Source organism: Oncorhynchus kisutch, linkage group LG2, assembly GCF_002021735.2.
Source record: "Oncorhynchus kisutch isolate 150728-3 linkage group LG2, Okis_V2, whole genome shotgun sequence".
NCBI classification, from domain to species: Eukaryota; Metazoa; Chordata; class Actinopteri; order Salmoniformes; family Salmonidae; genus Oncorhynchus; species Oncorhynchus kisutch.
Window position 1 is genome coordinate 75,405,754 of NC_034175.2, and position 68,009 is coordinate 75,473,762.

General features: G+C 41.5%; 2 protein-coding genes across 2 annotated transcripts; one reads left to right on the top strand and one right to left on the bottom strand.

Moving 5' to 3' along the window:
• The first annotated feature begins 29,277 nt into the window (after positions 1-29,277).
• LOC109905360 (granzyme B-like) lies at positions 29,278-34,068 on the top strand. The gene is made up of 5 exons (XM_031801570.1): positions 29,278-29,384; positions 29,646-29,796; positions 29,926-30,073; positions 30,560-30,820; positions 31,041-34,068. Exons 1-5 carry the CDS (start codon positions 29,339-29,341, stop codon positions 31,224-31,226), a joined length of 792 nt encoding a protein of 263 aa, XP_031657430.1. The 5' UTR covers positions 29,278-29,338; the 3' UTR covers positions 31,227-34,068.
• A 16,847-nt stretch (positions 34,069-50,915) lies between these two features.
• Positions 50,916-55,294, bottom strand: LOC109871111 (tripartite motif-containing protein 72). The gene is made up of 11 exons (XM_020461947.2): positions 55,160-55,294; positions 54,831-54,946; positions 54,388-54,441; positions 54,151-54,255; positions 53,690-53,791; positions 53,433-53,594; positions 53,192-53,329; positions 53,034-53,085; positions 52,730-52,756; positions 52,603-52,629; positions 50,916-52,461 (listed from the first exon to the last, which is right to left on the bottom strand). Exons 1-11 carry the CDS (start codon positions 55,194-55,196, stop codon positions 51,926-51,928), a joined length of 1,356 nt encoding a protein of 451 aa, XP_020317536.1. The 5' UTR covers positions 55,197-55,294; the 3' UTR covers positions 50,916-51,925.
• Between the last annotated feature and the right edge of the window lie 12,715 nt (positions 55,295-68,009).

Consider the following 68,009-nt stretch of genomic DNA (forward strand, 5'->3'; position numbering starts at 1 on the left):
GGCAGTAGATGGATCTGTAAACACCATTAGACCAGGTATGTTAGTAGATGGATCTGTTAAGGCCATTAGACCAGATATGTTAGGCAGTAGATGGATCTGTAAACACGATTAGACCAGGTATGTTAGGCAGTAGATGGATCTGTAAACACGATTAGACCAGGTATGTTAGGCAGTAGATGGATCTGTAAACACCATTAGACCAGGTATGTTAGGCAGTAGATGGATCTGTAAACACGATTAGACCAGGTATGTTAGGCAGTAGATGGATCTGTAAACACCATTAGACCAGGTGTGTTAGGCAGTAGATGGATCTGTAAACACGATTAGACCAGGTATGTTAGGCAGTAGATGGATCTGTAAACACCATTAGACCAGGTATGTTAGGCAGTAGATGGATCTGTAAACACCATTAGACCAGGTATGTTAGGCAGTAGATGGATCTGTAAACACCATTAGACCAGGTATGTTAGTAGATGGATCTGTTAAGGCCATTAGACCAGGTATGTTAGGCAGTAGATGGATCTGTAAACACGACTAGACCAGGTATGTTAGGCAGTAGATGGATCTGTAAACACCATTAGACCAGGTATGTTAGGCAGTAGATGGATCTGTAAACACCATTAGACCAGGTATGTTAGGCAGTAGATCAGCTCCATAGAGATATATTGTACTAGAGAGCTCATCCTGTGTTTTCTGTGACAGCATTTTCATTTTTAAGTAGTCAATGTATTGGCAGTTCTAATATTAACTCATTCTCTATGAGGGAAATAACATGATAAGTGGAAAGTTTGAGATGTTTAAAAAATAAATAAAGGTGCTTTTGTAAATGACCTCCAGTGTGTCAGATTGCCCACTTTCCTGTTTGTAAATGACCTCCAGTGTGTCAGATTGCCCACTTTCCTGTTTGTAAATGACCTCCAGTGTGTCAGATTGCACTCTGGCCTGTTTGTAAATGACCTCCAGTGTGTCAGATTGCACTCTGGCCTGTTTGTAAATGACCTCCAGTGTGTCAGATTGCACTCTGGCCTGTTTGTAAATGACCTCCAGTGTGTCAGATTGCACTCTGGCCTGTTTGTAAATTACCTCCAGTGTGTCAGATTGCACTCTGGCCTGTTTGTAAATGACCTCCAGTGTGTCAGATTGCACTCTGGCCTGTTTGTAAATTACCTCCAGTGTGTCAGATTGCACTCTGGCCTGTTTGTAAATGACCTCCAGTGTGTCAGATTGCACTCTGGCCTGTTTGTAAATGACCTCCAGTGTGTCAGATTTCACTCTGGCCTGTTTGTAAATGACCTCCAGTGTGTCAGATTGCCCACTTGCCTGTTTGTAAATTACCTCCAGTGTGTCAGATTGCCCACTTGCCTGTTTGTAAATGACCTCCAGTGTGTCAGATTGCACTCTGGCCTGTTTGTAAATGACCTCCAGTGTGTCAGATTGCCCACTTGCCTGTTTGTAAATGACCTCCAGTGTGTCAGATTGCCCACTTGCCTGTTTGTAAATGACCTCCAGTGTGTCAGATTGCACTCTGGCCTGTTTGTAAATGACCTCCAGTGTGTCAGATTGCCCACTTGCCTGTTTGTAAATGACCTCCAGTGTGTCAGATTGCACTCTGGCCTGTTTGTAAATGACCTCCAGTGTGTCAGATTGCCCACTTGCCTGTTTGTAAATTGCCTCCAGTGTGTCAGATTGCACTCTGGCCTGTTTGTAAATTACCTCCAGTGTGTCAGATTGCCCACTTTCCTGTTTGTAAATTACCTCCAGTGTGTCAGATTGCACTCTGGCCTGTTTGTAAATTACCTCCAGTGTGTCAGATTGCACTCTGGCCTGTTTGTAAATGACCTCCAGTGTGTCAGATTGCCCACTTTCCTGTTTGTAAATGACCTCCAGTGTGTCAGATTGCACTCTGGCCTGTTTGTAAATGACCTCCAGTGTGTCAGATTGCCCACTTGCCTGTTTGTAAATGACCTCCAGTGTGTCAGATTGCACTCTGGCCTGTTTGTAAATGACCTCCAGTGTGTCAGATTGCCCACTTTCCTGTTTGTAAATGACCTCCAGTGTGTCAGATTGCCCACTTGCCTGTTTGTAAATGACCTCCAGTGTGTCAGATTGCACTCTGGCCTGTTTGTAAATTACCTCCAGTGTGTCAGATTGCACTCTGGCCTGTTTGTAAATGACCTCCAGTGTGTCAGATTGCACTCTGGCCTGTTTGTAAATGACCTCCAGTGTGTCAGATTGCACTCTGGCCTGTTTGTAAATGACCTCCAGTGTGTCAGATTGCACTCTGGCCTGTTTGTAAATGACCTCCAGTGTGTCAGATTGCACTCTGGCCTGTTTGTAAATGACCTCCAGTGTGTCAGATTGCACTCTGGCCTGTTTGTAAATTACCTCCAGTGTGTCAGATTGCACTCTGGCCTGTTTGTAAATTACCTCCAGTGTGTCAGATTGCCCACTTGCCTGTTTGTAAATTACCTCCAGTGTGTCAGATTGCACTCTGGCCTGTTTGTAAATTACCTCCAGTGTGTCAGATTGCCCACTTGCCTGTTTGTAAATTACCTCCAGTGTGTCAGATTGCACTCTGGCCTGTTTGTAAATGACCTCCAGTGTGTCAGATTGCCCACTTTCCTGTTTGTAAATTACCTCCAGTGTGTCAGATTGCACTCTGGCCTGTTTGTAAATGACCTCCAGTGTGTCAGATTGCACTCTGGCCTGTTTGTAAATGACCTCCAGTGTGTCAGATTGCCCACTTGCCTGTTTGTAAATGACCTCCAGTGTGTCAGATTGCCCACTTGCCTGTTTGTAAATGACCTCCAGTGTGTCAGATTGCACTCTGGCCTGTTTGTAAATGACCTCCAGTGTGTCAGATTGCACTCTGGCCTGTTTGTAAATGACCTCCAGTGTGTCAGATTGCACTCTGGCCTGTTTGTAAATGACCTCCAGTGTGTCAGATTGCACTCTGGCCTGTTTGTAAATGACCTCCAGTGTGTCAGATTGCACTCTGGCCTGTTTGTAAATGACCTCCAGTGTGTCAGATTGCACTCTGGCCTGTTTGTAAATTACCTCCAGTGTGTCAGATTGCACTCTGGCCTGTTTGTAAATTACCTCCAGTGTGTCAGATTGCACTCTGGCCTGTTTGTAAATTACCTCCAGTGTGTCAGATTGCACTCTGGCCTGTTTGTAAATTACCTCCAGTGTGTCAGATTGCACTCTGGCCTGTTTGTAAATTACCTCCAGTGTGTCAGATTGCACTCTGGCCTGTTTGTAAATGACCTCCAGTGTGTCAGATTGCACTCTGGCCTGTTTGTAAATTGCCTCCAGTGTGTCAGATTGCACTCTGGCCTGTTTGTAAATTGCCTCCAGTGTGTCAGATTGCACCCTGGCCTGTTTGTAAATTGCCTCCAGTAGCACGCACAGTAATATCAGGTAAGGGGTCCACAGCTGCAGTCGGAACGACGGCATGACCAGGGGCTCAGGTCCTCTGGGAGGGGAGACACAGAGAGTAAGGGGGAGACGTGCCTAAGATCACACATTACACCAGGACCCATATATTCACAAAGCATCCAATGCTGCTTTTCGACCTTAACACCAGTGTTATACCTAGTGTTTACACCCATATGTTAAACTATGGAAATGGTGTTTCCATAGCTAGGGCTGACAGTGAGGACCTGTGAAGAGCAGAATCAACAGCCTCTACATCAGCAAAATAGTTGCTTTGTGAAAAGGTGTTAAAAGTCCACAGAGAGTCAGTGTTATGTTAATGCCAACTGAAAGGAACCAGTGGCCTGGCTTTGGCCCCAAGTGAAAGCAGGTCCACCGGAGCCATGGCCCAGTGAGACACGGGTGTAGATGGAAACAAAAAAGTCTGAGCCTTTTGGGAAAAAAACACACCGAGGTAAATCCTGGATGGAAATGCATCACAATAGTAGCAGTGCTGATCTAGGGTTAGGACCCAGCAGTCAAAGATGAAGTCTAAGCCAAGTTGACCCTAGTCCCCCCCCCCCCTCGAAAATGTATAAATGGTTAAAAAAAAGTAAGGCCCGTGTCCGTAGAGACACATACCAGCTCTACTGGTAGTACTGCTACAACCAGCAGTACTACACCTGTACCTGTCGACGACACACGCTGTTCTGCTTCCACGAGCACAAATAAATATAGTTTAATTCTCCTATTTTGGGGATTAGGAGTTTTGGCAAATCAAATCAAATCAAAATCAAATCAAATCAAATGTTATTTGTCACATACACATGGTTAGCAGATGTTAATGCGAGTGTAGCGAAATGCTTGTGCTTCTAGTTCCGACAATGCAGTAATAACGAACAAGTAATCTAACTAACAATTCCCAAAAAAACTACTGTCTTATACACAGTGTAAGGGGATAAAGAATATGTACATAAGGATATATGAATGAGTGATGGTACAGAGCAGCATAGGCAAGATACAGTAGATGATATCGAGTACAGTATATACATATGAGATGAGTATGTAAACCAAGTGGCATAGTTAAAGTGGCTAGTGATACATGTATTACATAAGGATGCAGTCGATGATATAGAGTACAGTATCTACGTATGCATATGAGATGAATAATGTAGGGTAAGTAACATTATATAAGGTAGCATTGTTTAAAGTGGCTAGTGATATATTTACATCATTTCCCATCAATTCCCATGATTAAAGTGGCTGGAGTAGAGTCAGTGGCATTGACAGTGTGTTGGCAGTAGCCACTCAATGTTAGTGGTGGCTGTTTAACAGTCTGATGGCCTTGAGATAGAAGCTGTTTTTCAGTCTCTCGGTCCCAGCTTTGATGCACCTGTACTGACCTCGCCTTCTGGATGACAGCGGGGTGAACAGGCAGTGGCTCGGGTGGTTGATGTCCTTGATGATCTTTATGGCCTTCCTGTAGCATCGGGTGGTGTAGGTGTCCTGGAGGGCAGGTAGTTTGCCCCCGGTGATGCGTTGTGCAGACCTCACTATCCTCTGGAGAGCCTTACGGTTGAGGGCGGTGCAGTTGCCATACCAGGCGGTGATACAGCCCGCCAGGATGCTCTCGATTGTGCATCTGTAGAAGTTTGTGAGTGCTTTTGGTGACAAGCCGAATTTCTTCAGCCTCCTGAGGTTGAAGAGGCGCTGCTGCGCCTTCTTCACGATGCTGTCTGTGTGAGTGGACCAATTCAGTTTGTCTGTGATGTGTATGCCGAGGAACTTAAAACTTGCTACCCTCTCCAATACTGTTCCATCAATGTGGATGGGGGGGTGTTCCCTCTGCTGTTTCCTGAAGTCCACAATCATCAGGCAAGGAGAATGTCTTTGTTCTCCATAGGCTCTCTCCCTCCATACTGAGAGTTTCTACCAGGAATGTCTGACCTGGACCTAGACATACCTGGTCTAATGGTGTTTACAGATCCATCTACTGCCTAAAATTCCTGGTCTAATGGTGTTTACAGATCCATCTACTGCCTAACATACCTGGTCTAATGGTGTTTACAGATCCATCTACTGCCTAACATACCTGGTCTAATGGTGTTAACAGATCCATCTACTAACATACCTGGTCTAATGGTGTTTACAGATCAATCTACTGCCTAACATACCTGGTCTAATGGTGTTTACAGATCCATCTACTGCCTAACATACCTGGTCTAATGGTGTTAACATATCCATCTACTAACATACCTGGTCTAATGGTGTTAACAGATCCATCTACTGCCTAACATACGTGACAGTCCCCCTCTGGTGTGTTCAATCTTGGCATTATCCTGCAAGTTGCAAACCAACATAAAAAAATGACTATGTGATGTTCTGGTTGTGGATCATCGTTGCCCTCTGGTGGTTGAACTTGGTAGGTTCTCTGAAAGCGGAGCAGTCCACCCCAAGAATGGGCAGTGGATGTCTGGTTGGTGATCGCCGTTGCGGTCCCGTCTAGGCAGTAACTTAGGCAGATGTTAAGAACGCACACACTCTCATGACATACATAATTAATTACATTTCTTCCAGAATGAGCGATGTTGTGTCACAAATTATGGTTATATGAGGAACTTGTTTATGGCTCTATAACTTCCTAGGTGTCAAAGGAAAAGAAACTAAATGAAATTAAAGCATAAACAATATATATATATCAAAATGACTCTGTCATGGAATTGTCTAATGTCATATCTAGGGTGTTCCTAATTTGCAGTTTGTTGCTTAGGGCCCTATCCAAAGTTGATAACTACATAATAAGTCTACAGCTGTAAGGCACCTTTTTCGGGCAGTCTACAGGGATGACCTATGGACCTCTGTGGAGAGTACTGACTGTAGATGTAGAGCAAAAAGGCCTAAGAGTACATTTTCAACTTTACTAAGGCTGGTATTTTGTTCGCACCCTTAAGTGATCTGAGTGTAAATCCTCATTCTGTTGTACGTGTGCATTTGTGCTTAGCGTACATAACAATGGAAAGAAACCAAGTATCCAGCAACTTGTTCAGAATGAGTCTGACGTCATCAGTAAGAATTTATGTTGACCTCAAGACATGTGTTAAGGGGACCTGTAGTAGTTTTACTACACATCAATGTGACTTAAACCATACACCATCAATCAATCAAATGTATTTATAAAGCCCTTCTTATATCAGCTGATACAGTGCCTTGTGAAAGTATTCGGCCCCCTTGAACTTTGCGACCTTTTGCCACATTTCAGGCTTCAAACATAAAGATATAAAACTGTATTTTTTGTGAAGAATCAACAGCAAGTGGGACACAATCATGAAGTGGAACAACATTTATTGGATATTTCAAACTTTTTTAACAAATCAAAAACTGAAAAATTGGGCGTGCAAAATGATTCAGCCCCTTTACTTTCAGTGCAGCAAACTCTCTCCAGAAGTTCAGTGAGGATCTCTGAATGATCCAATGTTGACCTAAATGACTAATGATGATAAATACAATCCACCTGTGTGTAATCAAGTCTCCGTATAAATGCACCTGCACTGTGATAGTCTCAGAGGTCCGTTAAAAGCGCAGAGAGCATCATGAAGAACAAGGAACACACCAGGCAGGTCCGAGATACTGTTGTGAAGAAGTTTAAAGCCGGATTTGGATACAAAAAGATTTCCCAAGCTTTAAACATCCCAAGGAGCACTGTGCAAGCGATAATATTGAAATGGAAGGAGTATCAGACCACTGCAAATCTACCAAGACCTGGCCGTCCCTCTAAACTTTCAGCTCATACAAGGAGAAGACTGATCAGAGATGCAGCCAAGAGGCCCATGATCACTCTGGATGAACTGCAGAGATCTACAGCTGAGGTGGGAGACTCTGTTCATAGGACAACAATCAGTCGTATATTGCACAAATCTGGCCTTTATGGAGAGTGGCAAGAAGAAAGCCATTTCTTAAAGATACCCATAAAAAGTGTTGTTTAAAGTTTGCCACAAGCCACCTGGGAGACACACCAAACATGTGGACGAAGGTGCTCTGGTCAGATGAAACCAAAATGGAACTTTTTGGCAACAATGCAAAACGTTATGTTTGGCGTAAAAGCAACACAGCTCATCACCCTGAACACACCATCCCCACTGTCAAACATGGTGGTGGCAGCATCATGGTTTGGGCCTGCTTTTCTTCAGCAGGGACAGGGAAGATGGTTAAAATTGATGGGAAGATGGATGGAGCCAAATACAGGACCATTCTGGAAGAAAACCTGATGGAGTCTGCAAAAGACCTGAGACTGGGACGAAAATTTGTCTTCCAACAAGACAATGATCCAAAACATAAAGCAAAATCTACAATGGAATGGTTCAAAAATAAACATATCCAGGTGTTAGAATGTCAAAGTCCAGACCTGAATCCAATCGAGAATCTGTGGAAAGAACTGAAAACTGCTGTTCACAAATGCTCTCCATCCAACCTCACTGAGCTCGAGCTGTTTTGCAAGGAGGAATGGGAAAAAATGTCAGTCTCTCGATGTGCAAAACTGATAGAGACATACCCCAAGCGAATTACAGCTGTAATCGCAGCAAAAGGTGGCGCTACAAAGTATTAACTTAAGGGGGCTGAATAATTTTGCACGCCCAATTTTTCCGTTTTTGAGTTGTTAAAAAAGTTTGAAATATCCAATAAATGTCGTTCCACTTCATGATTGTGTCCCACTTGTTGTTGATTCTTCACAAAAAAATACAGTTTTATATCTTTATGTTTGAAGCCTGAAATGTGGCAAAAGGTCGCAAAGTTCAAGGGGGCCGAATACTTTCGCAAGGCACTGTATCTCAAAGTGCTGTACAGAAACCCAGTATAAAACCCCAAACAGCAAGCAATGCAGGTGTAGAAGCACGGTGGCTAGGAAAAACTCCCTAGAAAGGCCAGAAACTAGAAAGAAACCTAGAGAGGAACCAGGTTCTGAGGGGTGGACAGTCCTCTTCTGGCTGTGTCAGGTGGAGATTATAACAGAACATGGCCATGATGTTCAAATGTTCATAAATGACCAGCAGGGTGAGATAATATTTTTTTTTTACAGTGGTTGTAGAGGGTGCAACAGGTCAGCACCTCAGGAGTAAATGTCAATTGGCTTTTCATAGCCGATCATTCAGAGTTAGAGACAGCAGGTGCGGTAGAGAGAGGGTCCAAAATAGCAGGTCTGGGACATGTAGCACGTCCAGTGAACAGATCAGGGTTCCATAGCATCAGGCAGAACAGTTGAAAGTGGAGCAGCAGCACAGCCAGGTGGACTGGGGACTGCAAAGAGTCATCAGGTCAGGTAGTCCTGAGGCATGGTCCTAGGGCTCAGATCCTATGAGAGAAGAGAGAGAGAGAGATGGAGAGAGAAAGAGAGAGCGAGAGAGAGCATACTTAAATTCACACAGGACACCGGATGAGACAGGAGAAGTACTCCAGATATAAAATATTTACTTACTGACCCTAGCTCCCCGACACATAAACTACTGCAGCAAAAATACTGGAGGCTGAGACAGGAGGGCTCAGGGGACACTGTGGCCCCATCCGATGATACCCCCAGACAGGGCCAAACAGGAAGGATATAACCCCACCCTCTTTGCCTAAGCACAGCCCCCACAGCACTAGAGGGATATCTTCAACCACTAACCTACTACCCTGAGGGAAGGCCCGAGTATATGCTTAGAAATCAATACTTACGTCTTCATCACCGGAGTTCTCTCATCATTCATTTGGCCAGCGACTTCAATGAGTTCTGCTGATTTGTCATCCAACTTAGTCATTGTGTTCATTAACTGATCGTCTTTGGTCTGCAGCATTTGGAGCAGAACTGCATATTATCAAATTGTTATTATATAACAATATATAAATATTATCCAAATGCTATATATATATCATATTTAGTTTTGGCTAAATCGAGTTGTTCCTTTAGAAGACAATTTTCTTTTTGTAGAAGACAATTTTGTTGAACAGTTTGTGATTTTTCTCATTAGGTTTTTGCAATTACATTTAATTGTTCAGTTTTCAAAAGAAGGGCTAGCAGATTTTTTCATTTTTCAGCTTTTTTCACTTTCCTGTTTTCTTTCCTGCAAAAGCTAATTTAATTAATCATTGATAATGACTAATCATACCTGGATAGGATATCTGGGAAATAAACTTTAATTAACCTGAGAAGTTGGTTCATCTAGGTTAATATGGGAAACTGCAAAATGTCTCATTTAATTGATTAATCATTGATAATGACTAATCATACCTGGATAGGCTATCTGGGAAATAAACTTTAATTAACCTGAGAAGTTCGTTCATCTAGGTTAATATGGGAAACTGCAAAATGTCTCATTTAATTGGAAGAACCTGCAAATGTATGTTCGACAATTTAACTTATTAAATTGAATGAGACGATGATATTCAATCAATTGAGATTGTCTGGATCATAAGTGTAACCAGTAGTTCAAATGTTAGGGTACATTCACCACTAGAGTCCCTTATCCATAAGGCCGAAGCCACATGGGATTCCCGCGAAGGCTTCCGTCAGTACTAGACAGTACTGAATGAGCTTTGCAAAAAGCAAATTTGACTGATTAATCAATGTTAATGATACATCAAAATGGTATAGGCTATTTGGGAATTAAACTTTAATTAACCTGAAAGCGTAGCTGTGTATCAAGCTTAACGTGGAAAAGTTTAGATTGGTTTCTACAAATGAGACAGACAATCAATTAGGATATTATTTAAAATGTCCATTTGAAAAAGGTAAATCTGTTTTACCTCTTAGTTAAATTGAATGAGACATCGATATCCAATCAGTTGAGATTGGCAGGATATCATAAGTAACCACTTGTCAAACGTGAAACATGTTGGGTGTCAAGTAAATTATTATAAAAAAAACAAAAAAAACATTTACTGCCGATTCTTCACCCCAAGGGGATCTGATGGCAGATCGTTGAACTCAAACGGAAGTACAACGGGTGGGACTTGCGTCGTCCAAGACGGAGGAATTTCAACGTGACACAGGAAAAACAAAATGGCTGCTCTCCCTTTGTAAGCTGTAGCTTCTCTTGCAAGCTAATCCTACTTTATATACTACTTTATAAACTTTCAAGCATAACATATGATCCCCTTAAACAAGGAAACGATTTTACTAGTAATCGTCTTACATTCAAACCTTTTATTTGTTGCAATGTTTTAACCGAACCGCGCGGTTAACAAAGAAATACACAGAGTCTGCTCGCTTCTGAAACACGAGTGACAAAAATAGTACTACGTCTGGCCCAACGTGTCTATTTGTCAAATTTCTATAATTAGCTGGATCGTGTCCTAGCACTAGAAATGTGATCTGACCCGACCCTGACTATGTCAGAAAAACAACACGGAGGGAACCTCCTTGTATTGTTTAAATGTCAACACACGCAACCAATAATTCCTGTCTACAACTCCCATGTTGTATAACATAACCTGGGGACATTATGCAATCTGCTTTTCAAATGTATATAGGCCGAATCAAAATAAATGCCTCATTCTATCTTAGATTCCGAGAGCTGCTTAATGTTGTGTCATTGACATTAAATTCTATCTTAGATTCCGAGAGCTGCTTAATGTTGTGTCATTGACATTAAATTCTATCTTAGATTCCGAGAGCTGCTTAATGTTGTGTCATTGACATTAAATTCTATCTTAGATTCCGAGAGCTGCTTAATGTTGTGTCATTGACATTAAATTCTATCTTAGATTCCGAGAGCTGCTTAATGTTGTGTCATTGACATTAAATTCTATCTTAGATTCCGAGAGCTGCTTAATGTTGTGTCATTGACATTAAATTCTATCTTAGATTCCGAGAGCTGCTTAATGTTGTGTCATTGACATTAAATTCTATCTTAGATTCCGAGAGCTGCTTAATGTTGTGTCATTGACATTAAATTCTATCTTAGATTCCGAGAGCTGCTTAATGTTGTGTCATTGACATTAAATTCTATCTTAGATTCCGAGAGCTGCTTAATGTTGTGTCATTGACATTAAATTCTATCTTAGATTCCGAGAGCTGCTTAATGTTGTGTCATTGACATTAAATTCTATCTTAGATTCCGAGAGCTGCTTAATGTTGTGTCATTGACATTAAATTCTATCTTAGATTCCGAGAGCTGCTTAATGTTGTGTCATTGACATTAAATTCTATCTTAGATTCCGAGAGCTGCTTAATGTTGTGTCATTGACATTAAATTCTATCTTAGATTCCGAGAGCTGCTTAATGTTGTGTCATTGACATTAAATTCTATCTTAGATTCCGAGAGCTGCTTAATGTTGTGTCATTGACATTAAATTCTATCTTAGATTCCGAGAGCTGCTTTATGTCATTGACATTATCATTAAAAAGTGAAGACTGTTATATTATCAAATCAATTCTTTGTGTCTTTTAAACTAATCATGTAACTTTAATGAACTAAAAAGTTGGGGCACCACGGGAACATGTTTTTTATAGAATGTCAATTTCCTGAATTATAACTCTTCAGATTCTTATCTTATCAAAACAGTCGCTTATTAATGCATTTTACCTCATCAGTCTCATTACTGAATGTCGCAAGCACTTGGATATCTGCATGAATCATGATTCAGTCATATACAAATTGGCTTATTATTTAACTAACTTGACCAATCACAGAATTACATAAACACACACACACACACAACTAGGTTATACATTAGTTACTACATGTTACAAAGAAACAGTCCAGAGTGGACGAAACTGACATGACGGCTTGGTAGACAATGGAAAAGAGGGTGGGGACCGCGCAAGAGCGGGAAACTCATAGAGGATAATTACAATCATAGAAATTGCTAATACTTTGAACATGAACAACCGCTCATTTGAAAAGAAATTGCAATTTACATATTAACGGGTGTATGTTTTGGCTCTCTCTGTGATCGCCGGTCCGTCTGTTGGATAGTCAGCAGACAGAGAGCCTCTGGTTTGTCCATCAGAGATCACCATTGTAGGTTGTTAGCGTCAGCGCCATCTAGTCTTCCATTCCAGACGTTCGGGTCTCTTTGACACAGTTACCAATCATTTCCACACGTAGCTACCGCTTCATGTTTTCTAATCTAATGTACATTTTGTCGGAAGTGGGTTTTATACTCTGTAGAAAAGGGGGCGTGTCGTGTCTGTGCTCACGGGGGCGTGGCCACTGACTAATTCAACTCTATATGTAGACCCATACTCTCATCACATTTCATCTTTTCACAAATAGTTTCATATGTACTCCAATACTTTTCAGAACATTTAGATGTAAACCCCATAATGGAGAAGTGTACACAACCAAAGACACAGTAATGTGTGTTTCCTGTCCCTCATGAGATCACCAAATGAAACACACTTGACATGACTGTCCCTTAAGTGTCCACGGACTATTCCAAATAATCGACCTGGCCCGGGTATCCTGGAAGGATATTGACCTCATCCCGTCAGTAGAGGACGCCTGGTTATTCTTTAAAAATAACTTCCTCACCAACTTAAATAAGCATGCCCCATTCAAAAATGTAGAACCAGGAACAGATATAGCCCTTGGTTCTCTCCAGACCTGACTGCCCTTGACCAGCACAAAAACATCCTGTGGCGTTCTGCATTAGCATCGAATTGCCCCCGTGATATGCAACTTTCAGGGAAGTTAGGAATCAATATATACTGGCAGTTAGGAAAGCCAAGGTTAGCTTTTTCAAGCAGAAATTTGCTTCCTGCAACACAAACTCAAAAAGGTACAAAAAAGGACGCTGTAAAGTCCATGGAGAATAAAGCACCTCCTCCCAGTTGCCCACTGCACTGAGGATAGGAAACTACTGATAAATACACAATAACTGAGAATTTCAATAAGCATTTCTCTACGACTGGCCATGCTTTCCACCTGGCTACCCCTACCCCGGTCAACAGCCCTGCACCCCCCACAGCAACTCGCCCAAGCCTCCCCCATTTCTCCTTCTCCCAAATCCAGTCAGCTATTGTTCTGAAAGAGCTGCAAAATCTGGATCCCTACAAATTGCCGGGCTAGACAATCTGGACCGTTTCTTTCTAAAATTATCTGCCAAAATTATTATTATGTTCAACCTCTCTTTCGTGTCGTCTGAGATTCTCAAAGATTGGAAAGCAGCTGCGGTCATCCTCCTCTTCAAAGGGGGGGGGACACTCTTGACCCAAACTGCTACAGACCTATATCTATCCTACCCTGCCTTTCTAAGGTCTTCGAAAGAAAGTTAACTAACAGATTACTGACCATTTCGAATACCACCGTACCTTCTCCGCTATGCAATCTGGTTTCAGAGCTGGTCATGGGTGCACCTCAGCCACGCTCAAGGTCCTAAATGATATCTTAACCGCCATCGATAAGAAACAATACTGTGCAGCCGTATTCATTGAACTGGCCAAGGCTTTCGACTCTGTCAATCACCACATCCTTATCGACAGACTCAACAGCCTTGGTTTCTCAAATGATTGCCTCACCTGGTTCACCAATTACTTCTCCGATAGAGTTCAGTGTGTCAAATCGGAGGGCCTGTTGTCCGGGCCTCTGGCAGTCTCTACAGGGGTATCACAGGGTCAAATTCTTGGGCCGACTCTCTTCTCTGTATACATCAATGATGTCGTTCTTGCTGCTGGTGAGTCTCTGATCCACCTCTATGCAGATGACACCATTCTGTATACTTCTGGCCCTTCTCTGGACACTGTGTTAACTACCCTCTAGACGAGCTTCAATGCCATACAACTCTCCTTCCGTGGCCTCCAACTGCTCTTAAATACAAGTAAAACTAAATGCATACTCTTCAACCGATCGCTGCACGCACCTACCCGCCCTTCCAGCATCACTACTCTGGATGGTTCTGACTTAGAATATGTGGACAACTACAAATACCTAGGTGTCTGGTTAGACTGTAAATCAAATCAAATCCAAATCAAATCAAATGTATTTATAGAGCCCTTTGTACATCAGCTGATATCTCAAAGTGCTGTACAGAAACCCAGCCTAGCACGGTGGCTAGGAAAAACTCCCTAGAAAGGCCAAAACCTAGGAAGAAACCTAGAGAGGAACCAGGCTATGTGGGGTGGCCAGTGGAGATTATAACAGAACATGGCCAAGATGTTCAAATGTTCATAAATGACCAGCATGGTCAAATAATAATAATCACAGGCAGAACAGTTGAAACTGGAGCAGCAGCACAGCCAGGTGGACTGGGGACAGCAATGAGTCATGTAAACTCTCCTTCCAGACTCAAATCAAACATCTCTAATCCAATTTTAAATCTAGAGTTGGCTTCCTATTCCACAACAAATCATCCTTCACTCATGCGCCAAACATACCCTTGCAAAACTGACCCTCCTACCGATCCTCAACTTTGGCGATGTCATTTGCAAAATAGCCTACTCACCAAATTGGATGCAGTCTATCACAGTGCCATCTGTTTTGTCACCAAAGCCCCGTATACTACCCTCCACTGTGACCTGTACTCTCTAGTTGGCTGGCCCTCGCTGCATACTCGTCACCAAACCCACTGGCTCCAGGTCATCTATAAGTCTTTGCTAGGTAAAGCCCCACCTTATCTCAGCTCGCTGGTCACCATAGCAGCACCCACCCGCAGCATGCGTTCCAGCAGGTTTATCTCACTGGTCACCCCCAAAGCCAATTCCTCCTTTCCTCTCCTTCCAGTTCTCTGCTGCCAATGACTGGAACGAACTACAAAAATCACTGAAACTGGAGACACTTATCTCCCTCACTAACTTTAAGCACCAGCTGTCAGAGCAGATCACTGCACCTGTACATAGCCCATCTGTAAATAGCCCAACAACTACCTCATCCCCATACAGTATTTATGTATTTATCTTGCTCCTTTGCACCCCAGTATTTCTACTTTGCACATTCATCTACTGCACATCTACCATTCCAGTGTTTAATTGCTATATTGTATTTACTCTCCCTTATCTCACCTCATTTGCACACGTTGTATATAGACTTGTTTTTCTACTGTATTATTGACTGTATGTTCGTTTACTCCATGTGTAACTCTGTGTTGTTGTATGTGTCGAACTGCTTTGCTTTATCTTGGCCAGGTCGCAGTTGTAAATGACAACTTGTTCTCAACTAGCCTACCTGGTTAAATAAAGGTGTTCTCAACTAGCCTACCTGGTTAAATAAAGGTGTTCTCAACTAGCCTACCTGGTTAAATAAAGGTGTTCTCAACTAGCCTACCTGGTTAAATAAAGGTGTTCTCAACTAGTCTACCTGGTTAAATAAAGGTGTTCTCAACTAGCCTACCTGGTTAAATAAAGGTGTTCTCAACTAGCCTACCTGGTTAAATAAAGGTGTTCTCAACTGGCCTACCTGGTTAAATAAAGGTGTTCTCAACTAGCCTACCTGGTTAAATAAAGGTGTTCTCAACTAGCCTACCTGGTTAAATAAAGGTGTTCTCAACTAGCCTACCTGGTTAAATAAAGGTGTTCTCAACTAGCCTACCTGGTTAAATAAAGGTGTTCTCAACTAGCCTACCTGGTTAAATAAAGGTGTTCTCAACTAGCCTACCTGGTTAAATAAAGGTGTTCTCAACTAGCCTACCTGATTAAATAAAGGTGTTCTCAACTGGCCTACCTGGTTAAATAAAGGTGTTCTCAACTAGCCTACCTGGTTAAATAAAGGTGTTCTCAACTAGCCTACCTGGTTAAATAAAGGTGTTCTCAACTAGCCTACCTGGTTAAATAAAGGTGTTCTCAACTAGCCTACCTGGTTAAATAAAGGTGTTCTCAACTAGCCTACCTGGTTAAATAAAGGTGTTCTCAACTAGCCTACCTGGTTAAATAAAGGTGTTCTCAACTAGCCTACCTGGTTAAATAAAGGTGTTCTCAACTAGCCTACCTGGTTAAATAAAGGTGTTCTCAACTGGCCTACCTGGTTAAATAAAGGTGTTCTCAACTGGCCTACCTGGTTAAATAAAGGTGTTCTCAACTAGCCTACCTGGTTAAATAAAGGTGTTCTCAACTAGCCTACCTGGTTAAATAAAGGTGTTCTCAACTAGCCTACCTGGTTAAATAAAGGTGTTCTCAACTGGCCTACCTGGTTAAATAAAGGTGTTCTCAACTAGCCTACCTGGTTAAATAAAGGTGTTCTCAACTAGCCTACCTGGTTAAATAAAGGTGTTCTCAACTAGCCTACCTGGTTAAATAAAGGTGTTCTCAACTAGTCTACCTGGTTAAATAAAGGTGTTCTCAACTAGCCTACCTGGTTAAATAAAGGTGTTCTCAACTAGCCTACCTGGTTAAATAAAGGTGTTCTCAACTGGCCTACCTGGTTAAATAAAGGTGTTCTCAACTAGCCTACCTGGTTAAATAAAGGTGTTCTCAACTAGCCTACCTGGTTAAATAAAGGTGTTCTCAACTAGCCTACCTGGTTAAATAAAGGTGTTCTCAACTAGCCTACCTGGTTAAATAAAGGTGTTCTCAACTAGCCTACCTGATTAAATAAAGGTGTTCTCAACTGGCCTACCTGGTTAAATAAAGGTGTTCTCAACTAGCCTACCTGGTTAAATAAAGGTGTTCTCAACTAGCCTACCTGGTTAAATAAAGGTGTTCTCAACTAGCCTACCTGGTTAAATAAAGGTGTTCTCAACTAGCCTACCTGGTTAAATAAAGGTGTTCTCAACTAGCCTACCTGGTTAAATAAAGGTGTTCTCAACTAGCCTACCTGGTTAAATAAAGGTGTTCTCAACTAGCCTACCTGGTTAAATAAAGGTGTTCTCAACTAGCCTACCTGGTTAAATAAAGGTGTTCTCAACTGGCCTACCTGGTTAAATAAAGGTGTTCTCAACTGGCCTACCTGGTTAAATAAAGGTGTTCTCAACTAGCCTACCTGGTTAAATAAAGGTGTTCTCAACTAGCCTACCTGGTTAAATAAAGGTGTTCTCAACTAGCCTACCTGGTTAAATAAAGGTGTTCTCAACTGGCCTACCTGGTTAAATAAAGGTGTTCTCAACTAGCCTACCTGGTTAAATAAAGGTGTTCTCAACTAGCCTACCTGGTTAAATAAAGGTGTTCTCAACTAGCCTACCTGGTTAAATAAAGGTGTTCTCAACTAGTCTACCTGGTTAAATAAAGGTGTTCTCAACTAGCCTACCTGGTTAAATAAAGGTGTTCTCAACTAGCCTACCTGGTTAAATAAAGGTGTTCTCAACTGGCCTACCTGGTTAAATAAAGGTGTTCTCAACTAGCCTACCTGGTTAAATAAAGGTGTTCTCAACTAGCCTACCTGGTTAAATAAAGGTGTTCTCAACTAGCCTACCTGGTTAAATAAAGGTGTTCTCAACTAGCCTACCTGGTTAAATAAAGGTGTTCTCAACTAGCCTACCTGGTTAAATAAAGGTGTTCTCAACTAGCCTACCTGGTTAAATAAAGGTGTTCTCCACTAGCCTACCTGGTTAAATAAAGGTGTTCTCCACTAGCCTACCTGGTTAAATAAAGGTGTTCTCAACTAGCCTACCTGGTTAAATAAAGGTGTTCTCAACTGGCCCTACCTGGTTAAATAAAGGTGTTCTCAACTGGCCTACCTGGTTAAATAAAGGTGTTCTCAACTAGCCTCCCTGGTTAAATAAAGGTGTTCTCAACTAGCCTCCCTGGTTAAATAAAGGTGTTCTCAACTAGCCTACCTGGTTAAATAAAGGTGTTCTCAACTAGCCTACCTGGTTAAATAAAGGTGTTCTCAACTGGCCTACCTGGTTAAATAAAGGTGTTCTCAACTAGCCTACCTGGTTAAATAAAGGTGTTCTCAACTAGCCTACCTGGTTAAATAAAGGTGTTCTCAACTAGCCTACCTGGTTAAATAAAGGTGTTCTCAACTAGCCTACCTGGTTAAATAAAGGTGTTCTCAACTAGCCTACCTGGTTAAATAAAGGTGTTCTCAACTAGCCTACCTGGTTAAATAAAGGTGTTCTCAACTAGCCTACCTGGTTAAATAAAGGTGTTCTCAACTAGCCTACCTGGTTAAATAAAGGTGTTCTCAACTAGCCTACCTGGTTAAATAAAGGTGTTCTCAACTAGCCTACCTGGTTAAATAAAGGTGTTCTCCACTAGCCTACCTGGTTAAATAAAGGTGTTCTCCACTAGCCTACCTGGTTAAATAAAGGTGTTCTCAACTGGCCCTACCTGGTTAAATAAAGGTGTTCTCAACTGGCCTACCTGGTTAAATAAAGGTGTTCTCAACTAGCCTCCCTGGTTAAATAAAGGTGTTCTCAACTAGCCTCCCTGGTTAAATAAAGGTGTTCTCAACTAGCCTCCCTGGTTAAATAAAGGTGTTCTCAACTAGCCTACCTGGTTAAATAAAGGTGTTCTCAACTAGCCTACCTGGTTAAATAAAGGTGTTCTCAACTGGCCTACCTGGTTAAATAAAGGTGTTCTCAACTAGCCTACCTGGTTAAATAAAGGTGTTCTCAACTAGCCTACCTGGTTAAATAAAGGTGTTCTCAACTAGCCTACCTGGTTAAATAAAGGTGTTCTCAACTAGTCTACCTGGTTAAATAAAGGTGTTCTCAACTAGCCTACCTGGTTAAATAAAGGTGTTCTCAACTAGCCTACCTGGTTAAATAAAGGTGTTCTCAACTGGCCTACCTGGTTAAATAAAGGTGTTCTCAACTAGCCTACCTGGTTAAATAAAGGTGTTCTCAACTAGCCTACCTGGTTAAATAAAGGTGTTCTCAACTAGCCTACCTGGTTAAATAAAGGTGTTCTCAACTAGCCTACCTGGTTAAATAAAGGTGTTCTCAACTAGCCTACCTGATTAAATAAAGGTGTTCTCAACTGGCCTACCTGGTTAAATAAAGGTGTTCTCAACTAGCCTACCTGGTTAAATAAAGGTGTTCTCAACTAGCCTACCTGGTTAAATAAAGGTGTTCTCAACTAGCCTACCTGGTTAAATAAAGGTGTTCTCAACTAGCCTACCTGGTTAAATAAAGGTGTTCTCAACTAGCCTACCTGGTTAAATAAAGGTGTTCTCAACTAGCCTACCTGGTTAAATAAAGGTGTTCTCAACTAGCCTACCTGGTTAAATAAAGGTGTTCTCAACTAGCCTACCTGGTTAAATAAAGGTGTTCTCAACTGGCCTACCTGGTTAAATAAAGGTGTTCTCAACTGGCCTACCTGGTTAAATAAAGGTGTTCTCAACTAGCCTACCTGGTTAAATAAAGGTGTTCTCAACTAGCCTACCTGGTTAAATAAAGGTGTTCTCAACTAGCCTACCTGGTTAAATAAAGGTGTTCTCAACTGGCCTACCTGGTTAAATAAAGGTGTTCTCAACTAGCCTACCTGGTTAAATAAAGGTGTTCTCAACTAGCCTACCTGGTTAAATAAAGGTGTTCTCAACTAGCCTACCTGGTTAAATAAAGGTGTTCTCAACTAGTCTACCTGGTTAAATAAAGGTGTTCTCAACTAGCCTACCTGGTTAAATAAAGGTGTTCTCAACTAGCCTACCTGGTTAAATAAAGGTGTTCTCAACTGGCCTACCTGGTTAAATAAAGGTGTTCTCAACTAGCCTACCTGGTTAAATAAAGGTGTTCTCAACTAGCCTACCTGGTTAAATAAAGGTGTTCTCAACTAGCCTACCTGGTTAAATAAAGGTGTTCTCAACTAGCCTACCTGGTTAAATAAAGGTGTTCTCAACTAGCCTACCTGGTTAAATAAAGGTGTTCTCAACTAGCCTACCTGGTTAAATAAAGGTGTTCTCCACTAGCCTACCTGGTTAAATAAAGGTGTTCTCCACTAGCCTACCTGGTTAAATAAAGGTGTTCTCAACTAGCCTACCTGGTTAAATAAAGGTGTTCTCAACTGGCCCTACCTGGTTAAATAAAGGTGTTCTCAACTGGCCTACCTGGTTAAATAAAGGTGTTCTCAACTAGCCTCCCTGGTTAAATAAAGGTGTTCTCAACTAGCCTCCCTGGTTAAATAAAGGTGTTCTCAACTAGCCTACCTGGTTAAATAAAGGTGTTCTCAACTAGCCTACCTGGTTAAATAAAGGTGTTCTCAACTGGCCTACCTGGTTAAATAAAGGTGTTCTCAACTAGCCTACCTGGTTAAATAAAGGTGTTCTCAACTAGCCTACCTGGTTAAATAAAGGTGTTCTCAACTAGCCTACCTGGTTAAATAAAGGTGTTCTCAACTAGCCTACCTGGTTAAATAAAGGTGTTCTCAACTAGCCTACCTGGTTAAATAAAGGTGTTCTCAACTAGCCTACCTGGTTAAATAAAGGTGTTCTCAACTAGCCTACCTGGTTAAATAAAGGTGTTCTCCACTAGCCTACCTGGTTAAATAAAGGTGTTCTCCACTAGCCTACCTGGTTAAATAAAGGTGTTCTCAACTGGCCCTACCTGGTTAAATAAAGGTGTTCTCAACTGGCCTACCTGGTTAAATAAAGGTGTTCTCAACTAGCCTCCCTGGTTAAATAAAGGTGTTCTCAACTAGCCTCCCTGGTTAAATAAAGGTGTTCTCAACTAGCCTCCCTGGTTAAATAAAGGTGTTCTCAACTAGCCTACCTGGTTAAATAAAGGTGTTCTCAACTAGCCTCCCTGGTTAAATAAAGGTGTTCTCAACTAGCCTCCCTGGTTAAATAAAGGTGTTCTCAACTAGCCTACCTGGTTAAATAAAGGTGTTCTCAACTAGCCTACCTGGTTAAATAAAGGTGTTCTCAACTAGCCTACCTGGTTAAATAAAGGTGTTCTCAACTAGCCTACCTGGTTAAATAAAGGTGTTCTCAACTAGCCTACCTGGTTAAATAAAGGTGTTCTCAACTAGCCTACCTGGTTAAATAAAGGTGTTCTCAACTAGCCTACCTGGTTAAATAAAGGTGTTCTCAACTAGCCTACCTGGTTAAATAAAGGTGAAATAAAAAAACATTCTCAAAAATAGAAATATTGTTTAATTCTCCCATTTTGGTGATTAGGAGTTTTGGCAAGGAGAATTGATTTGTTCTCCATAGGCTCGCTCCCTCCATACTGAGAATTTCTACCATTAATTTCTGACCATTTTTTTATGACAGTTTTTATGACCGGAATTTATGACCGGAAAACCTGATGTGGGAGAAGGGGGAGCCACGATATACACCCAAAAGGGCCACGTCGTGACAGTGACATCAAATGTACTTTGGTGGCCAAGATGTGTTGATATCTGTACTGATGGCGTAAACGCCATGACAGGGAGACATAGTGGAGTGGTAGTGCATGTGCAAGCAGTTAGGTACACTGCAATATCCACCGAGAGGCTCTTGGGTACACTGCAGTATCCACCGAGAGGCTCTTGGGTACACTGCAGTATCCACCGAGAGGCTCTTGGGTACACTGCAGTATCCACCGAGAGGCTCTTGGGTACACTGCAGTATCCACCGAGAGGCTCTTGGGTACACTGCAGTATCCACCGAGAGGCTCTTGGGTACACGGCAGCATCCACCGAGAGGCTCTTGGGTACACTGCAGCATCCACCGAGAGGCTCTTGTTGCCAAGGGAATGCCTGACAGCTTGAAAGACGTTTTGGACACTACAGTGAAAATGGTTCACTTTGTTAAAGCAAGGCCCCTGAACTCTCGTGTATTTTCTGCACTATGCAATGATATGGGCAGTGACCATGTAACGCTTTTACAACATGCGCTGGTTCTCAAGGGGCAAACTATTGACACTTTTTTTTTTATAAATTGAGAGACGAGTTTAAAGTTTTCTTTACTGACCTTTACTGACCATCATTTTCACTTGTCTGACCGCTTGCATGATGACGAGTTTCTCAAGACTAGTCTATCTGGGTCATTCTCGCCTGACTGATCTGAATCTAGGATTACAGGGACTCTCTGCAACTATATTCAATGTGCGGGACAAAATTGAGGCTAAGATTAAGCAGTTGGAGCTCTTTTCTGTCTGCTTTAACAAGGACAACACACAGGTCTTTCCATCGTTGTATGATTTTTTTGTGTGCAAATGAACTCAAGCTTACGGACAATGTCAAATGTGATATAGCAAAGCACCTGAGGGAGTTGGGTGCCCAATTACGCAGGTAGTTTCCCGAAACAGATGGCACAAACAACTGGATTCATTATCCCTTTCATGCCCTGCCTCTAGTCCACCTACTTATATCTGAACAAGAGAGCCTCATCGAAATAGCAACAAGCGGTTCTGTGAATATTGAATTTAATGAGAAGCCACTGACAGATTTCTGGATTGGCCTGCGCTCAGAGTATCCTGCCTTGGCAAATCACGCTGTTAAGACACTGATGCTCTTTGCAACCATGTACCTATGTGAGAGTGGATTCTCGGCTCTCACTAGCATGAAAACTAAATACAGGCATAGCCTGTGTGGAAAATGATTTAAGACTGAAACTCTCTCCAATACAACCCAACATTGCAGAGTTATGTGCATCCTTTCAAGCACACTCTTCTCATTAACCTGTGGTGAGTTATTCACACTCTTCTCATTAACCTGTGGTGAGTTATTCACACTCTTCTCATTAACCTGTGGTGAGTTATTCACTCTTCTCATTAATCTGTGGTGAGTTATTCACACTCTTCTCATTAACCTGTGGTGAGTTATTCACAATTTCCAATTGAACAAATACGTTTTTAAATGTAAGATGGTTAAATAAAGAGCTAAATTATTGATTATTATTATATTATTATTTGTGCCCTGGTCCTATACTTTCTACGAGACGGGTTGTGACAAAAACTCACCCTCAGTCTTATGTTTAATAAATGTATTGCGTAGTGTGTGTGTGGCAGGTTTACAACGATGGCAAAAAACAACATTTGAGAGTGCGCTGACCCTGGTGCTAGAGGGGGTACGCAGCTGGAGGTTGAATGTTTGAAGGTGTACGGGACTATAAAAAGTTTAGGAACCACTGTACTAGAACAACAACAACTAGCTATATCAGATCAACAATTTCAGGAAACGCAGGTCCCTGACCAAGGTCCTTCTTGCCCGGTTGCTCAGTTTGGTCGGATGGCCAGTTCTAGGCAGTCTGGGTAGTTCCTTATTTTTTCAATTTCCCAATGATTGAGACCACTGTGCTCTTGGAAACGTTCAACACTCTAGAAATAGTTTTATACCCTTCCCCAAATATACACTACCAGTCAAACATTTTAGAACACCTACTCATTCAAAGGTTTTTCTTTATTTGTACAATTTTCTACATTGTAGAATTTTAGTGAAGACATCAAAACTATGAAATAACACATATCGAATCATGTAGTAACCAAAAACAAGTGTTAAACAAATCAAAATATATTTTATATTTGAGATTCAAAGTGTTTTATATTTTGATTTGTTTAACACTTTGTTGGTTACTACATGACTCCATATGTGTTATTTCATAGTTTTAATTAGTAGTTGTGTTCAAACCTTTGACTGGTACTATAGATCCTAAGGTTAATGTAAGAGACACAGAATGTATTGATACATCTTCATACACCCTTCCTCCATGGACAGGATACAGAATAAGAGAACAGCAGACATTCATTTCACTTATAACATCTGAAAGTGTCAACTTTTTCAACCCAAAACCAAATCAAACGATACGTCATGATCGTTGGAAACTCGGACCAGCGTGCAGCGTGATCTGGGTTCCACATCTTTATGAACTGAAACACACAAAACAATAAAGAATAACGTTGACAAAATGGTGTCAACTACCCATAAACAATATCCCACAAAATACAGGTTGAAACAAGCTACCTAAATATGATCCCCAATGAGAGACAACGATTACCAGCTGCCTCTAATTGGGAATTATACAAAATCACCAACATAGAAAAACAAAACTAGAACCCCACATAGAAAATATAAACTAGACTAACCCCCAGTCACGCCCTGACCTACTCTACCATAGAAAATAAGGGCTCTCTATGGTCAGGACGTGGCACGATACGAGTTTACAGCAACCCCACTCATACCCAACTGAATATTGTCTTTCTCCACAGGGAGCCACAGCTTCTAAAGGCTTGTGGGTGGATGAAACCACAGTAACCTCAATCATAACCAGCTGAATATTGTCTTTCTCTACAGGGAGCCACAGCATCTAAAGGCTTGTGGAGGGATGAAACCACAGTAACCTCAATCATAACCAGCTGAATATTGTCTTTCTCCACAGGGAGCCACAGCATCTAAAGGCTTGTGGAGGGATGAAACCACAGTAACCTCAATCATAACCAGCTGAATATTGTCTTTCTCTACAGGGAGCCACAGCATCTAAAGGCTTGTGGAGGGATGAAACCACAGTAACCTCAATCATAACCAGCTGAATATTGTCTTTCTCCACAGGGAGCCACAGCATCTAAAGGCTTGTGGAGGGATGAAACCACAGTAACCTCAATCATAACCAGCTGAATATTGTCTTTCTCCACAGGGAGCCACAGCTTCTAAAGGCTTGTGGAGGGATGAAACCACAGTAACCTCAATCATAACCAGCTGAATATTGTCTTTCTCTACAGGGTGCCACAGCATCTAAAGGCTTGTGGAGGGATGACACCACAGTAACCTCAATCATAACCAGCTGAATATTGTCTTTCTCTACAGGGTGCCACAGCATCTAAAGGCTTGTGGAGGGATGACACCACAGTAACCTCAATCATAACCAGCTGAATATTGTCTTTCTCTACAGGGTGCCACAGCATCTTAAGGCTTGTGGAGGGATGACACCACAGTAACCTCAATCATAACCAGCTGAATATTGTCTTTCTCTACAGGGTGCCACAGCATCTAAAGGCTTGTGGAGGGATGAAACCACAGTAACCTCAATCATAACCAGCTGAATATTGTCTTTCTCTACAGGGTGCCACAGCATCTAAAGGCTTGTGGAGGGATGACACCAATGTAAATAGATAATATAAATCCCATCGCATAGAGTCATTAGCGCGCACCACCGCTAACTAGCTAGCCGTTTCACATCCGTTCCCACACTCACCCCCCTTTTGACCTCCTCCTTTTCCGCAGCAACCAGTGATCCGGGTCAACAGCATCAATGTAACAGTATAACTTTAGACCGTCCCCTCGCCCATACCCGGGCGCCAACCAGGGACCCTCTGCACACATCAACAACAGTCACCCACGAAGCATCGTTACCCATCGCTCCACAAAAGCCGCGGCCCTTGCAGAGCAAGGGGAACCACTACTTCAAGGTCTCAGAGCAAGTGACGTCACCGATTGAAACACTATTTAGCGCGCACCACCGCTAACTAAGCTAGCGTTTCACATCCGTTACACAAGTAGACACAAGTTACCACAGAGTTCATACATCCATATATCGTAAATGGCTTCAGAGTTCTACCCAGAGGATACGTTTCAGATGGATACCAGGTATGGATACCAGGTATGGATACCAGGTATGGATACCATAGGATTATTCTATCACACGTTTAATAGTCAGTCCTCTGGATACTGTAGAGAACACAGGAGGTTGGTGGGCACCTTAATTGGGGAGGACGGGCTCGTGGTAATGGCTGGAGTGGAACCAGTGGAATGGTATCAAATACATCGAACACATTCATTGCATGTGTTTGGTACCAGTCCATTTGTTCCATTCCAGACATTATTATGAGCCATCCTCTCTTCAGCAGCCTCCACTGGTAGAGAGATATATATTTTAGCCCATCAGTGGGGAGGAAGGACATGCTGAACCTTAGACATTGTCTTGGGCCATTTGCCGTGTGGCCGGAGGAGACAGAGAGCTCATAAATTAGGACCGAGCTACAACATCATAATTGAGTTGAAAGTCTGTTCAGAAAGACATTACCAATTAGCTAAACAAAGAAACAGTAGATCATGATACAATTGGATGAGAGAGATAACGAGCTTTGGACAAATCACAATTTCTCAGGTGGTTAGCATCTTTGGATATTCAGAAGGGCAGGGGGACATTTGGCCCAGAGACTTGTCCATAACTTTGCGAAGAGAGAGGGTAGAAACCCCATGGTGAAGTTTGTGAGGGGTGTACCTTGGGAGTTTGGATAGGTGGTACCTGACTATGTCCTGGTGTACCTTGGGAGTTTGGATAGGTGGTACCTGACTATGTCCTGGTGTACCTTGGGAGTTTGGATAGGTGGTACCTGACTATGTCCTGGTGTACCTTGGGAGTTTGGATAGGTGGTACCTGACTATGTCCTGGGACAGACTACCTGCACTCTCGTCTTCAGGTGTGTGTGTGTATGTCCTCTACTGTTCCACTGAAACCTGTCATGGGCGTCTACCTCTCACCTAGATAGTGAGAAACCACCAACCACCTCTATGCTTTTCCTGTGAACCTACAACTTCTCAGAAATAGCCCGGACCCTAAAACCCACACAGCTCAACGTGGTCTCTGTTGCTATACGTTCTCTGGAACCAACTTTACGGTGACATGTGTGTGTGACCGTAAGTACAGTTGAAGTCGGAAGTTTACATACACTTAGGTTGGAGTCATTAAAACTTGTTTTTCAACCGCTCCACAAATGTCTTGTTAACAAACTATAGTTTTGGCAAGTCGGTTAGGACATCTACTTTGTGCAAGATGCAAGTAATATTTCCAACAATTGTTAACAGACAGATTAATTCACTTATAATTCACCGTATCACAATTCCAGTGGGTCAGAAGTTTACATACACCAAATTGACTGTGCCTTTAAACAGCTTGGAAAATTCCAGAAAATTATGTCATGGCTTTAGAAGCTTCTGGTATCCTAATTGACATCATTTCAGTCAATTGGAAGTGTACCTGTAGATGTATTTCAAGGCTTACCTTCAAACTCAGTGCCTCTTTGCTTTGACAAGATGGGAAAATCAAAAGAAATCAGCCAAGACCTCAAAAATTAATTTGAAGACCTCCACAAGTCTGGTTCATCCTTGGGAGCAATTTCCTAACGCCTGACTGAAGGTACCACTTTCATCTGTACAAACAAGAGTACGCAAGTTTAAACACCATGGGACCACGCAGCCGTCATACCGCTCAGGAAGGAGACGCATTCTTTCTCCTAGAGATTAACGTACTTTGGTGAGAAAAGTGCAAATCAATCCCAGAACAACAGCAAAGGACCTTGTGAAGATGCTGGAGGAAACAGGTACAAAAGTATCTATATCCACAGTAAAAATGAGTCCTATGTCGACATAACCTGAAAGGCCGCTCAGCAAGGAAGAAGCCACTGCTCCAAAACCGCCATAAAGAAACCAGACTACGGTTTGCAAGTGCACATGGGGAGAAAGATCTTACTTTTTGGAGAAATGTCCTCTGGTCTGATGAAAGAAAAATAGAACTGTTTGGCCACAATGACCATCGTTATGAATGGAGGAAAAAGGGAGAGGCTTGCAAGCCGAAGAACACCATCCCAACCGTGAAGCACAGGGGTGGCAGCATCATGTTGTGGGGGTGCTTTGCTGCAGGGGTAACACTCTATGCATTGGGGCAGGTCGTGTTCTCCTAGCATCCTGTCCTGTACTGCTGACCTACTGTCCTGTCCTGTTGACCTACTGTCCTGTCCTGTTGACCTACTGTCCTGTCCTGTTGACCTACTGTCCTGTCCTGTTGACCTACTGTCCTGTCCTGTATTGTTGACATCCTGTCCTGTATTGTTGACTTCCTGTCCTGTCCTGTCCTGTTGACCTACTGTCTTGTCCTGTCCTGTTGAACTACTGTCCTGTCCTGTCCTGTTGACCTACTGTCTTGTCCTGTCCTGTTGAACTACTGTCCTGTCCTGTCCTGTTGACCTACTGTCTTGTCCTGTCCTGTTGACCTACTGTCCTGTCCTGTCCTGTTGACCTACTGTCTTGTACTGTCCTGTTCTTATCTACTGGGCTGTTCTTATCTACTGAGCTGTTCTTATCTACTGAGCTGTTCTTATCTACTGGGCTGTTCTTATCTACTGGGCTGTTCTTATCTACTGGGCTGTTCTTATCTACTGGGCTGTTCTTATCTACTGGGCTGTTCTTATCTACTGGGCTGTTCTTATCTACTGAGCTGTTCTTATCTACTGAGCTGGTCTTATCTTCTGAGCTGTTCTTATCTACTGAGCTGTTCTTATCTACTGAGCTGGTCTTATCTTCTGAGCTGTTCTTATCTACTGAGCTGTTCTTATCTACGGAGCTGTTCTTATCTACTGAGCTGTTCTTATCTACGGAGCTTTCTATTGTCTATTAATGTTCTGTATCATGTTTAATGTTTTTTTTGTGGAACCCCAGGAAGAGTAGCTGCTGCTTTCTCAACAACTAATGGGGATCCTAGTAAATTACCCAAAAACTCTACTCCAAGGACCCACTGACGAAACGGTTCTAGTGCTTTATGGAGCAGACTGGAACAAGTCAACTGGGACAAATACGTTGCAGCTCAACTGGGACAAATACGTTGCAGCTCAACTGGGACAAATACGTTGCAGCTCAACTGGGACAAATACGTTGCAGCTCAACTGGGACAAATACGTTGCAGCTCAACTGGGACAAATACGTTGCAGCTCAACTGGGACAAATACGTTGCAGCTCAACTGGGACAAATACGTTGCAGCTCAACTGGGAAGTTGAAACAGTTTAAAAGCACATTGAATCGATTCTATGTGGACAATTATATGATGTGTTCATTTGGCTGTAGTGTCAACTTACTGTCTGTGTTTCAAAATGCAAGTTTATTTTTGCAATAAATGTAAGTAATAAATGAGGTAATTTGTTAGACGTAAATTTAAAAAGATGCTTTTGGATTGAATTATCTGAGAATTTCCAAGTCTATCACATACCTCTATCTCAACCTTAAGCTTTCACTTTCAGTATGAATAGTCTGCTAGACCACCAAACACCTTCTTGCTGTGTATGTGGGTAGTATGGAAGGGGGGGGGGGAGATGATGTTAAGGTGGTTTATATAGAGAGGAGAAACCTGCAGTCTCTCTAATCATCTAGATCTCTGCCAGTCCACCACCATGTACCTGAACCTCCTCATCCTCCTCCAACTCCTTTCCTCTGCGGGTGAGTTGATCTATTCTATACATTATATATCTACGAAGAACCAGCGAGTAAAGAAGGTATAGCTGATTATTCTCTATAAGAACCAGCTAGTAAATAAGGTACAGCTGATTATTCTCTAAAAATAATCACTTGGTAGCAGACAGTAAAGAAGAAAGCTAATTGTTAACCAAATTGAACACAAATGATGTTGTTGTTTTTTTGCTCCTTGTGTGTCCCAGAAGACATAGTTAACATGATATCCTCTTTCCTCCTCCTTCCAAGGAGCCTCTGAGAGTGGTATTGTGGGTGGTAAGATAGCTAAGCCCCACTCAAGGCCCTATATGGTCTCTCTGCAACACAGAGGACACCATGTTTGTGGAGGAATGCTCATCCGGGAGGACTTTGTCCTGACTTCAGCACACTGCTTGAAAAAGTGAGTCAACAACGAATACAAATGCATCTTGTTACATGTCTCTTGAAGGGGCATCTATGAGTAATAACTCAATGTTGACTGTCTCGTTGTTTTAATGTGACTCGTTTTTATTTTTAATTGTGTTTTTAGTGCTTATCCTTTAACGGTGGTTCTTGGAGCTCACGACCTAACCAAAGAAGAGAAGAAGAGTCGGCAAGAGATTCAGGTGGTACATCACCATCGCCATCCTTTGCACAGACAATATAGCCAGCTCACTTATGACATCATGCTACTCCAGGTAAACTTTAAAAAATAAAAAAATATTTTATACATTTCTTTACGGTATTTACTTAAAAATTTGACAGTAAATACAGTGCCTTGTGAAAGTATTCGGCCCCCTTGAACTTTGCGACCTTTTGCCACATTTCAGGCTTCAAACATAAAGATATAAAACTGTCTTTTTTTGTGAAGAATCAACAACAAGTGGGACACAATCATGAAGTGGAACGACATTTATTGGATATTTCAAACTTTTTTAACAAATCAAAAACTGAAAAATTGGGCATGCAAAATGATTGTACTGTAAGGTTTAAATTGAGGGTTTATGATATGGATTTGTTTTACCTTCAATACGATCATTTGAAGGTTTCAATATTTTTGATGTAACCCTTTTTGTCTGATTTCTGTCTGAAGCTGTCTCATCTAATAATACTTATGTAGATAAAAAAAAAAAAAAACATCCACAACTAAAATATCTGAAGTGGTTTTTCTTGTCTTTCAACAGTTAAAGACTAAAGCAAAACTGAACAGGTATGTAAAAGTCACTGGACTCCCAAAGAAGGATGGATCAACCCCAGTAAACATCAAGTGCTCTGTAGCTGGTTGGGGCAAGACTAACTCGAACAACAACCAGGGTTCTGGCGTTTTGATGGAAGTGGCGGTGACGGTGGAGGATGACTCTGAATGCAAGAAGGTGTGGCAGAAATACTTTGACAAAAAACAAATGATGTGCACTCGTACTACCGGAGGGAAAGGATTTTGTCAGGTAACTAAATTAAATTTGGATCAAATGATTATAGTAATAGTAGAAACAACATGCTGTAGAGGACAACCAGTACAGGTTTTAGTTGATCAGATAAGCAGTGTTTATTTCTGTGTAACATTACTGCACTAAAACACTAAAACAGCCTTTGAAGTGTTCACTTATTCTCCTTTCACAATCTCACTTCTGTCTCTTCTCTAATTCCTGTTGTTTTGTGTTCCAGGGAGATTCAGGGGGACCTCTTATTTGTAACAACAAGGCACAGGGTATCGTTGCTTTTAATTATCCTGAGAGATGTGATGATTCCCAATATCCTCATGTGTTCATGAACATCCCTTTCTTTCTGCCCTGGATTAAAGAGGTGTTGCACGGATATGGTGCCAACATGTCTTTAAACAAGCAGGAATAAAGGACTAGGAAGGACGTTGATTATAGTGTACTAACATAATGGTATCTATTCCTGCATAAATACACTTCTCATCATGCCCTGGATAGAGGACAAGTTTCTGATAAAGCTAAACCTTCACCCGTTCATAGTTGTTAGAGAGAGAAAGAGAGACAGAGAGAAAGAGACAGACAGACAGAGAGGGAGTGTGTGTGTGTGTGTGTGTGTGTGTGTGTGTGTGTGTGTGTGTGTGTGTGTGTCCTGGATAGAGGACAAGTTTCTGATAAAGCTAAACCTTCACCCGTTCATAGTTGTTAGAGAGAGAAAGAGAGACAGAGAGAAAGAGACAGACAGAGAGGGAGTGTGTGTGTGTGTGTGTGTGTGTGCGTGCGTGCGTGCGTGCGTGTGTGTGTGTGTGTGTGTGTGTGTGTGTGTGTGTGTGTGTGTGTGTGCAGGCTCCGTGCAGTGTCATAGTGCAGGCTTTTGAAGGGTATTGTGGCTCTTACTAATTCAACAACATGTGATGATCCTAAGTACCCCTGTGTTGACAATAACAATAATGGATCGAGGACAAGTTTCTGATTTTTATCATTTTGTTTCCATTTAAAACACATTTATAACTGATTTTAACTGATTTTAACTGATTTTAACTGATTTTAACTGATTTTAACTGATTTTAACTGATTATAACTGATTATAACTGATTTTAACTGATTATAACTGATTTTAACTGATTTTAACTGATTTTAACTGATTTTAACTGATTTTAACTGATTTTAACTGATTATAACTGATTATAACTGATTATAACTGATTATAACTGATTTTAACTGATTTTAACTGATTATAACTGATTATAACTGATTTTAACTGATTATAACTGATTATAACTGATTTTAACTGATTATAACTGATTATAACTGATTATAACTGATTATAACTGATTTTATTGTTTAGATTTGTTTTTATATATATTTTTTGCAATTAGTAATTAGAAAATAATTTAAAAGGTAAAGCAAAACCTTTAGTCATTGTTGCTAATTTTGGATAGTCCTGACCGTAGATCGCTTTGTATGTTTCTATTTTTAGTTTGGTCAGGGTGTGATGAGGGTGGCTATTCTATGTTTTTGTTCTATGTTTTCTATTTCTATGTGTTTGGCATGGTATGGTTCCCAATCAGAGGCAGCTGTCAATCGTTGTCTCTGATTGAGAACCATACTTAGGCAGCTTGGTTTCACCCTTGAGTTGTGTGCAGTTGTTTTCTGTTTTGTGTGTATCACCTGACAGAACTGGTTCGTTCTCGTTATTCCTCGTTGTTATTTTGTTTAGTGTTCAGTTTTGATTAAATTTACAACATGATCACTTACCACGCTGCACCTTGGTCCTCTCCTTCTTCCACCTACGACGATGGTTACAATCTGGTCATACTACCAACAAACTATCTGTTGATAAGCAACTGCTTGCTAAGGTTAGGGTTATGTTTAGAATAAGGGTTATGGTTTAAAGTTTAGCATAAGGGACTAAGGGTTAGGATGAAGGGTTTACGGCTTGGGTTAGCGTTAGTAGATAGTTAGTTGGGATGTTACAGATGGTCTGTAGGGTTCGTAAACTCTTTTGGCCCCATAAGGACATCACAATAGCTCATAATGACATCACAATACCTCAAATACCCATAACCAACCCAATTTTGATATTTAAAGAATGCGAGACCCACACCATGTAAAAAAAAATATGTAATCTATTGACTTTTTTTTATGACAATGACAATCGAAAACAAATAAGTCTGACAGTATTTTTGACAGCATTTCAATCTGAAGACAGTATGGTTTTGATGTGACTGAAATGCATCTGAAAGGTATTGGGATGTTCAGAAAATCAACAGGCAATAATGTTGTATGATCTTCTGTGTAGTGATGGGGTCAAATTGGGGTCATAAGGGCTACACCAAATGTTTGATGTATTATAATAATTGATCATGCTTATGTTGTATTAATAGAAGTGGAAGGGTTATAAGACCCCTCCCCCACTACATTTATAGGGTCCTAGACTACAGATGAACTATATATGTGCATTATAAGGTTTTAAATGGTTTCACAGTTCTTTTCTAGTCTCGGCCTCTCATAAAGAAAAGGTCTGAGAGATGTGTGCGTTATTGCATGGGGTCTGTGAGAAATCACTTCAAAGATAAACACAGAACCCTTCAGGGGAGTAAAATAGATGAGACTAGTCAGACATACCTCTATAAATCAACTTGGGGGAGTGGACATTTACTGCTGAGCCCTTAGAATACACTGGAACTATTTCTCTTGCCAGTCTGTATAGCTGTGTATGCATGGGCTTGGTCTGATGAGTAGAAGGTAATGACTTAATCAGTGACATCACTAGGGCTGGACTTCGAGCTTAATAAAATAACTTGGGACTTTTCCTATTTTGCAGAACTCAGGAGAGACATCATCACCTCCCTCTTGTAATTGTAAAAACAAAGGAACCTAAAAATGTGCAAGTATAAGTCAATGAATGTGTTATAATTGTTGTATGTCAATGTGTGTTTATATGTTATATATACAGTGGGGCAAAAAAGTATTCTGTGAGGGGGTCTCCAGATCGCAACCCCATAGAAAATCTTTGGAGGGAGTTGAAAGTCCGTGTTTCCCAGCAACAGCCCCAAAACATCACTGCTCTAGAGGAGATCTGCATGGAGGAATGGGCCAAAATACCAGCAACCATGTGTGAAAACATTGTGAAGACTTACAGAAAATGTTTGACCTCTGTCATTGCCAACAAAGGGTATATAACAAAGTATTGAGATAAACTTTTGTTATTGACCAAATACTTATTTTCCACCATAATTTGCAAATAGATTCATAAAAAATCCTACAATGTGATTATCTGGATTTTTTTCTCTCTCATTTTGTCTGTCATATTTGAAGTGTACCTATGATGAAAATGACAGGCCTCTCATCTTTTTAAGTGGGAGAACTTGCACAATTGGTCGCTGACAAAATACTTTTTTGCCCCACTGTTTATATTAAGAACAGTAGCTCACCTTCTAGTGTATTCAGGGTGCTGGGGTTCTGGGAGGGTACTCAAGAGTAGTTAAGGAGCAGAAGCTGTATCTAGCGTAAAAGTTCTGAAAACAGGTGATAACCTATGGGGCATCTGGAAGATATAAATAATATGTTGTCTGTCTTTATGTGTTTGGTGTGAGTGAAATGCGCAGTGGGTGAGGAGATTAACGAATCGAGAATTGGTTATTTGGTCTGAGGACTGAGGGATTTTAAGTGGATTTTAGATAAAGAGGAGGACGAGGAACCATATATAGATAAAGGCGTTGCATTGGAATAGTATAAGAAAGTGATATTTAGGACGTGAGGAACGGCAGGAACGAGTTCTGCCAATGTATAAGGAAAGGCGGGGGTTTAATAACAATAATACCTACAAGATGTATATTACCCTACACCCTGAGGAACTAGTAATACCCTCAACATATTTCCTATTGGTTGAAAAAAGACCTATAATTACTTGTAGAAGGATAGTTAAGGAGCCTTTTAATTGGAATTGGTGGAGAGGAGGTTTTGATTTATGGGAAGACAGGAAATAGAGATACAACTGATCCACTGATATTATTTCAAGTTAGATAATAGGTAGGAAAGGCTAGCAATGAATCATGGAGCTGAGTTACTATCATTCTTGATGTCGTTAATCTTTGTTTCAAAGTGATAACAACCTTGGGCCCGATTCAGACTTAGGCACCTACACCATTATCATTACACGACTGACTGTCAAATAAAACCAAACCGACGCTCACCATGTCTGCAAAGGCCTGTAAAAGTTGTTTTAAATTAAGTAATGGCCCAATGGTGGGATAAAAAGTTAGGACAGAAGTTATTTGAATAGAAGGTTGAACATATTTGTCAGTGACACTTTCCTACCGTAGGAGATGTACAACCCTTAATATACCAGTAAAATTAATACAAGGAAGTTGAGTTCTGTAGAGATTTTCATAGAACATTATTTTGTGACGCACTGGTCAATAACATATTATTGTTACTCTACACCCATAAGATATAATATTAGGAACTGACATCTAGCATGCGGTTGTCTCTGTGAGGCCCCTGTGTGAAATATATTTGAGTTTAGTAGAACCATTTACTCTAGTCTGGTTGTTAAAACTTGTTAGGGATAGGGGGCAGCATTTTCACTTTGGATGAATTGCGTGCCCAAACTTAACTTCCTCCTACTCTGTCCTGGATGGGAATATATGCATATTATTATTACTGGTGGATAGAAAACACTCTGAAGTTTCTAAAACTGTTTGAATTATGTCTGTGAGTATAACAGAACTCATATGGCAGACAAAAACCTGAGAAGAAATCCAAACAGGAAGTGAGAACTTGATTTTCAAAACAGTGCCATTTGCAGTCCATGTTAGTTATGGATGTGCATGCACTTCCTAGGGCTTCCACAAGATGTCACCGTCTTTAAATTCTGGTTGTATGATTCTACTATAAAGGAGGAGCTCTTTTACGGAGTGGTCTGGCAGAAACCCTCGGTCTCACTGCGCGCGGTCACGAGAGAGTACCCTCCCGTTGCTTTTCTTCAGACAATGAAATTCTCCGGTTGGAACCTTATTCCTGATTAATGTTTAAAACATCCTAAATATGGATTGCATACATCATTTAACTTGTTTCTACGACCTGTAACGGAACTTTTGGAGTTTTTGTCTGGAGGAATTGCTCGTGCTTTATGAAGATTGAATGCTGGGCCCTTTTGAGGGACTCCTAGCCATAACAAGTTTTAACACACAGAATCATTTATATAGGCATGTACATACATATTACACCCACTTTAGGTTAACCCTAAAGAAATTAGGTTGGATTGAGTCAAGGAGATAATTCAGACAAGAAAAATTGACCAAAAGAAGGGGAAGAAGAAAAGGGCCCTTGTAAAGAAAGAGAGAAGAAAGAAGACTGGAAAATGATAAGTTGTATACATCATGAAAAGAGACGAGGAAGTTGATAGAAGATCTGCAGGTGCTAATTGCTGATACGATTAAAAGAGACACAGATGATGTGGTCTAAAGAAAAAAGCTAAAAGAGGAGGTCGGGACCACGGATACGGTAAAGGCAGAGGGAGATAGAAGAGTGTGACGAAGAGGACTAGACACTGCACTGAAGAAGGCCCAGCTTGCACAGATCGAGACAGGAAGTGGTTATTTTACTCACAATATGATGGCTGCTTAAAGTTGTTTCTACAGGCTCACCACAACCACAGCCTGCAGCTCCCCCACAGTCACATCAGTCACACTCGGTGAACACGGTGCCTGCAAGGTATGTGCTTTTCACCACTGAGCATTATGGTGATCCACAAACATGGACTGGAAGAAGTGGGCCCGCCAGAGCCTTTCGTGACTAGAACAATGCTGGACCTGTGGGCAGTTGGGGCATGTGAGTTTGCAGTGTGGGGGAAATGAAAGGTTACAACAGAGGTAGAGGAAACTTTTGGTCTGGCAGAGGTAGAGGAAACTTTGGGTCTGGCAGAGGTAGAGGAAACTTTTGGTCTGGCCGAGGAAAAGGAAACTCAGCCGCAGTACCACTCGCCCGGAGCTGAATATGCTCCCCTGAGACACCTGCAGGTAGAGCTGTGTCACTGCAGCCAAGGAGGACAAGTTAATGATAAAGGAAAACCACGGCCAATGGGAAATCAGAATGCCAACAGTTCTTATTTCCCTCAGAATCAACAATGAAGGTGCCCGACTCCCCTGCTCCAGTGTCCCCTGTACGAATTCAATGATGGAAGAGAAGAGCCAATGGTTACTCTTGATGTTAATGGACGTGATCTACCATTTCTAATAGACACTGGAGCTCACTGTTCCTGTTTAGGCAAACCTAGACAAGTTGTTGGAGAGCTTCCCTGAGCAAATCATCAGTAACAATAACAGGGACATCTGGACAGCCCAGGAATGTGCACCGGACAAAGACTTGTTTTGATGAACCTCTGCTTGACTCTGACATGGTTCTGTTCGTTGCTGCTTTACTAATACCACAGGCACACCTATTAAAAACAGACCTTATGTTGAACAGTTGATTGAAGCTATGTGAAAACCTAACGCATTGGCTATTGTTAAGGTTGAGGCACACACGGGTTGGAGTGATTATGATAGAATTGGTAACAGCATAGCTGATGAGGCGGCCAAATTCGCTGTTTCCCGTTGTCACACACATGCATTTTATTTTTAGTCGTTTGTGTCATCTGAAACTACTGATCTTGAGAAACAGCTGCAGGATGATATTCTCAGTCACCAGGTGTGGAGGGAGAGAGGGTGTGCTCTCTGTCCTAGGTCTGGCTAATGGCTATATCTTTTATCTGACATGCCCTGTTTACCATCAACCAGGATCTCTACTATTTGCCGATTGGCTCATGGAGTAAGCCATTCGTCAAAGGGGGGATATGGGAAAGGAGGAGGAGAGGATTTCGGCCCAATGGTTTTGCCAAAATTTGAATCAGCACGTGAAACAGTTAATTTGTCGTTGCGCTATATGTTTGTTATATAACATAGACAAGGGAACTCCACTGCAAACAAGGAAGTTCCCCACTCCAAAATGACATTTGGTCCACCTAGCTATGGGTTTCATAGACATGATAGAGCGAAAACAAAGAAACAGATACTGCTTGGTGATAATTGACAGGTTTACCAGGTGGGTGGAACCATCCCACCCACCAACTGTTATGCGCAAACAGTTGCAAAATTACTAGTGACGGAAATCATACCCATGTTCGGAGTGCCTGATGTTTTGTCTGCAGACAATGGGACCCATCTCATAGGAGATGTGGTTTCCCAAGTGACCAAAATGATGGGTGTTGACCATAAATTTGTCCATCTATCACCCACAGAGTAACGGGATTACAGAGAGGGCTTATTAAAGGATCAAAAGCCTGCCATTCCACAACATTGAGCTGGGTGGAATGCTTGCCGTTGTCCTCATGACAATGCGCAGCAGCCTTAACAAAGGTATTGGGTGTACACCTTACGAGATGTTAACAAGACGACCAATGAACACCCCAGGGGTGAGACCTATGACTGACCGACAGATAGACATAACTAAAACATAGTGTGACCATCTTGAGTACATGAAGGAACTAACTTCTGTTGTAAGTTTTCTCCACTCTAACACTAGGAAAGCAGCAGAACCAATCCCAGGTGAGGATCCAGATGCTCTGACCATCTGCGTAGGAGACTGGGTGAAACTACGAGTCCATCAAATAAAATGGAACCAGCCAAGATGGATGGGACCCTTCCAGGTGACCATGACAGCCGATGAGGAAGGAACAGAGGAGAAACGGGGAAGACCACAGCCAGAGGGCCCGAGAACAAAGGCAAGAAGAACCAACAGAGGGTTCAGCCACAGGTCCTGAACAGTCAGCAGATGTTACCATCATACACACATACTATGGTTGTGAAACAAGAAAATTGCACCCATAGAAACACACATGCAGGGAATTTATTGTTCTCCAAATCCAACTCGTTCCCTTTGTGGACGGGGATGTGGAGACCAGGAAATGTGTGAAAGCAGTGACATTACATAGGATTACAAGGGAAGGGGAACACATCTGGCACACGGGTAATGACTTCCCAGAAATCCACCTCCACAGCCTTTCTGTGGGGAACCCAGGTAGTATCAGGTCATCTATAAGACTACGCTAGGTAAAGCTCCGCCTTACCTCAGCTCACTGGTCACGATAACAACACCTACCCGTAGCACGCACTCCAGCAGGTATATCTCACTGGTCATCCCCAAAGACAGCACCTCCTTTGACCGCCTTTCCTTCCAGTTCTCTGCTACCAATGACTGGAACGAATTGCAAAAATCACTGAAGTTGGAGACTTACATTTCCCTCACTAAATTTAAACATCAGCTATCTAAGCAGCTAACCGATCGCTGCAGCTGTACATAGTCCATCTGTAAATAGCCCACCCAATCTACCTACCTCATCCCCATACTGTTTTTATTTGATTTTCTGCTCTTTTGCACACCAGTATTTCTACTTGCACATTATCTGCAAATTGTGTTAATCTGATAAATTATAATTACTTCGCTACTATGGCCTATTTATTGCCTTACCTCCTCACGCCATTTGCACACACTGTATATATACTTAATTTTTTTGTATTGTGTTATTGACTGTACACTTGTTCATTCCATGTGTAACTCTGTGTTGTTGTTTGTGTTGCACTGCTATGCTTTATCTTGGCCAGGTCGCAGTTGTAAATGAGAACTTGTTCTCAACTGGCCGACCTGGTTAAATAAAGGTGAAATAAAATAATAAAAAACATACCAATTGGCAAAGGAAAAATACCAAGGTTTACAAAGAAACAGCAGTTATACTATTCTGATGTTGGTCACTGGAGGGAAGGAAGAAGCATGGGAAGGTGGATTATCCAATAGGACAACAGGTAATAGTTCAGATGCAGCTAAAGAATTTAAGGAGGGTGGGCCATTGAGACTAAATGGTACTCGATTACATATTGGTGCCTGCAGGGCCCTTGGAATAGATGATCAGGATTACTGTGTCATGTTGCTTCCTGACTCCTCTGACAACATGACAGCGTTTATTGATGACCTGGCTAAATTAGGAGTTACTCTGACAAAAACTGTCAACACCATCTATGACCAAATTTGGACACTGGTTTAATGGTGTATTTGGATACGTGATGGTAAGGTAATGATGTTCCTGTCTGCCATGATCCTTCCACTTCTGGTAGGACTACTGTGCTTTGCTGTTGCTTTCTGTATAATAAATTGCTTGGCTAAAAAGACTGTTAAACATTTGGTGATAATGGGACACATGTATGTCGGGGTGGTCACAAGAAGAGGGCAAACTTACCTAATGTGGTAGAAGGAAGATATGGGAGATACTAGAGCTTGTCGTGTATATATGGGTCAACTGAGAGCATATAGTATAGTGATAGGAGAAACTATGCTAAAAGGTGACTTTAGTGTAGTAGATGTACAGCAAAAGGTGACTTTAGTGTAGTAGATGTACAGCAAAAGGTGACTTTAGTGTAGTAGATGTACAGCAAAAGGTGACTTTAGTGTAGTAGATGTACAGCAAAAGGTGACTTTAGTGTAGTAGATGTAAAAGGTGACTTTAGTGTAGTAGATGTACAGCAAAAGGTGACTTTAGTGTAGTAGATGTAAAAGGTGACTTTAGTGTAGTAGATGTACAGCAAAAGGTGACTTTAGTGTAGTAGATATACAGCAAAAGGTGACTTTAGTGTAGTAGATGTACAGCAAAAGGTGACTTTAGTGTAGTAGATGTACAGCAAAAGGTGACTTTAGTGTAGTAGATGTACAGCAAAAGGTGACTTTAGTGTAGTAGATGTACAGCAAAAGGTGACTTTAGTGTAGTAGATGTACAGCAAAAGGTGACTTTAGTGTAGTAGATGTACAGCAAAAGGTGACTTTAGTGTAGTAGATGTACAGCAAAAGGTGACTTTAGTGTAGTAGATGTACAGCAAAAGGTGACTTTAGTGTAGTAGATGTAAAAGGTGACTTTAGTGTAGTAGATGTACAGCGAAAGGTGACTTTAGTGTAGTAGATGTACAGCAAAAGGTGACTTTAGTGTAGTAGATGTACAGCAAAAGGTGACTTTAGTGTAGTAGATGTACAGCAAAAGGCAACTTTAGTGTAGTAGATGTACAGCAAAAGGTGACTTTAGTGTAGTAGATGTACAGTAAAAGGTGACTTTAGTGTAGTAGATGTACAGCAAAAGGTGAATTTAGTGTAGTAGATGTAAAAGGTTACAGGTGTTAAAAAGTCCAGGATAGAAGAAGACGTGGGAGCACCTTTTGGATGTGGGTATGTTGTGACAAGGGGTACCTCACGTTACCTCCTGGATGGGGGGGGGGGGTGTTGTTATTTGGGGAGAACAGAAATGTACATTTTAAGAATTCCAGTCACCTATCTTTTCAATAAAACAGGCAAAACCAACTCTGGGGAACTGAAGTGTACCAAACGACTCATTCCAGACCAGCATGGTCCTATGGTCATGTCCTACACCCGGGTGAGATTTTTTGGTATGTCAGTCCTGGGGTGTGGCTTTCCTGGGAAAGTGGGTAAATAATTTAACCTCAATCTTTACAGGCCCATATGAATTTAACGATCTGAGGATTTAGCCAACTCTCATTAGATGTCCAAAATCTGAAAGCAGTCGCCGGCCGCCATGAGTTGGCTTTAGATGATCTTTTGGCGAAGGAAGGAGGACACTGTAACGTACTAGGTACTATTGATCCTGAAAATTGTGTTATGCTCCTCCCTGACTCCTCTGAGAATATGACTGCGATAATTGATAGGATTGCTGATCTTGGTAAAACTCTCTCAAATCTGAAAAATCTATTTTTGACTAAATTGGTGACTGGTTAAATGCTAAATTTGGAATTGTAATGGGGAAAGTTTGTTGACTTTGTTTTCATTGTTTACTCCTATACTTGTAGGAAGTTTGGTGATTTTGGTTACAGTTTATATTTGTAAGAAAATGACTGTAAACTGTAACTGCTCTTGAACATGCTGGAGTGATGGTGTTGGTGGAAGTTGATACAAATCGTGCTGAAGGTGAGACTGGTGCATTTCTGGTTTCTCTTAATCCCATTGTTTATTCAACTCCATGGTTCTTCCCAGGACTCAGGAGGAATGGGAGTATAGACAAACTCACCCCACCTCCACCAGCATTGCAGGAAACTATTTTTATAACAGGACATCCCAAATGGTTCCGTGGGATTGCCAAATCTGATTTGATTTCAGAGGAGAATTTTATGATTGAAACTCTGGGTGAGTCTCAAAGGGGGGAATGATGGGGTCAAATTGGGGTCATGATAGGGGTTGAACCAAATATTTGATATATTATAATAATTGATTATGCATATGTTGTATTATGTGAAGGGGAAGGGTTATAAGACCCCTCCCCCACTACATGTATAGGGTCCTAGACTACAGATTAACCATATACACATGCATTATAAGGTTTAAAATGGTTTCACAGTTCTTTTCCAGTCTCTGCCGCCTATAAAGAAAAGGTCTGAGAGATGTTTGAGTTATTGCATGGGGTCTGTGAGAAAGCACTTCAAAGATAAACACAGAACCCTGCAGGGGAGTAAAAGAGATATGGGACTAGTCAGACCTTTATAAATCAACTTGGGTGAGCGGACATTTACTGCTGAGCCCTTATACAATAGTTCCAGTGTTTTCTCTCTCTTGCAAGTCTGTATAGCTGTGTATGCATGGGCTTGGTCTGATGAGTAGAAGGTAATGACGTATGCAGTGACATCACTAGGGCTGGACTTCGAGCTTAATAAAATAACTTGGGACTTTCCCTATTTTACAGAACTCAGGAGAGACATAAGTTGTTGGGACAACCCTAACAGTCGCTCGCTCAGTGGGAGGGTCTTATCATCTGGGAAGGCTCCAGGGTTGAAAGTGATCCAGCGACCTTATAGCTGTGATGTATGTGAGAAGAGTTTTACTCAATCAGGAAACCTACACAGACACCAAACAGTATACTAACAGTACACTAAGTACATCAGACTGATTTAGTGCCTGGTCTTGTCCACTCGGTTCTAACGGCTTATGGGCATAGTAGAGGGAAACAGTACATACAAACGTGTTCCTGAGTCTCTTATCTTTCAGTAATGGGTTCATAATATTTTGTAGCTTAAACCATTCAAAAGATAGACTCATTTGTAGGAAGAAAACAGAAACTTCTCTGTTTACCGGAGGCTACTGACATAACCCCAGTTTTATGAACCAAGCGCAAATGTTCTCTTATAATCCCAGTTTCAAAGTCTTTATGCACAGCAGCATACAACCCTGCATCCCACTAATGGATTACCTCTGAAGTTCAGCCGGATTGGTCCTGGTCATCCCTGGATGGGAGACCAGATGCTGCTGGAAGTGGTGTTGGAGAGCCAGTAGGGGGCACTGTTTCCTCTGGTCTAAAAAAACATATCCCAGCTCTCAGTCTTCTAACCTGGTTAAGTAAAATAAGCAGGTGACCCCACATGGGCTTGCAAGCCCTAGTTTGGGAAACCTTGTTGTACAGATGGATTATCCAAATAAAGTGTTAAAGGTGACGCAGAAACAAAATATTCAATCAATTTTATAATATAGCAAATTGTTCAAATACATTGGTTTGAAGTCAAAAAGCACATTATGCATTTTATAAATATACTCCTATACAATTGTGACAGACTGGCTCAAACCGGTCCCATGTAGCAAAATTTGAAATAGTTTAAAAATAAATAGTAAATACCCCCCCCCCCCCCCCCCAAAAAAAAAAACTGCTTAAGTAGTACTTTACAACACTGCCCAAATGCCTTCACACCAGTACATTAGCATACTTTATATACTTTTACACAGTATTCCATACATAAGTTAAGGCCATGCAACCTGAGTTGAAACCTGAGGTGCACAAGTACAGTACGTGTACAGCAAAAAAAGAAAAGAAACGTCCTCTCACTGTCAATTACACTGTCAATTACACTGTCAATTACACTGTCAATTACACTGTCAATTACACTGTCAATTACACTGTCAATTACACTGTCAATTACACTGTCAATTACACTGTCAATTACACGGTCAATTACACGGTCAATTACACGGTCAATTACACTGTCAATTACACTGTCAATTACACTGTCAATTACATTTATTGTCAGCAAACTTAACATGTGTACATATCTGTATCAACATAACTAGATTCAACAACTGAGACATAAACTGAACAAGTTCCACAGACATGTGACTAACAGAAATGGAATAATGTGTCCCTGAGCAAAGGAAGGGGGTCAAAATCAAAAGTAACAGACTTGTACCAGGTGTGGCCACCAGCTGCATTAAGTACTGCAGCTCCTCATGGACCACACCACAGATTTGCCCATTCTTGCTTTGAGATGTTACCCCACTCTTCCAACAAGAAACCTGCAAGTTCCCAGACATTTCTGGGTTGAATGGCCCTAGCCCTAGCCCTCACCCTCCAATCCAATAGGTCCCAGATGTGCTCAACAGGATTGAGATCCGGGCTCTTCGCTGGCCATGGCAGAACACTGACATTTCTGTCTTGCAGGAAATCACGCACAGAACGAGCAGTATGGCTGGTGGCATTGTCATGCTGGAGGGTCATGTCAGGATGAGCTTGCAGGAAGGGTACCACATGAGGGAGGAGGACATCTTCCCTGTAACGCACAGCATTGAGATTGCCTGCAATGACAACAAGCTCAGTCCAATGATGCTGTGACACCTCCCCAGACCATGACAGACCCTCCACCTACAAATCGATCCCACTCCAGTGTACAGACCTCGGTGTAACGCTCATTCCTTCGACGATAAACGTGAATCCGACCATCACCCCTGGTGAGACAAAACCGTGACTCGTTAGTGAAGAGCACGGTGGGTTTGTGCCCATAGGCGACATTGTTGCCGGTGATGTCTGGTGAGGACCTGCCTTACAACAGGCCTACAAGCCCTCAGTCCAGCCTCTCTCAGCCTATTACGGACAGTCTGAGCACTGATGGAGGGATTGTGCAATCCTGGTGTAACTCAGGCAGATTGTTGTTGCCATCCTGTACCTGTCCCGCAGGTGTGAGGACCATCAGTTGGCAATTTTTGGGGGACTAGAATCATTCTAATCCCAATTAAATTGCAAGGGCTGTTTAACATGTTAGCTGCCTGGCTTTAGGACCATGCAGCTCATCGCTCGGAGAGAAGCCCCCAGCATGCATCACCTTTTCTTTCAAATATAAAAAGCAGAGACAGTGCCAGTTTGCTTTGTCGGTCACGAGATGGGCAGCTTTATGGTGGTGGGGGGGGGGGGGGGCCACAATAAATATCTGACCTCATCATAAGGGGACGCAGTTGCTAGCGGATCTGTGTACCCAGATGTGAAAAAAGGCCTATTCCAATTCTACTCATTTTGACATAGGGTGAAGAAATATTATTTTATATGCCTTTGATTTCAATGCGTATGTGTATGATTTATCTGGCATAGTTTGCATTCGCGGCAAGCTGTTTCAAATGCCCCCGGTTAATTACTTTCAGATGTTGGTATTTGAAGTCTGCCTTGTTGTCATTTGATACTGCTCCAGTTTCAACTGTTCTGCCTTATTATTATTCGACCATGCTGGTCATTTATGAACATTTGAACATCTTGGCCATGTTCTGTTATAATCTCCACCCGGCAAAGCCAGAAGAGGACTGGCCACCCCACATATGCTCTCTCTAATTCTCTCTTTCTTTCTCTCTCTCGGAGGACCTGAGCCCTAGGACCATGCCCCAGGACTACCTGACATGATGACTCCTTGCTGTCCCCAGTCCACCTGACCGTGCTGCTTCTCCAGTTTCAACTGTTCTGCCTTATTATTATTCGACCATTCTGGTCATTTATGAACATTTGAACATCTTGGCCATGTTCTGTTATAATCTCCACCCGGCACAGCCAGAAGAGGACTGGCCACCCCACATAGCCTGGTTCCTCTCTAGGTTTCTTCCTAGATTTTGGCCTTTCTAGGGAGTTTTTCCTAGCCACCGTGCTTCTACACCTGCATTGCTTGCTGTTTGGGGTTTTAGGCTGGGTTTCTGTACAGCACGTTGAGATATCAGCTGATGTACGAAGGGCGATATAAATAAATTTGATTTGATTAGATATTGTAACAATCAATCTCGCTGGCAAAACGTAATTAAATAATGCTAAGTTATTTAGCTGTAGTGTGGATGTAGAGCTGTTTCTTGGTTTAAATATGATGACTAGCCAGATTACTGCTGCGAAAGCAACACAATGACATCATGTGATTTCCGTCACTCTTGTTGTGATTTGATAGAGCGTGCTTTGCATCTATTCATGTTGCGTTGTATGCACCATTCCACAGGTAAATTAGTCAATGTATGATGATGTTTAGTAGTGGTTGACATTGTACAGTACCGTTCGGAAAGTATTTAGACCCCTTGACTTATTCCACATGTTGTTACGTTACAGCCTTATTCTACAATGGATTAAATACATGTTTTTCCTCATCAATCTACACACAATACCCCACAATGACATCACAATACCCCATAATGACATCACAATACCCCATAATGACATCACAATACCCCATAATGACATCACAATACCCCATAATGACATCACAATACCCCATAATGACATCACAATACCCCATAATGACATCACAATCCTCCTTAATGACATCACAATCCTCCTTAATGACATCACAATACCCCACAATGACAAAAATGAAAAAAGGTTTTTAGAAATGTCAGAACATTCATGAAAAATAAAAAACTGAAATAAATTATTTACATATGTCTTCACACCCTTTGCTAGGAGATGCTACATTGAGCTCAGGTCCATCCTGTTTCCACTGATCATCCTTGAGATGCTTCTACAACTTAATTGGAGTCCACCTGTGGTAATTATGTGGGTAAAACAACGCGCAAATTAAAAGTACGAATCTCAGAGCATCGTAGCACCATTAGGTGTAAAAACTCGACTTACCCAGTTGCGTCCAACTTTTTGGAAGCAAACCACTCGATTTCGTCTCTGCGTTATATTGGCATCGAACAGGTCACCCTCCCTAGGTGAGTTGGTGACCTCGATAATTTATTGTTAAAACGAGAGGCTGCCTGTATCTTTAATTTAAAGACCCTTGCTCCCTTTGGTCTCAACGTAGACTTTGATCTGAAGCCAGTCTTGTGATTAATTGTGACTTTGCCATTGTAATTGTTTGTAGGCTTATGTCTTATCTAAATTTGATCTATGATCGTATGATATCCATTTGTTATTGTTTTTTGTTTTGTTTTGTTATTTGTTGTTGTCCGTAACATTTTTGCATCTGAGCTCCTAGAGTGTGCGGCTCTCCTTTATGTTCTAGTTTTCCACTCCGCTAGCCAGCACCTCTAGCCAGCACCTCTAGCCAGCACCTCTAGCCAGCACCTCTAGCCAGCACCTCTAGCCAGCACCGCTAGCCAGCACCGCTAGCCAGCACCGCTAGCCAGCACCTCTAGCCAGCACCTCTAGCCAGCACCTCTAGCCAGCACCTCTAGCCAGCACCTCGTCTTAATAGGTGTGCGTGTATTTTTCCTCTAAATACAATTGATTGGACATGATTTGTAAAGGCAATCACGGACTGCAAAGGGAAAACCAGCCACGTTGCGGACACCGACGTCTTGCTCCCAGACAAACTAAACACCCTCTTCACCCGCTTTGACGCGGCCCGCTGCCAACACTCTCCTTTTCCGAGGCCAACGTGAGGAAAGCATTTAAACGTGTTAACCCTCGCAAGGCTGCCGGCCCAGAAGGCATCCCTAGTCGTGTCCTCAGAGCATGCGCAGACCAGCTGGCTGGAGTGTTTATGGACATATTCAATCTCTCCCTATCCCAGTCTGCTGTTCCCACATGCTTCAAGATGTCCACTATTGTTCCTGTACTCAAGAAAGCAAAGGTAACTGAATTAAATGACTATCGGCCCGTAGCACATCACTTCTGTCATCATGAAGTGCTTTGAGAGACCAGTTAAGGATCATATCACCTCTACCTTACCTGAGGAAGGAAGGCTCTAGTCATAGACTGTTCTCTCTGCTAACGCACGGCAAGCGGTACCGGAGTGCCAAGTCTAGGTCCAAGAGGCTTCTGAACAGCTTCTACCCCCAAGGCATAAGACTCCTGAACATCTAATCAAATGACTATTTGCTTTACCCCCCCCTCTTTCACTCTGCTGCTACTCTGTTATCATCTATGCATAGTCACTTTAATAACTCTACCTACATGTACGTATTACCTCAACTAACCGGTGCCCCCGAACAATAACTCTGTACCGGTACCGACCTGTATATAGTCTCACTATTGTTATTTTACTGCTACTCGTTAATTACTTTGTGATGTAGAAGTCCGTCACTGGTCGCCGGCAGCATTTGGTTCTTTTAACGCACGCACACATTCATCACTCCTCCCTGCTCCGTTATAAGATAAGTTAACAATGTGGGTCGACACACAAAGTGTCTTAATTCACACTTATGTCAATGTTCATATTTAATATAAGCAATATGTATTATACTTATCTATGTTGTGGATGAGCGCATTGTTTGTTTGTTTGTTCTGTTCCTCTATCTCTTTAGCTTCCGGGTATGCTGGATAAGGATCCGAGCTAAGGGAATTGGGCTGACTTTGTAGTGCCTGTCCCGAATGGCTCATTAATGTAAATGTGCATATTTAAAGACACTGTCAGTAGTGATGTAATTTTGTAAATGTTAAGTGGTGATATTGTTGCAATGTATACACTTTAGTATGTTTACTTAAATGAAAAAATGTAGGTTTGACTAGGTAATTGCTTAATTAATTAGGGTTAATTGTTCTGAAGGGAGGGGCTAGCCCTACAAAAGGAGCCTCTCTTTCAATTCATGGAGAGGCCATTTTGGATTGAGCTGTGAATGGGGCAGCATTGTTTGTTTTTTTGTGTTTAAAAAAATAAAAAAATAAAATGTATATAGCGGTCTCATAAGGTATATGTTTTGATGGCAGTACTGTTGTTTTTGTTCCGGAATCACTTTGTAAATAAACACCCAGAAGCACAGAAGAACATTTGCGGCTCCGCCATCTTCTTTTATTTTGCTAGAGGTCAGGTTTTCCAGTATAGACTTCTGGCCTACTCTACATGACATACTTGTTACTTTTATTTCTTATTCATATGTTTTTTTAACTGCATTGTTGGTTAGGGGCTTGTAAGTAAACATTTCACTGTGATGTCTACATCTGTTGTATTCCTGTTGACACCCTAGACCCACTTCAATTTGCTTACCGCCCCAATAGATCCACAGACGATGCAATCGCCATTGCACTGCCCTATCCCATCTGGACAAGAGGAATACCTATGTAAAAATACTGTTCATTGACTATAGCTCAGCATTCAACACCATAGTACCCTCCAAGCTCCTCATTAAGCTTCGGACCCTGGGTCTGAACCCCGCCCTGTGCAACTGGGTCTGGGACTTCCTGATGGGCTATGTGACTCTAAATTGAGCTCAAGTCCATCCTGTTTCCATTGATCATCCGTGAGATGTTTTCACAACTCAACAATTCAACAATGTTGAATCGAACAAAGTTAGGCTGCTAACTCCTCAATCTGCTTTCATTCATATATATATATATATATATATATATATATATACAGAACCAGTCAAACGTTTGGACACACCTACTCATTCAAGGGTTTTTCTTTATTTTTACATTGTAGAATAATAGTGAAGACAGCACAACACTGAAATAACACATATGGAATCATGTAGTAACCAAAAAAAAGTGTTAAACAAATCAAAATATATTTTATATTTGAGATTCTTCAAATAGCCACCCTTTGCCTTGATGACAGCTTTGCACACTCACTATATATATATATATATATATATACACACCCCTCAGGGATCACCATGGGAGTAATCCTACAGAATTGATTTGATTTGTTTGTGGGTGATTGTCTATGTTGATTGCTGGTGTCAGCACAGTTCTCATTAGCTTCACTGTCGTTGTTTTGTTTAATTGTTTTTGTATACTGTTTCAGTGTTCAGTGTTTTCTTTATTAAAATACATGAACACATACCACGCCGCATTTTGGTCCTCCGATCCTTCTCGCCTCTCCTCTTCAGATGAAGAGGAGGACGTCCGTGACAGAGCCAATGCGCGGCAGGAACATAAAGGCCTGTCTTATGATAGGTTCAGCTAAAATCCAAATGCTGTAACAACCAATTGTAGTATTGATGGTTTCAGCCAGTATGTTGTGTAAATGGAAGTTTAGGGCTGGATTCAACTGAAGTTCAGCGCTCTAGAGCAATTTGAAAGATAATTTCCAAATGAGCCAACTTTTACCGTGTCTGCGCTAATGTGGGGAACATTGCCTTATTAAACTTTCTATCAAGCTGTAGAGCAGCTCTTCAGGAATACGGATTGAACCCAGCCTTTACACATCCGACAGACACCCAGATTAGGCTGCGTAATATTATGCATTGATAGTGGCCAAGCAAAAGGCATTGGGCACATTCTTTAAGAAGTGTGTGGATCACAGACACATCTTTAAATATTTGGACATTAATCTGAACAATAATTGTCAGTTGGCTGTGTTTACACAGGCAGCCCAATTGTGATCTTTTGCCCAGTTATTGGCAAAAGAGCTGATCTGATTGATCAAAAGACCAATTTGTGGAAAAATAATCAGAATTGCGCTGGAGGTGTAAACGCAGGACCTGCACTTCCATAGAATCCTAATCCACATTCATCAATGTGCCTGGTTTGAAAACGTTGAGAGAGCATTGTGCTCCCAGAGACCATCAAATGGTGTGGTATTGGTGGTGGCGGGTGGTCAGGCTACCTCATAAACACGGTCCTACCTCATAAACACAGGCGATCTCATAAACACAGGCGATCTCATAAACACAGGCGACCTCATAAACACAGGCCAACTGACTGATGCTGAGAGACAAATATAACTGATTGGTTTGGACATCATCTGTGCTTATATAAACGTCCTCATGGGTTTTCTTGAATTAAATTCTTCAAACGGTCTGTTTGAACAAAAAATCTAAATGCAACATGTAAAGTGTTGGTCCCAAAGAATAAACATACATTTTTATCTTCTGTAGCTTCAGTGCTGTACAAACTCATTGAGGGTAGCTACAGTAATTATTTTTATTTTTTCATACTTCCTCAATGTCACATTATCATAAAAATTCACAAAGTAAAGCTTCCCAAGACATAAAGAAAGATACATTGGCTTCATTAATCATAATGCAGACACTCTTTAGAAAGATAGACTCTAACTGGATTAAGGATAATAAATGGTCACCATTATGGATTACCATCGACCTGCGCTTTGGCGATGGAAGAGAAAAGAACAAAGTTACTAAATATTATATACACCATGCCATGTATGGAATTAGCTGTGTTTTGGTGATGGAAGAGAACAGAACAAAGTTACAAAATATTATATACACCATGCCATGTATGGAATTAGCTGTGTTTTTTGGTTGGCATAATTGGTGCCATCGTGGGCAGAGTAATTTCCCCAAAATGTCAATGTTAAAAATATGGGGATGTCATCACATGATGGCCTGTGGTCTCTGGTGGTCTATGGTTGTCTAGGGTGGTCTAGGGTGGTATAGGGTGGTCTACGGTTGTCTAGGGTGGTCTAGGGTGGTCTACGGTGGTCTACGGTTGTCTACGGTTGTCTACGGTGGTCTACGGTTGTCTAGGGTGGTATAGGGTGGTCTACGGTTGTCTAGGGTGGTATACGGTGGTATAAGGTGGTCTAGGGTGGTCTAGGGTGGTCGTCTACGGTTGTCTACGGTTGTCTAGGGTGGTCTAGGGTGGTCTAGGGTGGTCTACGGTTGTCTAGGGTGGTCTAGGGTGGTCTACGGTGGTCTACGGTGGTCTACGGTTGTCTACGGTGGTCTACGGTTGTCTAGGGTGGTATAGGGTGGTCTACGGTTGTCTAGGGTGGTATACGGTGGTATAAGGTGGTCTAGGGTGGTCTAGGGTGGTCGTCTACGGTTGTCTACGGTTGTCTAGGGTGGTCTAGGGTGGTCTAGGGTGGTCTACGGTTGTCTAGAGTGGTCTAGGGTGGTTCTTAGTCATGAGACATCCTCAAAAACTTCTGTGACTTTTCTTTTCTATTTAGCTGTGTACTACAGTATGATAAGGTCTCTGTCTGTCTCTACTGTGCCAAAGACTGGATAAACCTGTTCAGAAAACGTGTCATTGAAGGTGTAGATATGGCTGCTTCTTACAGTGTCATAAAAGGAGAGCTGCCCCTCCTCAATGTCAAGGTAGACCCCAATCTTCTTGAGATGTTCTGGAATCTTGATATCAACAGCCGGAACAGTTAGAGCCTTCAGCCCACTGACCTGCATCCGAAGTGTCCAGTAACCTGTTGATGTGTTCAGTTCAATGAAGCCTTTTCTTGGTGCAGACTCCCTAGCTATCCCTATCCTCCAGTCTGTCTTCCCGTCCACCCCCACCTCCCAGTAATGCCTACCCTTGGTAAAGCCCTGTGTTCCCAGTGCACACCACCACCCGTCATACTTGGGAGATGCGAGGCAGTGACGGTATCCGTCTCTAGGATCATGTTCACTCTCTATTATTTTGCCCACTCTCACACGTTTCTGATTGTTGGACACTATGAAATCTGGATTGGCTGATTCAGGGTCCAAGAGGATGTCAACTGTAGGTAAAAAAAGGGACTTTTGATTTCCGTAATATAAAAAAATAATTGGTGCATGAAACAAAAATATTAAAAACAATTCTGAATGAAGACTGCCATTGTCATGTTGAAATAGCATAATGGTTTAGTAGTTTAATTTACCTGATGCTTTGCTTATCCAGTCCCATACTGAAATAAAACAATGTTTGAAAACCTGATGAGTTTACAACCGAAAAGTAATTTGATAAAAGTGAATTCAACTGAATTTATTTTTAATCTTACTGCTTACCTGGTTTAGGAATCACTGTGGTGAAGGCTGAGGACAAAATGAAAGCATTTTGAAGAATGGTCAATTCATGCAGGCATTTACTTAATCAAACAGAAAGTGTTTGAGGAATGATTAAAAAAACAGGTTTCATGCAGGTCAAATTATATACTGAAAGTATTGTGTAGGCCTACAGTCAGTGTAATACTAATGTTAACATAGCTCATGTTGAAAATGAAAGAGATAACTTAGCTCATGTTGAAAATGAAAGAGATAACTTAGCTCATGTTGAAAATGAAAGAGATATCTGAGCTCAAATGAGAGGTACCTGAGTGTTTGAACCTCTGCTTGGATTTGAGCCACAGCTCTGGGATGGAACCCTGTATGACAAAGTGACCAATGATTAATGATGAGTTATCCTAAATATATTCCAACATCATATATTAAGGAAAAACCCTATCATAATAGGTTACTATCATGCCACACCTCTTGAGGTTGTTCCTGTAACACCGTCCAGATGATGAAGTCCATGACAGGGAGCATGTTGGGTAGTTTCCCTCTCTTCCACTGTCCCTCCAGATCCTGCAGGACTGAACACACATCCTCTCCTGGACACACTGAGTCCTACAGAGACACAGAAATTATATATGAGAATTTACTGACCTTAACAAGTTTTTGTCTTAATACGCACAGGTTGTTTAAAATTGTTTGTTGTTAGTTGTGAGACCTGTTTTCGTGATTGCAGTCCTGCAGCCCATTCTGAGACGATGTGTTGAGCTTTTGACAGTCTTCTCTCAGCCTCTTTTGGAGATGTTCTCTCCTCTACCTCATAGTCCTCCCAGCAGGAACGCAGGGGCTTTGGTGAGCTCCTACTTTGCCCCACGGATATCTTTGAACAAAGATGTCACACAATCATTACAGGAGCATTGCATGGATAAATTGATGTTTCTGTTGTTGTTTTGTTGTGGTTGTTCTCAACAGTACCTTTGGTAAGATGCTCAACTCCTCCGCCCATTGTAGGATGAACTGTTGACACTCTGCCAGGCTGTAGCCATCCTCGTGGCTGGTGCTGAAATTATCTTGATACTATGGAGATAGAAAAGACATATACAACTGAAAGGTTGAAGGGAACACAGCATGTGTCCTTTGACCTCGTTTCCCTGCATTAAAGTCTCTGGCCACTAGGAGCGCTGCCTCTGGGTGAGTGGTTTCCTATTTGCTTATTTCCTTATACAGCTGACTGAGTTCAAACTCTTTATTCTTTCTCCCTATTTTTTGGTATTTATTTATTCAAGTGTTCCATGGCGATCAGATGTTGCAAATGTTTGTTATACCGTATCGGCCTGTTCTATCTCTACTGCTCTGCTATTTCTGAACATGTAATCCTGTTCAACCTGTTAATCCTGTTATCCTGTTAATCCTGTTCAAATGTTAACCAGGACTACCTTTGATATCCGATGTAGCTCGGTGGCCAGTTCTCTGATTATGGCTTTACACTCATCCAGAGATGGAGACTGGCTTGTTTCTACGGTGGAAATCCGAGAGGGTCCCTACACAGAAAACAACTATTAGGAATTCTATAGTGTCTCAATGACTTGACACAACATATAATAACAGTTCTCATGATTAATTCAACAAACCAAAGCATTCAATCAATAACTTTGTAAAAGTATAACATTTACCTTAAGAAAATTCTTAAATAAAATATTACATTTCTTCAGCGGTCTTGTGATTGTCTGCAAGCAAAAATAAATATGGTAGAAGTTCATCAACACCTCAAGACCTATTCTAGAATTAGATGCAGAGTTGAAGAGGAAGTTGCAAAACTCTGAAGTTGTTTACATCCAAAAAAGAACAAGAAAAAAAACTGGCACCACGCCGACAGCGATTGAAAAATAAAGGTCACGCACGCACGCACACTCACTCACTCACTCACTCACTCACTCACTCACTCACTCACTCACTCACTCACTCACCCACTCACTCACTCACTCACTCACTCACTCACTCACTCACTCACACACTCACTCACTCACTCACACACTCACTCACCCACTCACTCACTCACACACTCACTCACCCACTCACTCACTGCGTGAATTGAGTTCTTTGTTGTTTTCCTTACCTGATAAAAGCTGAGATTAGGCTTCCCAAATGGTTGTGAACAACAATCATAAGGATGTGTTATTTTTTCCCTAGATGTGCCAAAACTTCCAAAGCTCTGGCTGTCCTTTAATGTTTCTGGAAATGATCATCACAACCAATGAGAATAGACTTTCAACAGCAACAATAACAACGTAAAAACATCTATTCATTTATCATACTGCTTGGATCAAATTTAATTAAAATATGCATGTTTGAGTATTTGGGAAAACTCAGTTAAAGCTATATCGACAGTTACAAATAGCATGCCATATGTGCCTCGTTATAGTCTTACTGCAGCAATTGACTCACCTGCAGTCCAATTTGGCATTGTTTCTGAAACTTTCATACATAATTGAATCGTCTAGTACAGAGTTAGTAGCCAAGCCTGCTCCCCACTGAGACTGAAAGGGGAAATATTCAGTAAACAGATACCAACTTTAGCTAGACACTCCTCTCCCCTCCCCTACACTCGACACTCCCCGCCCCCTAGAGCGCAGCAAACATACTTTTTCATTTCATTCTTTCAGTCGTAGGCTACAGACATGTTGGAATGTTTGGGTTTTATGAGAGTTGGACTTGGAAAGCACCAAAACTGGATAATTTAAGAAATACTTTATTTACCCTGTTGGCTTAATTGATTGGAAAAGTAAGCCAGTATTGGGGAATAAATGCACGCTGTTCCAAACGACTGAATTCATGGTCAATACCATAGCTTCTTGTATAATCAGATAGGGCGTATATGGTGAGGTGTCACAAGTTTGATTTACAGTTTCTTAACCCCCCACCACCCACTCCTAGCCGTAACAAAACACACAAACAGTTTCTTAACCCCCCACCACCCACTCCTAGCCGTAACAAAACACACAAACAGTTTCTTAACCCCCCACCACCCACTCCTAGCCGTAACAAAACACACAAACAGTTTCTTAACCCCCCACCACCCACTCCTAGCCGTAACAAAACACACAAACAGTTTCTTAACCCCCCACCACCCACTCCTAGCCGTAACAAAACACACAAACAGTTTCTTAACCCCCCCACCACCCACTCCTAGCCGTAACAAAACACACAAACAGTTTCTTAACCCCCCACCACCCACTCCTAGCCGTAACAAAACACACAAACAGTTTCTTAACCCCCCACCACCCACTCCTAGCCGTAACAAAACACACAAACAGTTTCTTAACCCCCCCACCACCCACTCCTAGCCGTAACAAAACACACAAACAGTTTCTTAACCCCCCCACCACCCACTCCTAGCCGTAACAAAACACACAAACACTTCCCTATGTTTCTTTCACTCTCACGGTAAGTAAAGATGTCAAAAAAACTAAACTATAACAGTTCCTCCATATCTAGGACCAGCCTGTAGATTGAGGATCTAGGACCAGCCTGTAGATTGAGGATCTAGGACCAGCCTGTAGATTGAGGATCTAGGACAAGCCTGTAGATTGAGGATCTAGGACCAGCCTGTAGATTGAGGATCTAGGACAAGCCTGTAGATTGAGGATCTAGGACCAGCCTGTAGTTTGAGGATCTAGGACAAGCCTGTAGATTGATGATCTAGGACCAGCCTGTAGATTGAGGATCTAGGACCAGCCTGTAGATTGAGGATCTAGGACCAGCCTGTAGATTGAGGATCTAGGACAAGCCTGTAGATTGAGGATCTAGGACCAGCCTGTAGATTGAGGATCTAGGACCAGCCTGTAGATTGAGGATCTAGGACCAGCCTGTAGATTGAGGTTCTAGGACCAGCCTGTAGATTGAGGATTGAGTGGAAAAGCAGCTATCCACATTTTTTAAGACACTCTTGAATGTCCACAGTCTAATGCAAGAAGTTGTTACATTAAACTACAATGTCAACTACCCTCTAAACCACGTATCCAAAAGGACATGTAAAATGTGTCAAATATGACAGAGTAGCGAATAGTTGTCTGAACTGAAAGGAATTACAAGTGCAAATTCATATTCACATTGACGGACATAAAAAGCTTGTCAAAACAAGAACTGTACTTGCTGTTGGAATGACCCAAATAAACCAGAGGTTTTCACACCAGAGGAGGCTCCTCAGGGGAGGAAGGAGAGGACCATCACACTCAATGAATTTCATAAAAATTGAAATAGTGAAAAATGTGTCATTTTTACATACAAGTATACTAAAATAATTATTCACATGTCAACCTAATAACTGACTAGAGCACACTGTTTTGCAATGAGTTAAGAACAAATTCTTATTTTCAATGACGGCCTCCTTTTGGTTCCTTCTCCAGGTGTCATTGTTTCTGTTCCTGTGTCAGTTCTGTGCATTGTTTGTGTTTCTTATTTTGTATTACATTCTGTTTATTTATTAAAACACTCGCTCCCAGGACACATCATTACAACCTGGTTGGTAAACTACCTGCAGATTCATTCAGGGTAGTAACGTCATGAGTTGGGATCATGGTTCATTGTATTGCTAGCTAGATACATGTCTTAACAAAAGACTCCACTATCCAAGTAACCATTTCGGGTGAGTTAATACATTCAGGCTGGCCCTCTACTCCGATTTCAGAGCATTCTCGTCTGAGTGTGCCAGAGAGAGCAGAATAATTGATGAATTTACAAACGCTCAATACCCGTTGAATATGGCTGTTGTCAGTTAACTTCAGTAAACTCATTGACCAGAGCATCCACTGTGCGAAACGCTCTGAATTTACCAACGGACAATTTGACAGCACAGTTGCAGTCACCAACGCTCTGGATAACATAACAGCCTAACCAGCTCTGCTAGGGCGAATAATGTTCAGTGAGCTGTTTTCTCTCTCTCACTTAAATGTCTGGAAGTAGCTGGAAAGTTAGCTTGGGTGCTTGACTGCTGTTGTTAGTACAGAACGTTTGGATCTTAAAGAGATGGGCGGGGCTAAAGCATAAGAGGGTGTGAACAACACTGAATGGGTGTAGACAAAGAAGAGCTCTCCAGTAGTAGTACCAAAACATTCAAAGGCCATTTTCTCAAAAATGAGTTTACAAGTTAACTTTCAAAGCAAAATTACTTTCAGATTGTTCCTCAACTGTAGTGAAATAAACCATTTTGTAGCTCTGACTCTCTAGTTTTATCCAATGTAATAAAAAATTTAAAAATTCAAATGTTGCTACATACTGTAAGACCGATTTGAGCCTGTCGGTCACAAATGCTCAGATGTTGACACTGGCTTCTGTCTTTTGACTGAAAAGTGAAACTGAAAGCAAACAGAAAAACATTGTTTACTTCAACTGAGCAAAAGTGCAGACAGTTTAACCATTTCCCTCTGATTGCAAGCAGCAGTAAGAAAGCTCTTTTCCTGTCAGGGGACAGTAGGAGATTTGGTTTGGCTGTTTTTTCATCCAGTGTGATCTTAGCTGTAAGAAAATAAATCAAATGAAGTTAGAAATTATAAAGATAGTGGCAGGAGAAACCTTGCTGTTTGTGACAGGATTGTTATGATGGTAATAAATGTATTTTGCATTGATAATCATCCTAGTTATATAGCCAACCAATGAAGTTTTTGTTCATACTGAAACACTGAGACTAGAGTTTGCATGTTGTCTCGTTTGAATAATATTGCCGTTGGCAATGAACCATACTGTCACGCCCAGACCGTAGATTGCTTTGTATGTTTCTATTTTTCATTTGGTCAGGGTATGAGGTGGGTGGGTATTCTATGTTGTATGTCTAGGTGTTGTGTTTCCATGTTTAGGCCTAGTAGTAACCTAGCTGGTTATCGTTGTCTCTGATTGAGAACCATACTTAGGTAGCCTGTTTTCCCACTCTTGTTTGTGGGTGGTTATTTTCCATTTCAGTGTTTTTCTGATCATGGTGTGTGGATATATGTTTGCACATGATGTGTGCTGTGTACAGTTTGACTGTTGTATTTAAACCGGTTCTAGGTTTACCTCTAACATACAGTATCTGGGCGGTTTCCCTGGATACAGATGAATCTAAATCCTGGATCTACATGGAATATTATTTTTAGTCTAGGACTAAAATGTATTCTGTGTCTGTTTTAACTGCCCCATGGTGTATGTACCTGTCCAGGGTGTGGTGACTGGTGTATGTACCTGTCCAGTCTGTGGTGACTGGTGTATGTACCTGTCCAGGGTGTGGTGACTGGTGTATGTACCTGTCCAGTCTGTGGTGACTGGTGTATGTACCTGTCCAGTCTGTGGTGACTGGTGTATGTACCTGTCCAGTCTGTGGTGACTGGTGTATGTACCTGTCCAGTCTGTGGTGACTGGTGTATGTACCTGTCCAGTCTGTGGTGACTGGTGTATGTACCTGTCCAGTCTGTGGTGACTGGTGTATGTACCTGTCCAGTCTGTGGTGACTGGTGTATGTACCTGTCCAGTCTGTGGTGACTGGTGTATGTACCTGTCCAGGGTGTGGTGACTGGTGTATATACCTGTCCAGGGTGTGGTGACTGGTGTATATACCTGTCCAGTCTGTGGTGACTGGTGTATATACCTGTCCAGTCTGTGGTGACTGGTGTATGTACCTGTCCAGTCTGTGGTGACTGGTGTATATACCTGTCCAGGGTGTGGTGACTGGTGTATGTACCTGTCCAGTCTGTGGTGACTGGTGTATGTACCTGTCCAGTCTGTGGTGACTGGTGTATGTACCTGTCCAGTCTGTGGTGACTGGTGTATGTACCTGTCCAGGGTGTGGTGACTGGTGTATATACCTGTCCAGGGTGTGGTGACTGGTGTATATACCTGTCCAGTCTGTGGTGACTGGTGTATATACCTGTCCAGTCTGTGGTGACTGGTGTATGTACCTGTCCAGGGTGTGGTGACTGGTGTATATACCTGTCCAGTCTGTGGTGACTGGTGTATATACCTGTCCAGTCTGTGGTGACTGGTGTATGTACCTGTCCAGTGAAGGAAACCCTGACTTTCCTTCACCTTTGCAAACTGTTGAATAGAACGAAGTACGGGCATTACACTGACTATTGCTGTTCAAAGGACATTTCGTACTGTAGATTACTGGCATGGAAAAGACTGGTTTGACCACAATCCTTTCCTGTCACTGCCTGTCACATATGTTATGGTTGCTAATCTGTATCTTGCACGTAGCCTGATTGACTTCTCAGATTGCTTCAGAAAATACTGTCTGAACTGTGGAATGATGTCCAGATAGGTGAAGGAATAATCTAAGTATTGATGAATAGAACAAAAAGAACGTTCTGCATAGTGGAGCTCCTTCACAATATATCAATGGTCATTTAATAATGCCACGTTATTACGTTCTCAAGTTTCAGTGACCTTTAGTGTGGTTCCTGTTTGGTCAGATGAGACCTTCATGACCGAAATGTTGGTTTAAGTGATCCGTGTCAAGAAAGGTGCAGCAAATATCTTTCCGTTTACACACAGAATCATTTTATTCCCTCAGCTGAGATGGAATGCTCGTTTTAATTAATAAACTAAACTTAAATCTAAATGATGTAAACTCATTATTGGTTTGATGAAAGGTTGTGATGAACAGGTTCTGGTATTGTTCTCATTTTGTTCTCATTTTGAAAAGATGCCCTTTGCACTCTTTGTTGGTCTACTTCCAGTAGCTATTTTATTAAGCAATAGCACTTCAGAAAACAACTGTTATTGTTGCTGTAAATGTGAGAAGCTACATTTCAAACTACCAGCTGTCTGTGATGCCATCTTTGTCCTATAATGATGTCCTTAATGTGCAGTGAGAGTATAGAGAATCCTTCCTGTTGTTCATCACCATCCAGAGAATGAGGAACGTCTCTTATTTATACAGTCTCAGAGACTCCACCCTCTCTGCACTACCTCTAACCAGTCGTCCATTTCACAATGTTGTTTGTTACAGTCTCAGACTCCACCCTCTCTGCACTACCTCTAACCAGTCGTCCATTTCACAATGTTGTTTGTTACAGTCTCAGACTCCACCCTCTCTGCACTACCTCTAACCAGTCGTCCATATCACACATAGTTTTTTTTAAATGAACGACACAGAAAGTGAAATTGAAAACAGTAATGTAGCTATATTCCAATTACTAAGCTTCACTACAATATACAACCATCTAAAAAAGATTACAATACTGTACAATTTAAACATGGTTTTGTCTCAAAAATGTTAGTTCATGACAACCAAAATATATAAATGAGAAATCATGCCACCTAAACTCAGAAACTCAGAATTGTCAGACTAGGGAACTGGTTATAGAAAGATGAGCTCTGAGTTTCCCACTTGGAAAGTATCAGAATTAACCAACAGGAAGCTCTATGCAAAAAAACATAGGTACATTTTTACTTGGAGGTTCTGCATTGTCTTGAAAGCACCAAGAATACGAACCGGAAACATTGAGAAACCAATACGAAAAAAAACAGGATGATATCAATGTGTTGGTAGACAAAATGGAAACTTGTATTTAGTCCTTAAATAAAATCATTCAAATGAAGCACAGTTTATATATATATATATATTGACTTATTTGCCAACGAGTCGATTAACAAGTCGTGTTGTGATCATAACAGCAACTCTCTCTCTCTCTCTCTCTATATATATATTGACTTATTTGCCAACGAGTCGATTAACAAGTCGTGTTGTGATCAAAACAGCAACTCTCTCTCTCTATATATATATATATATAGTAAGAAGGGCGGGGGTGTATGCCTTATGATTAACGAGTCGTGGTGTGATCATAACAGCATACAGGAACTCAAGTCCTTTTGTTCACCTGACCTAGAATTCCTTGCAAACTATATAGAGAGAGAGAGGCGTAAAACTATGACACAGTTTGCAAGGAATTCTAGTTCCTGTATGGACATGTGTTCTTGTTCCTGCAAGGACTTGAGTTCCTGTATGTGGTTATGATCACACCACGACTCATTAAACATAAGGCATACACCCCCGCCCTTCTTCTTACCAGACAGATGTTTGTTTCTGTCGGCGCAATGCGTGAAGAAACCGGGTGGCTGTACCGACTCTGATAACGTATCCCAAGTGAGCCACTTTAATAATTATAAATTGGATGTAATAAATGTATCACTAGTCACTTTATACAATGCCACTTTAAATGGTGTTTACATACCCTACATTACTCATCTCATATGTATATACTGTACTCTATACCATCTACTGCATCTTGCCTATGCCGTTCAGCCATCGCTCATCCATATATTTATATGTACATATTCTTATTCATTCCTTTACACTTGTGTGTATAAGGTAGTTGTTGTGAAATTGTTAGATTACTTGTTGGTTATTACTGCACAGTCGGAACTAGAAGCACAAGCATTTTGTTACACTCGCATTAACATTTGCTAACCATGTGTATGTGACCAATAACATTTGATTTGATTTGATAACACATGGAATCATGTAGTAACCAAAAAAGTGTGAAACAAATCAAAATATATTTTATATTTGAGAATCTTCAAAGTAGTCACGGTTTGCCCTGATGACAGGTTTGCACACTCTTGGCATTCTCTCAGCCAGTTTCATCTGGAATTCTTGAAGGGGTTCCACATATGCTGAGCACTTGGGTGATTGTGGAGGACAGGTAATTTGATGCAGCACTCCATCACTCTCCTTCTTGGTCAAATAGCCCTTACACAGCCTGGAGGAGTGTTGGGTCATTGTCCTGTTGAAAAACAAATGATAGTGGGACTAAGTGCAAACCAGATGGAATGGCATATCGCTGCAGAATGCTATGGTAGCCATGCTGGTTAAGTACGCCTTCAATTTTAAATAGATCACTGACAGTGTCACCAGCAAAGCACCCCGACACCATCACACCTCCTCCTCCATGCTTCACATGCGGAAATCATCCGTTCACCTACTCTTCATCTCACAATGACACAGCAGTTGGAACCAAAAATCTCAAATTTGGACTGATCAGACCAAAGGACAGATTTACACCGGTCTAAGATCCATTGCCTGTGTTTCTTGGCCCAAGCAAGTCTCTTCTTTTATCCAATGTAAAGAATACCATTTCAAATATGCTACATAAGACTGTAACTGCCACATGAGGTATTTACCTGCCCAGTCTGTGGTGACTGGTGAATGTACCTGTCCAGTCTGTGGTGACTGGTGTATGTACCTGTCCAGTCTGTGGTGACTGCCCCATGGTGTATGTACCTGTCCAGTCTGTGGTGACTGGTGTATTCATCTGTCCAGTCTGTAGTGACTGGTGTATTTACCTGTCCAGTCTGTGGTGACTGCCCCACGGTGTATTTACCTGTCCAGTCTGTAGTGACTGGTGTATGTACCTGTCCAGTCTTTGGTGACTGGTGTATGTACCTGTCCAGTCTGTGGTGACTGGTGTATGTACCTGTCCAGTCTGTGGTGACTGGTGTATTTACCTGTCCAGTCTGTGGTGACTGGTGTATGTACCTGTCCAGTCTGTGGTGACTGGTGTATGTACCTGTCCAGTGAAGGAAACCCTGACTTTCCTTCACCTTTGCAAACTGTTGAATAGAACGAAGTACGGGCATTACACTGACTATTGCTGTTCAAAGGACATTTCGTACTGTAGATTACTGGCATGGAAAAGACTGGTTTGACCACAATCCTTTCCTGTCACTGCCTGTCACATATGTTATGGTTGCTAATCTGTATCTTGCACGTAGCCTGATTGACTTCTCAGATTGCTTCAGAAAATACTGTCTGAACTGTGGAATGATGTCCAGATAGGTGAAGGAATAATCTAAGTATTGATGAATAGAACAAAAAGAACGTTCTGCATAGTGGAGCTCCTTCACAATATATCAATGGTCATTTAATAATGCCACGTTATTACGTTCTCAAGTTTCAGTGACCTTTAGTGTGGTTCCTGTTTGGTCAGATGAGACCTTCATGACCGAAATGTTGGTTTAAGTGATCCGTGTCAAGAAAGGTGCAGCAAATATCTTTCCGTTTACACACAGAATCATTTTATTCCCTCAGCTGAGATGGAATGCTCGTTTTAATTAATAAACTAAACTTAAATCTAAATGATGTAAACTCATTATTGGTTTGATGAAAGGTTGTGATGAACAGGTTCTGGTATTGTTCTCATTTTGTTCTCATTTTGAAAAGATGCCCTTTGCACTCTTTGTTGGTCTACTTCCAGTAGCTATTTTATTAAGCAATAGCACTTCAGAAAACAACTGTTATTGTTGCTGTAAATGTGAGAAGCTACATTTCAAACTACCAGCTGTCTGTGATGCCATCTTTGTCCTATAATGATGTCCTTAATGTGCAGTGAGAGTATAGAGAATCCTTCCTGTTGTTCATCACCATCCAGAGAATGAGGAACGTCTCTTATTTATACAGTCTCAGAGACTCCACCCTCTCTGCACTACCTCTAACCAGTCGTCCATTTCACAATGTTGTTTGTTACAGTCTCAGACTCCACCCTCTCTGCACTACCTCTAACCAGTCGTCCATTTCACAATGTTGTTTGTTACAGTCTCAGACTCCACCCTCTCTGCACTACCTCTAACCAGTCGTCCATATCACACATAGTTTTTTTTAAATGAACGACACAGAAAGTGAAATTGAAAACAGTAATGTAGCTATATTCCAATTACTAAGCTTCACTACAATATACAACCATCTAAAAAAGATTACAATACTGTACAATTTAAACATGGTTTTGTCTCAAAAATGTTAGTTCATGACAACCAAAATATATAAATGAGAAATCATGCCACCTAAACTCAGAAACTCAGAATTGTCAGACTAGGGAACTGGTTATAGAAAGATGAGCTCTGAGTTTCCCACTTGGAAAGTATCAGAATTAACCAACAGGAAGCTCTATGCAAAAAAACATAGGTACATTTTTACTTGGAGGTTCTGCATTGTCTTGAAAGCACCAAGAATACGAACCGGAAACATTGAGAAACCAATTCGAAGAAAAACAGGATGATATCAATGTGTTGGTAGACAAAATGGAAACTTGTATTTAGTCCTTAAATAATGGCAAATCATTCAAATGAAGCACAGTTTATATATATATATATATATATTGACTTATTTGCCAACGAGTCGATTAACAAGCCGTGTTGTGATCAAAACAGCAACTCTCTCTCTCTCTCTCTCTATATATATATAGTAAGAAGGGCGGGGGTGTATGCCTTATGATTAACGAGTCGTGGTGTGATCATAACAGCATACAGGAACTCAAGTCCTTTTGTTCACCTGACCTGGTATTCCTTGCAAACTGTCTGTCCGTCTGTCTGTCATTCATTCTAGTTCCTGTATGGACTTGTTTCTGCGAGGACTCACAAAGAGTCACATTCTTTTCACTACATAGACAGACATACCTGAACTACCCTGCTCAGTTCTGCAGCAAGTTCCCTAATGACGTGAAAGTGAACCTGTTTCTGATAAGAGTTCTTTACCAGAAATTACACAGCACACAATGACAGGGTGACAGCTGGTCTGAGCACATCAAATCTTGAGTATCATGGTCAGCCTCTATAGAGAGAAACCTGTCCTCGTGAAAACTATGCAATTAGCGACACCTTGTGGTGAAACAAAACAATGTGTATTTGTATTTTTTTCCTTTGTGTTTTGTTGTTGTAATGCATACATTTGACCACTAGATGGCAGTGTGAGGTAATTATTGATCAAGTATCTCCTGCCAAATGGCATGGTTGGGTTCAATTCAGTTTTCAGATCAGCAATGAGGATGTGAATTGAAATGACGTTTTTAATTAAAGAATCTTCATAGAAAAACAACAGTGTTTTCTATCCACTTCTTGACTTGACCCCAATCAGCTACCCCCAGCCCCCAGTCTCTCCCTCAAACCTTCACACAGATCCTTACCGTAACTCAACATAGTAAATGTCCTAAAGTTGTGTCATGTGACAAACCACACAACATCATCCAATAGCATTGTAGCAATAGCATTACACCCTCCCCCAGCTCCAGGAAGTACTGCATTATGATGTCATTACCAACAGTCGTGCTTTTCATTCAAACATCAAAGATCCACCACCATATTTTACAGGAAGGTATTTTCTGCCTGTGCATTGTTTTTTTTCCAGTGGACAAACACACCCCTGGTGGGCGTGGCCAAAGAGCTCTATTTTTCCTGTCATATGACCAAAGCAACAAGCAAAACAGGTCATCATTTGGTGTGTCATCATAGTGGTCTCTGATTGGTGGTCATCATTTGGTGTGTCATCATCGTGGTCTCTGATTGGTGGTCATCATTTGGTGTGTCACGATAGTGGTCTCTGATTGGTGGTCATCATTTGGTGTGTCACGATAGTGGTCTCTGATTGGTGGTCAGACTCGCTCAGGTGGAACAAACATAAACTTGCGCCTTTTTTCAATTTTTATTTGACTGTCATTGAGAAAACAGAGAAGGGACAAAGATTTTATTTCTCTCGCAAACATCCTTTCTGAATTTTAAAAGTAATCCTTGATGTAATCATCTAGTTTTTCGAAAGTATCTGTAATCTGATTACAATAAAAAATAAATTGCTGGTAACGTAACGGACTACAGTTACAGTTTTTTGTAATCCCTTATCTGTTACATTTAATCCGTTACCCTGCAGGGGGTTATGGGTCAGAAGGTTGAGAGTTCGCTGACCACCACAGATGACCTTACTCTCCCTGTTTCATACACGGCAATCAGAGTATTTTTTCAGTGGACAAACCCACCCCAGGTGGGCGTGGCCAAAGAGCTCTATTTTTCCTGTCATGTGACGAAAGCACCGGTTCCAAGCCAAGTGCCAATGCCAGTTAGCAATCTCCAGGAAGTAAGATGGTGAGATGACATGAAAATAGGTATTTGGCCACGCACACAAATCCTGTATTGTCTTTCATTCAAACATGACATTGCCTGTGTCTCAGTCAAGCTTGTATCTCTTCTTATGACAAGGATTAGAAAGGATTTGCCTGTAGATTGTTGACTTGATGGCAACTGATGATGACTGCTAGCTAAGACCTTGAAAGTAAGATGTCGACGTGGTCAGTCCAATCAAAGCTACTGTAGATACAACGTGTTTTGATGTCATTCTATCTGTGGCCAATGACCTTGAGCCTTCTTGGATGGGCACTTCTAATATAAATCTATGGCAGAACCCAAGGGGCTAAAATGTAATCCGTTACTCCCCAACCCTGCACGCAGGGCTACGGATCAGAAGGTTGAGAGTTTTCTGACCACCACAGACGAGTTCATTCTCCTCGTTTCAAACACTGCAACCAGAGATACAGTGGGGCAAAAAAGTATTTAGTCAGCCACCAATTGTGCAAGTTCTCCCACTTAAAAACATGAGAGAGGCCTGTACACTATGTTTCAAACAGGTGTCATTAATACAGGTAATGAGTGGAGGACAGGGGAGCCTCTTAAAGAAGAAGTTACAGGTCTGAGAGAGCCAGAAATCTTGCTTGTTTGTAGGTTACCAAATACTTATTTTCCACCATAATTTGCAAATAAATTCATAAAAAATCCTACAATGTGATTTTCTGGATTTTCTTTCTCATTTTGTCTGTCATAGTTGAAGTGTACCTATGATGAAAATAACAGGCCTCTCTCATCTTTTTAAGTGGGAGAACTTGCACAATTGGTGGCTGACTAAACACTTCTTTGCCCCACTGTAGCTGCAGACAATGATTATCTAGGGAGAAATTGATGCCATTTTATAATTATAATTCTATAAAATATATGCAACAAATTTTACACTGACAGGGTTCTGTGCCAATGCACCACACGATCAATAAACAAAGTATCCTGACTTCGGGCACTTCAATATCATGGTTTGCATTTTTAAACACCACAATAAAAATACAATGTAAATCTGGACAAACAGAAAATACATCCCTCCCATTCTTGTAGGACAATCTCTGAATGTCATTCAACTTTTTGGTGTTTAGTAACAGGTGTCTCTTTCCATTCACCAATTGGCCGCTGCACCGTTTGGATTGATTGTCAGTATTTATTTGAAAGTTATACACATATATACATATACATATATACACCAAGATTTTTAAAGTGACGGGGATTTATTTGTATTGTGGTGTCTAATATTTACATACAGTACATTCGGGAAAAGTGACTTTTTCTACATTTTGTTACGTTACGGCATTATTATAAAATAAGTAAAATGTTTTTTTCCTCATTAAGTTACAATACCTTGTCACGGTGCTGACTTTTGCCCGTCGCCTGCAGCAAAAGCCTCTATCCC

Bases quoted from the DNA above. Each gene is read 5' to 3' on its own strand.
- LOC109905360 (XM_031801570.1), top strand. From the start codon at position 29,339: ATGTACCTGAACCTCCTCATCCTCCTCCAACTCCTTTCCTCTGCGG. The intron at 30,074-30,559 runs GTAAACTTTAAA...GTCTTTCAACAG, and splicing joins ATGACATCATGCTACTCCAG to TTAAAGACTAAAGCAAAACT. The intron at 30,821-31,040 runs GTAACTAAATTA...TTTGTGTTCCAG, and splicing joins GAGGGAAAGGATTTTGTCAG to GGAGATTCAGGGGGACCTCT.
- LOC109871111 (XM_020461947.2), bottom strand. From the start codon at position 55,196: ATGAAAGTTTCAGAAACAATGCCAAATTGGACTGCAG. The intron at 54,256-54,387 runs GTAAATGTTATA...TTTTCTGTGTAG, and splicing joins TATTTAAGAATTTTCTTAAG to GGACCCTCTCGGATTTCCAC. The intron at 52,757-53,033 runs GTACCTCTCATT...TTTTGTCCTCAG, and splicing joins GCAGAGGTTCAAACACTCAG to CCTTCACCACAGTGATTCCT.